The sequence below is a fragment of the Podarcis raffonei genome, chromosome 17 (genome assembly GCF_027172205.1).
Source record: "Podarcis raffonei isolate rPodRaf1 chromosome 17, rPodRaf1.pri, whole genome shotgun sequence".
NCBI lineage: Eukaryota > Metazoa > Chordata > Lepidosauria > Squamata > Lacertidae > Podarcis > Podarcis raffonei.
Genome location: NC_070618.1, coordinates 5,435,064 through 5,506,052, shown reverse-complemented (window position 1 = coordinate 5,506,052; position 70,989 = coordinate 5,435,064). Strand labels below are relative to the sequence as shown.

The 70,989-nt window shown below is 46.0% G+C and overlaps 1 protein-coding gene across 1 annotated transcript; it reads right to left on the bottom strand.

The window, feature by feature from the left end:
- Positions 1 to 25,247: 25,247 nt before the first annotated feature.
- LOC128404650 (cysteine-rich protein 1-like) lies at positions 25,248 to 58,058 on the bottom strand. Its single transcript, XM_053370407.1, has 4 exons — positions 57,912 to 58,058; positions 39,797 to 39,891; positions 30,835 to 30,889; positions 25,248 to 25,627 (listed from the first exon to the last, which is right to left on the bottom strand). Exons 1-4 carry the CDS (start codon positions 57,952 to 57,954, stop codon positions 25,545 to 25,547), a joined length of 276 nt encoding a protein of 91 aa, XP_053226382.1. The 5' UTR covers positions 57,955 to 58,058; the 3' UTR covers positions 25,248 to 25,544.
- Between the last annotated feature and the right edge of the window lie 12,931 nt (positions 58,059 to 70,989).

Below are 70,989 nucleotides of genomic sequence, written 5' to 3'. Positions count from 1 at the left end.
TAGCCTGGAGAAGAGGAGGTTAAGGGGTGATATGATAGCCATGTTCAAATATATAAAAGGATGTCACATAGAGGAGGGAGAAAGGTTGTTTTCTGCTGCTCCAGAGAAGCGGACACGGAGCAATGGATCCAAACTACAAGAAAGAAGATTCCACCTAAACATAAGGAAGAACTTCCTGACAGTAAGAGCTGTTCGACAGTGGAATTTGCTGCCAAGGAGTGTGGTGGAGTCTCCTTCTTTGGAGGTCTTTAAGCAGAGGCTTGACAACCATATGTCAGGAGTGCTCTGATGGTGTTTCCTGCTTGGCAGGGGGTTGGACTCGATGGCCCTTGTGGCCTCTTCCAACTCTATGATTCTATGATTCTAGGTAGAGCATGAGACTCAAAGAGTCATGAATTCGAGGACCATGTTGGGCAAAAGATTCCTGCGTTGCAGGGGAATTGGACTAGATGACCCTCGTGGTCCCTTCCAGCTATACAGTTCTAAGATTCTAATATTCTTAGCTTCCTCCTAGCTTTAGCTTTCAGGTTTTTATACAAAGCTCAGTTGTTTAGAAAAAGGAATGCATTGTTGCTTTGGTAAGGGAGCCACGTTTCTGCTTTGAAGAACTGTCAAAGGATAGTCCTCTGTTTTGAAATAGTCCTCTCTTTGAAGGACTTCTGAGTCCAGACCTGGACTGAAAAGCATCATAAGAAAGGGAGAACAAAGGCACTTTAAATTGCTCTTCTACAGCAGCACATGGGCAGAAACCGAGCAGGTATAGATGTTGCCAGGCTAGTCTTTCCCCTTCTGGGGAGAAGGGTTACATTTCTGTTTAAGCTATAGGGATTATTTCCAGATTTGCATCTATACATATGAACTAGCCAATATAATGCAAAAAATGTTTGTGGTTTTTTCCCTTTTTATTTAAACTAGACAACATTTAAACTTGCAATATTAAGAAAGTTTGACACATGGGAACCATAAGGACAGGTGGGCCTACAAGACCATAGTCAGTTATATATGCATGATATTTTTTTAATAGCACAAAGTAAAGAATGCAATAATACAACACTGTTTTTGGGCTGCCACCAAATTTCTCCCCAAGGTAAATTTGAGGAAATGTTGAAGGTTCTGCTCATGCAAAAATCCATAGGAATTTTACAGTTAAATCGAAAGGACTGCTGGTGAAAATGAGTGTAATCTCTCCAGGAGTGCTGCTACTAAAGTGAAATCCAAGGCCAAAATATAGAGAATTGGGAGGATGAAACAAACCAGTTGCAGGATGCTCAAATGAAGGTTGATATAATCACTGATGTTTCTCAAAGTGGGGTAGAGGGTGACACAACTCTAACTCATTTCAAATAACCAATGGGTGAAAATATTTGTTTTCTCAGGTATGATTTCTTTTGTTGTTGTTGTTTAGTCGTTTAGTCGTGTCCGACTCTTCGTGACGCCCTGGACCAGAGCACGCCAGGCACTCCTGTCTTCCACTGCCTCCTGCAGTTTGGTCAAACTCATGCTGGTAGCTTCGAGAACACTGTCCCACCATCTCGTCCTCTGTTGTCCCCTTTCCTTGTGCCCTCCATCTTTCCCAGCATCAGTGAAATATACTCAGAGTCACAAAGTGATTTCATGCTCTTTATTCAGCTCATAGTGGTGAGGAGGAATGAATGAAAGTCCCCTCAAAGTATCTGCTTTATATACATTATTTACACAATGGGCTGCACATGATTGGCTAATTCCGGAATTCTACTGTAAGCCAATCAGGTTGTGGATTCACTTCTATCTGGAGCATGATTGGGTAGTTCCTGCCAACCAATCATACTGCTGCATTGTTCTAGGACCAATCAGACTGCTGCATTCTGAATCTTATTGTTCTAGGACCAATCAGACTGCTGCCTTTTGGATCCTATTGTTCTAGGACCAATCAGACTGCTGCCTTTTGGATCCTATTGTTCTAGGACCAACCAGACTGCTGCAGTTTGGATCCTATTCAACTCAGTACATAACAATCAGGGTCTTTTCCAGGGAGTCTTCTCTTCTCATGAGGTGGCCAAAGTCTTGGAGCCTCAGCTTCACAATCTGTCCTTCCAGTGAGCACTTTCTTCTTTCTTTCATGATTTCTTTTATTTTATACCAAAGTGGTTCATTTCTTAGTCCATAATCTGTGATGTAAGCTACCTTTCCAATTGTAGTTTTAAGGCAGATCAACCAACCCCAGCCTATAAGATAAACAGCAGATAGATTCCCTTGCACCGTAATTTCCTGCATCTCCATCCCTCTGCATTGTTTTTGCCTTGAAAAATGACTCTGGTGCACACAGGCCTGCCCTACAGGGAATCTCGGGGTTGTATTACATTACCGAACGCTGACTGGTGTGAGTCGCAATCCATCAACGATCAAAGAAAGCAAAGGCAAATCAAAGAAATTTCTTGGCAGAGGGTGTTTCAACAAGCGTGCTTGCTCCAGAGTCAAAAGAAGATGTTTTAAGATAGTTCCTTAAGAAGTCTTGCCACCTTTCCTGCCTTAATTTTCCCACGTGCTTTTCACACCCATGTGTACAAAGCATGTAATCAAAAGGCAACGCCGTGGCACGGTAACAGAGAAATTCTATGGTTTTCATTTCTATAGTTCCTTTAAGATGAAGGGGATTGCAGTTGCACAAATATGAATGTTTAACTGCTTCTAAAGTGTTGAGACAATCCCACAATAGCCTTCCCTTCTATATCCCTGCCTGGCAACTGTTCTCCTCAGATGGGGCACCATATGCCCTAGAGGTGTGCTCAGTCTGTACCAGAAACTGGGCTTTTAGTGTTGCAGCTCCAGCTCTCTGGAATAAATTACCAGCCGAAATAACAGGCACTCACTGTGAGGAAGTTTTTTTTTTTTTTTGGTAACACAATTCCCAGCCACTGCAACAGAGTTTACCCTTGACAGGATAGCTCAGCTGGTTAGAGCTTGGTGCTGGTAATGCCATGGTTGCAGGTTCTATCCCCGTAAGGGACACCTGAATATTTCTGCATTGCGGGGGGGGGGGTTGGACTAGATGATCCTCAAAGTCCCTTCCAATTCTATGATTCTATGATCTCTGGAAGATCAGTTTTGTATCTGATGAAATTGTACAGAGGTCAAATTTACATGTCTGCTTTTTCCCTCTGACCATGACCACAGTTGGCTTGTGCCCCTACTCTGAAGGTTGCCCAGAAAGGAGTGTGGCCCACAGACTAATTCCCACCTCCCACCCTGAGAACAGAGGGCTGTCCTTTGACATCACTTCAAACAGAGGACTGTCCTTTGACATCACTTCAAACAGAGGACTGTTCTCTGTAAAGTAGAACACTTGGCCACCTTAATGACCTTTGGCCAGTATTTTGCAATCTAAACATTTTTCTGATTCATCTGTTAATTGTAAGTAAAGGGACCCCTGACCATTAGGTCCAGTCGTGGACGACTCTGGGGTTGCTGCGCTCATCTCACTTTATTGGCCGAGGGAGCCAATGTGGCGAGCATGACTAAGCCACTTCTGGCGAACCAGAGCAGCGCACGGAAATGCCGTTTACCTTCCCGCCGGAGCGGTACCTATTTATCTACTTGCACTTTGATGTGCTTTCGAACTCCTAGATTGGCAGGAGCAGGGACCGAGCAACGGGAGCTCACCCCGTCGCGGGGATTCGAACCGCCAACCTTCTGATCAGCAAGTCCTAGGCTCAGTGGTTTAACCCACAGCGCCACCCTTGTCCCTAATTGAAACTGCATGTTAATTGGGCCTGTCCTTTTTTCTTCTATACAAGGTAACCCTGCTGACGAGTAACAACAACAATTTAATGACTCCAGTTCAATCCCTTGCCTATCCTGTTAAATAATTTCAGGTAACCAGTCAAATAACTGCCTCTGCCTGAGACCACGGAGAGCCAATACCAGTCAGATCAATGGGCTGCCACAGCACGAGGCAAGCTTATCCATTCAGTAAACAGTTAATTTTTATTTTTTTAAATTTTTTAATCTGAGCAGTTACCCTGGGAGGTTTCTCTGTGAAATGCGAGTTCTGTTATCTTTGTGGGATTGCCTCAGAGCCTTCACACGGCTCAGCTTTGTTCTAGGAATTACACGATCAGCACGATAGCATTACACTCAAAAGAAAATAATGCCCCACCTTTAAAAAATAAAATAATCCTTAATTAAAAACATGATGGATTTCTAAAGTATGCTTCCTGTTAGGAACAGCACACTGGAAAATAGCAGGGTTGAGATGGTGCTTTATTTCCACAGACACACTGACACCGCCAAACTATTTTGTTCATGGAGAGTACAGCTTAAAATGTTAGAGGGAACTTTCACAGAATTGTCCTGTGAAGCTCTTCCCCTCTGGGGAAACTTTCCGCAACTGAGGTATCAGAATGCTTCTTCACACAAGGCAGACAACTTGCTCCTTTTGATGATGAGAGCCACCCTAATAATTTTTATTTTTTTAATGAGACTGTGTATGAAAATGTGTTCCATAAAACCAGGTTGTCCAATTCATCAGACCTAGGCTGCTCTTTGAATCAGAGCAATCTTGCTAGCTCCACGCTGGTAGAACCTTGTAGAAAGACAAGTCGTGCAGTTGGAATCCATAATATCTATATGCAAACGAAAGCATTCTTATACCACTTTAACAGTCTTTCCCCAAGACTGTAGTCAGTAAGGTAAAGGTAAAGGGACCCCTGACCGTTAGGTCCAGTCGTGACCGACTCTGGGGTTGTGGCGCTCATCTCGCTTTACTGACCGAGGGAGCCGGTGTACAGCTTCCGAGTCATGTGGCGAGCATGACTAAGCCGCTTCTGGTGAACCAGAGCAGCGCACAGAAACGCCATTTACCTTCCCGCTGGAGCGGTACCTATTTATCTACTTGCACTTTGATGTGCTTTCGAACTGATAGGTTGGCAGGAGCAGGGACCGAGCAACGGGAGCTCACCCCATCGTGGGGATTCGAACCACCGACCTTCTGATCGGCAAGTCCTAGGCTCTGTGGTATAACCCATAGCGCCACCCGTAGCCCCTGGAAAACCTGAATTTCTCAGAGGTTACTTACAGCCTGTTGTGCCACATAGTAAGACTTCATAGAGTGGAACAAGAGAAAGAAGGCTGCGCAGATTTCTTTTTCATGATGGTGGCAGCAGCAGAAATGAAGGGGAGACAGATGTTACTGGGTGGTGGCAGCAGAGGTAGGGGACATCATCAGGACAGGGTGGTTTTTGCCACCCGCTTAACCTGCCACCTGGGGCACATGCCCCCACTTGCTCCTCACCCTCTTGATCTGGGCCTGCCTCCCCCCCCCCAAAAAAAAACTTCTACAGTTCACCCTGGTCTTATTTCAGTCTTTCATTTGTCAATACCCACTTCTTCTCTTTGTGCTGTAACACTTTAATGAGGAAAGGAAGAGTCTCTAATAAAGGGAAATTAGTTTCCTAATCTCTGGCTAGTGCCCATGGATAATTGTTTTTAAAATTATAGTGCAAAGCGCGTTCCCACCCTTCAATGCCCTCTTTATTATCAGCTGCAGGGAGAGAGAGGGAGAAAGGAGAAAGGAGAAAGGAGGGAGCGCTAAAGCTTTTTAAATGGTTCATTAATTTCCCATAATCTGTTGTATTTTTTTTTTATTTGCGGGCCCATAATACATTGGCAAAATTGTCATTTTGAGTGATTTTCAGGGAAGCGTTGTATCTGCTTTGCACTTCCACTCATAATATTTTGCTCTTCCGCTGAATAAATAAGGGGGCAATCCTAAATATGGGAAGACAGTGTAAATTACACCACCTTAAGGGTAAACTATGCGGGTGGCGCTGCGGGTTAAGCCACAGAGCCTAGGACTTGCCGATCAGAAGGTCGGCGGTTCGAATCCCCGTGATGGGGTGAGCGCCCGTTGCTCGGTCCCTGCTCCTGCCCACCTAGCAGTTCGAAAGTACGCCAGTGCAAGTAGATAAATAGATACCACTCCAGCAGGAAGGTAAACTGTGTTTCCGTGCGCTGCTCTGGTTCGCCAGAAGCGGCTTAGTCATGCTGGCCACATGACCTGGAAGTTGTACGCCGACTCCCTTGGCCAATAAAGCGAGATGAGCGCTGCAGTCGGTCACAACTGGACCTAATGGTCAGGGGTCCCTTTACCTTTAAGAGTAATCTGGTATAAATTATGCCAGATCCAAACTGTGTGCAGGAGACCCTGGGAAGCTGACCTAGCCTCAGCTCTGCAGAGAGAAAAGAAATCAAGAAAAAACTGCTCATCCAGCATTTCCATAGAAATGAGGTCCACCTGTTCACATTCAGGGGAAAGTTCGTAAAGGCCCTTATTGGGTATATACAAACTGAGAAGTTGCTCTGAAAGAGCTTATGGGAGGTGCCTCAAAGTCTCCAACACATGAATGCAAATAAACAGGGGACAGAGTGAAAAGAATGTCGGCTCTTATGAAGCGAGACACCATGATAACAACAGTAACCTTTATTGAACTAACAGAACTGAACGACAGGGACAAAGCAACTGCTTATATACATTTCTGAAGGCCTGGGCCATGCCCACTCTCAACATGATTGGTTGTCTAAACTCCCAAGCTGCGAATCATAATTCAGAGTTTAAGGGCCAATGGCAGTAGCTCAAATCCTGAAGTGTTCTGTGATTGGATTTCATGTATTGATTTAGAACACAAGGGCTCAGAATCCTTACTTCAGACTCATGCTCAGGCAAACACAGACGATTGAATGTGTGACACAGAATGCGTTTGATGTCCGTTGCAATGCTCACTGCAGCAGCTAACCGGCCCATGCCACAAGCATCCACACCGCACACTCTCTGGCAGTTGCACAGCCTCACACAACAATGGCGTGACACAGAAAGTAGGTAAACATATGCATGTGGAGCACGCTAGCACACCCATGTCACACAACTTGCAAGCTCCCCAAACACAGGCTGGCTGGGCACAACTGAGCCAAGATGGGGGATCTATGCTGGCATGTCTCCTACTATGCTCAGGTGGGGCCCGCGTTCCACCCAACATTGGGAGGATAATGTGTGTGCAATGTCATGCACATTGTGAATCACACTGTAAGGTGTGCCACAGCTGTGGAGAGCCCAGTGAGGCCTGCTGCTGCAAGGGCCCAGACCCTCAAGGTGGGGGTGGTGGCTCAGTCCCATCCCAATAGAGTTTTGGTGGGGTTGAAGGCACCTCAGTCTTGTACAGTTGGTGCCTATGGGTGGGATTCAATTAAGGTAAAGGGACCCCTGACCATTAGGTCCAGTCGTGGCCGACTCTGGGGTTGCGGCACTCATCTCGCTTTATTGGCCGAGGGAGCCGGCGTACAGCTTTCGGGTCATGTGGCCAGCATGACTAAGCCGCTTCTGGCAAACCAGAGCAGCGCACGGAAACGCCGTTTACCTTCCCACTGGAGCGGTACCTATTTATCTACTTGCACTGCATGCTTTTGAACTGCTAGGTTGGCAGGAGCAGGGACTGAGCAATGGGAGCTCACCCCGTCACGGGGATTCGAACTGCCGACCTTCTGATCAGCAAGTCCTCTGTGGTTTAACCCACAGCACCACCCACGTCCCACAATTCATTCAATTACATACCAGCAAATTCAGGTTGCACAATTAAAGTTGATTTGACACTCTTGCTCAACAATCCTGCTTCTCTCCCCAATCAGATTTTTTTGCAAGAAGGAAAGTGATGGGGAAATGTATTGAAAAGTGTGAGATTGCAGCATGATACAAGGTCATCTCACTTCCCCACAACCAAATCAGAATCAGTGCTCAATAAACAGCATCTGTTGCCTAACCTCCCCACAAACTTTGTGCAAACAAATCAGGATGAATACTCATAAAACAGGTTGCCTGGAAGTGACCAAGGTTATCCTTCCCATGTTATGATTCACATTGTGGAAATTATTTGCAAGAGCCTTCCTATAAATAAAGCTAGAACCCTCAGGTGACCTAGTTAATTCCTATCGCTTACAGAATTGATATGCAACCTGAGATGAGCTAAATTTAGTAGTGTTTATGTGGCAGGTTTTCAAAAGAACATCTGGCATGTGATAAATGTCTGTTTCCTCCTCCTTTTTATGGTGAGCTTGCTTAAAAATAAAATAAAATAAAATCTCCAATGACGCAAGTAGAAGGGCGGAAGTAGTGCTGATGTGATGTGGGGGTGATGAGGAGCTCTCTTTTCTAAAAAGCAACCGTCTTACCTGAAAGCTACATATTGTCATGGGTGGCGCTGTGGGTTAAACTACAGAGCCTAGGACTTGCCGATCAGAAGGTCGGCGGTTCGAATCCCCGCAATGGGGTGAGCTCCCGTTGCTCTGTCCCAGCTCCTGCCAACCTAGCAGTTCGAAAGCATGCCAGTGCAAGTAGATAATTGGGTACCACTCCAGCGGGAAGGTAAATGGTGTTTCCGTGCACTGCTCTGGTTCGCCAGAAGCGGCTTAGTCATGCTGGCCACATGACCCAGAAGCTGTACGCCGGCTCCCTTGGCCAATAAAGCGAGATGAACGCCGCAACCCCAGAGTTGGCCACGATTGGACCTAATGGTCAGGGGTCCCTTTACCCTTTACCTTTAACAGTGCTTAGGTAATAGAAGAGCCGGGAGCCAATGAGACACAGTCAGTTTGGACAGACAGCACAAATGGATGAGTTTGATTGAACATTTTTATGGCCTTCAAGCAAGGCAACACTTTTCTCTACTTCAAGGATGAAGAACATGGGACCCTTCAGATACTGTTGGACTTCGGCAACTTCCATCAGCCCCAACTGGCATGGCCAATGGCTGGAAATGATGGCAGTTGTAACTCAGCGACACCTGGAGGACTGCAGATTCCACATCCCTGCACCAATCCAAAAATGCATAGCTGGGGCAATGTGTCCTGTTTTGTTGCCTGATGAGAAACAGGAAGTTTCTCTGCCCTACTGCCCACCCCGCCTCTGCTGGCATTGCCTCCCTGCCATCCACAGCCACTGGTGGAGAAGCGGCTCAGGCATCGGCCACTGATTTCTAGTGAGATCTCACTAGAGATGGGTGGGAAACCTCAAAGGCTTTTGCTGCCTGAGGCAGCTGCTTCACTCTGTCTCATGAGTAGGCCAGTCCTGTGAATAGCTACTAAACATAGCTCCTTGATGTGTACTTATAGCTTGGAGATGTTTCCTCAAGCCAGTGTGGTGTAGTGGTTAAGAGCGGTGGACTCGTAATCTGGGGAACCTGGTTCGCGTCTCCGCTCCTCCACATGCAGCTGCTGGGTGACCTTGGGCCAGTCACACTTCTCTGAAGTCTCTCAGCCTCACTCACCTCACAGAGTGTTTGTTGTGGGGTAGGAAGGGAAAGGAGAATGTGAGCCACTTTGAGACTCCTTCAAGTAGTGATAAAGCGGGATATCAAATCCAAACTCTTCTTTTTGAGGCCTGGCACACTCATCTGCTCTAGTGGGGAGCTTGAGCAGGAAGAGTTTAACAAGTGGTGCTGCGTGGCACTCCACATGGCATGCCCAAACTTGCCAGCATTCCCATCTTGATGATGGTACATGAATGATGGGGACACCATCATTAAGCTAGGGGTGCTGGTGAGCTTGACTCCTGGCTTGGAATTAGTTTTTGCCACCTCCACCACAGGTAGTAGGGGCAGTGGAGAGCCTGTTTTTTTATATTAAGAATGTGGGTGAGGGCAGGCTCTTGCTAAGCAATGGGGAGGCCCATTGTGGGCAGTTTCCCACAGTCAGAGCCAAACCTCCCTGCACATATCTCTGCGGCTGGGTTTGGTAGAGATCATGTTAGAGTATTTGAGATGTGTGTAAGATCCCTAGGTCAGGATATAATATTACAGAAATAAGATTTATTGCTGGAAATAGATGTGAAGCAGTACTTGCCACGAACTTACGGATTTCAGAATGAGTCTTGTGGTATCTAAGATTTTGCTGACCAGTAAATTTATGTTCTGTCAATTAAATTGTTGTTGTTTAGTGGTTTAGTCGTGTCCGACTCTTTGTGACCCCATGGACCAGAGCACGCCAGGCACTCCTGTCTTCCACTGCCTCCCGCAGTTTGGTCAAATTCATGTTTGTAGCTTCGAAAACACTGTCCAACCATCTCGTCCTCTGTCATCCCCTTCTCCTTGTGCCCTCCATCTTTCCCAACATCAGGGTCTTTTCCAGGGAGTCTTCTCTTCTCATGAGGTGGCCAAAGTACTAGAGTCTCAGCTTCACGATCTGTCCTTCCAGTGAGCACTCAGGGCTGATTTCCTTAAGAATGGAGAGGTTTGATCTTCTTGCAGGCCATGGGACTCTCAAGAGTCTCCTCCAGCACCAGAATTCAAAAGCATCAATTCTTCGGCGATCAGCCAGTTAAATATCAGTCAGTTAAATATTGAGACTGAAATACCAGTAAACCCCAGATTCCTCCAGACTGCATTCAGCAGCCCCCAAAACCCCTCAGACTCGGCCCCATACATGCTAGAATCTTCCTGGGCTCTGCTTACTCTGACCCCTTGGCCCCACCCAATGGCCTCGCATTTTTGAAATCACAAGTTGGCAACCCCAATATTATTTGTGAGTTAAATCAGTTTGCTTGAACCCTGGCACTCGCTCTACTAGACCAGTTCTCAGATGGAAAATAGGTGTCATTTTATGGAACGCAAGGAAGCAGGAGGAGCTGTTAAAATACTGCTTTTGGTCTGACCTTGTGAGTCGAACAGATTGAGATCAGGGCATCTGCCAGCATCACACAAAAATGTACACACAGGTTCACTGCCAGCTGATTGAACCATCAAAGCAAAAGGCAGCCGTTTTTATAGCTTCAGCTATAAAATGCTAGACTGTTAACATCTACAGTAGTGTCTTTTATTATGTTGGAGCATAGAGCAAGCCTAATACTCCGCCTGCAGGACATATGTCTAGAGAGAGACCAGTAAGTTTGGCTTTGTTTATCTGGCTAGATGGCACCAATGCAGCTGGTAAGTTCCCTCCTGAGTTGGGATGAGGGATCAATTTGATTTAGCTTTTGCTCCAGTGAGGAACTACCAAGTTCATACTTCTTGAACCAATATGCAAAGCTGAAACATAGCTGTCCTTTGAAATTTGCACCTTGCTGAATTTTACAATGCACTTGTCCAGCCAAACAACGCATATAGAAATGCTTACATGAACATTTCAAAAAAATGCGTATATTAGTTTTTGTATGCTTTACATGAAGGGAAATTGCTTGTAAAATGTGCATACAGTATTAGTCTAAACTGCCTGCAAAAATATTTTTATTACAAGAAATTCACACTAAATTAGTGGCAAATTTCCATGAGGATTTCTTAAAACAAAAATGAGGAAACTGCTGCAGAAGGTGAACAAAATTTAAGATTAGGAAAATGAGAAACTAAAAGAAACCAAAATCAACAGGTCCAACCATCCCTACACCTGAGTCCCAATATTTAAAGATACATGTACAAATTATCAACAAACTTAAAAATAGGCACCTGAGCTCTTTATAACATGGAAGGAGACTCACTTTCCCCCCCCTAAAAAGTAAGGGGAAATGTGTGTGTGTCTTATGGAGCGAATGCAGGCTGCGCAGCTATCCCAGAAGCCAGAACAGCAAGAGGGATTGCTGCCTTCACTGCGCAGAGATCCCTCTTGCTGTTCTGGCTTCTGAGATTCAAAATATTTTTTCCCCTGTTTTCCTCCTCCAAAAACTAGGTGCGTCTTGTGGTCTGGTGTGTCTTATAGAGCGAAAAATATGGTATTTTGTCCTCCCCAGATTTTGGAAGGATAATTACACCAACACATATTTTTATGTTTATCTTTTATATATTTTTCAAGAAACAATATAAAATGCAGTTGATTACCTGTGGTCACAATAATCTCTGGCATTTTTATTTTTTTGTCTGCCCAACTGCTATGGAGAGCAGCTGCATCACTCATAATTTGCCAGGTTAAAAGGATACAACCCTACTTGGTGTGATCAAGAACATCCTGCATTTGGGGATAATGCTTAGAGAAGCATTAGGAATGTAATTACGAGGAATCACACTCGCACAATGCGCTTCTTTTACAAGGCATATTCCATTTCTCAAGCTGTAGCAACAGAAATAAAAGATTAAAGCCAGCTCTTTATTTGTGTTTAGCAGATACCCACAAATGTTGTACTTAGGCCATGTTTCAGATCTCAGCAAGGAGGACAGAATTTTCGCCAATTTCCTCCTCTGAAGAGCTGGAAGAAATATGCACATTTCTATTTTGTGCTGCCTCATGTTCAGCGTGCTCAAATTACACATGCAATAAACTAGAGCTACAACCAATGTTCTCATAAAAATGAGCCTCGGAATTCTCCTGTGTTAATCTTGATAGTCACTGAATACACACACAAGTACAAATGATACGTGATTTTGATTTCAGTCTAAAACATTTGACAGTATTTGATAAGTAGAGTGCAATGACAGTATATTTCACTGTTGACAGCTATGCGGTGAACTCCTATGCCTGTTATGCAGATGTAAGTCTCACTGAATGCAAGAGGCTTTATTGTTCTGTTATATTACTTATTTTATTTATTTAGCAAAACACATATACCCCTGTTGTAACAAAACCACAAGAAAGGAACACCAGCATGCCATTGTAAGGCAATGAATTATAGCAGAACCCTAAAGAGATGACGTCCAGTGCTTAGAGTTATTTATTTTGTGTGTTCAGACCCAGAAACCTCCCCCTTAAAATAAATTCACACATGACTCAAATTTTGGTTTGGTTTTTGGCAGAATTTAGGCCACAACTTTATTGATTACAGAAAGTGATTGATTGCATAGGCTCTGGTTCGACTAGCTCCCTGCCATGCAGGTAGCGCTGACCCAGGACACCAGCATAGGTCAGCCAAGGGTGAACACCTGGATGAGCGAAAAGCCGGGAACGGGCTAACTCCACCACCCAAATGTCCCCCTGGACTCAGGCATGGGCACACACCCCTCTCAGGGGTTGACCAAGCCATTGAGTCCCTGGATTCATTTAACAGAATACCCTTCACATAGGGATGGCGAGAGCGCTCTCCCATCCCTATCACCTGAACCAGAGCCTATCCGCAAGCTTACAAGTTGTGACGATTTGCTACGCAGCAAGTGAAACCCAAATGGCACCAGCCAATCAGCCAAGTGGCGAAAATTCCTGCCGTGCCCCTGTCCCAACGACAGATGACACACGACGGCATAGCAAGTTCAAGCGCAACAAGCCCTAAAAGTAGGGAGAGGTGGGCGGGTGTTCTGAATGCATGCGCCGAAAGAGGAAGCTCTGGGTCACGTGCATGGGCATAAACAGGTCCCTTGAACCGTTTGGACTGTGCCCCATTGGCCAGATTGCACCCAGCTTCGAGGGACCTACCAATCGGGTGTTGTGGCTGACCAATTGTACCCACCCACAACACAGGGTGTCAGTTTCCAGGTCTCACCACAATACGTGCACTCTTTAAGGGAGGACCCGATTTATTAAATAAGAAGACCTGGGAGACCAGGGTTCAAATCCCCTCTCAACCACGTAGTTCATTGGATGAGCTTGGGTCGGTCACAGTCTTGGTCCAGTGGCCAACTGGGCTTTCAAATTGCAGCGGTGCCCTGTGTGACACCAAAAATCCCCCCTCCAGCCTCTCACCTTACATTCTTAGTCATTGTTGTGGTACCCCTGCAGCGTCCTCTCAATTTGGCGCCCAATGCAAGCAAACTGGTCGCATCCCCCTGAATCTGCCTCTGCTCAGACTCAGCTTGGAGGATTGATGTGAGGATAAAATGAGGAGGGGGAGAACCATGTGTGCCTCCTGGAGAAAAGGTGGGATATAGAATCGTCGAGTTGGAAGGGACCCTGAGGGTCATCCAGTCCAACCCCCTGTAATGCAAGAATCTCAACGAAAGCATCCACGACGGATTGCCACCCAAACTTCTGCTTAAAAACATCCAAGGAGGGAGAGTCCACAATCTCTGGAGGGTTGTGATGATAGATAGGTAGATAAAGCCAGCACTTTTTTTTTCCTGGGAGGGGGGGACAGACGCAGGGGGGACACATACCCTAAACATTTTGCAAATCTTTGTATTTTGTCCATTTACTGTATTTATTTTTCCTGATTTGAACTGTAAAACGGTGATTTTCTTGAGTCAAAATGAGAGTGCCCCTAAACAGTTTTTTTAGAAAGAAAAGCACTGGATAAAATAATTGTAACCGTATGAAATAAAATGTTAATAACATTCAAACATCCATACCAGGAATCAGGGCCGGATTTAGGTTTGATGGGGCCCTAAGCTACTGAAGGTAATGGGGCCCTTTATACGTCCAGCTGCTCTTTGTCAACAACAAATTCTCACTGTTTTTTTTGTGTTGAATATATGCTATATGGTAATTTATGGACCTAATAGGTATCTAAAGCCATTTGCACATACAGAATGTAGGCACCCTGTCTATAGAAATGAGCAAACCAGTGATATTTTAGGGAGCAGACTAGCAGGCGGGGCCCATAACTTACATCATAGGAGCCTACACAACACAAAACACTGTTATCTCAGCGCATTGAGCAGAACACTGGAAGGCAGAAGCAGGCTTAGTTTATGCTGAGTAACTGGGTAAAATACCGCCTGCTCAACCTGCACATTTCCCCTTATACATCCATCAGGCTGGAATAAGTGCACGTGGAAGGTTGGAGGCGCAGGGAGAGAGGGCTGGTTCCTGCAGACCCCTGCCAGGGCTATTTTCCAATTAGCATGTTCCGATTAGCACCTGAGGCGGATCCAAATTGCTGCTGGCATTTATATTTTCAGCTGACATTTCTCTTCTCTTCCAGTAGCCTTTTGTGCAACATGAAATCTGTTTTGCATCTAGCAGGATGTAATCTAATTAACTCTGCACAACACACCCCGCACTCCATCTTAACCCACAGGCTTTGAAGTTTCCCCGTCACCCGTCTTGCTCTGAAACATCTTTCCCTCCCTCCGCTTTTGTTTTGCTGTTTTCTGATACATCGAGCCCGAGGAAAAGTTTCGGGAATGCTTTTGCTCATTGGCTTGTGGCGTTTAAATAATCCTGATATGTTACACTGGGGAGCTTGCTTGCTTGCTTTTATAGCCCAGGCCCTTTCCGTCAGGCATTGGGAGAAAGTGACTAGATGAGAGAGCTGGCTAGCCCAGACTAACAAGAAGGAAGCATCACTTGCTTCTGGGGCACCAGCTCAGGAAGGTTGGAATAGCTGTGGAGCCAAGAATCTGCTGCCTCGAATGATTGCCTCACCCTGGCTAATGGTATGGCTGGCTTGGCACAGGATAATGAATCATTCAATGTGCATAAGATAACCTGGAACTTCATGTTGAAGACAACACATGGTACCAGGAATGAAATGTATTGTGGGAAGGTAATATGGAATAGTGAAGGGCTCTGCATGCGGGACATGGGTGGTGCTGTGGGTTAAACCACAGAGCCTAGGACTTGCCGATCAGAAGGTCGGCACTTTGAATCCCCGTGACGGGTTGAGCTCCCGTTGCTCGGTCCCTGCTCCTGCCAACCTAGCAATTCGAAAGCACGTCAAAATGCAAGCAGATAAATAGGTACCGCTCCGGCGGGAAGGTAAACGGCGTTTTAGTGCACTGCTCTGGTTCACCTGAAGGGGCTTAGTCATGCTGGCCACATGACCCAGAAGCTGTACGCCGGCTCCCTTGGCCAATAAAGCGAGATGAGCGCTGCAACCCCAGAGTCGGCCACGATTGGACCTAACGGTCAGGGGTCCCTTTACCTTTACCTGCATGCTTTATCTCTCTCCTGATGCATCTGAGAAATAGAAGAGGGAGAAGCTTAAAACTGCCATCCCCCCCCCTTTCAGGCTTTTTTCTAGATAGGATAAGACTGGATTAAATGTTTTGGCAGGCATTTTGATGCTGACAGTGTTGTACAGACCCTTCAAAAAATAAATAAATGTGTATGCTCAAGGAGAGCCAGATGGGCAGGGTATAACAACAACAACAACAACAACAACAACAATTAATAGCACCAATCCCACAATAGAGACCCATGTGGAAGCACTCTGTATGTACCTTTAATACCAGCATAATTAGTTTCTGTTGTTTCCTAAAACTTCTGCTCTAGGAGAACTCCCCACTTCTTAAGTATAGCAGGGTCCTTAGGTGGGTTATTCATAAACACAGCCAATTTTACTAACTACAGTGGTTCCCAAATCGCTCTTAGTAAATTCTGTCTGTGCGGCCTTTGACTGCTTTCCCATGTTTTAGTAAATAAATGTCTAGCTACATGCAAGACTTGCCCTTGTTTCTCATATGGAACACATTCCTTTATACAGTCCAGTAAACATCTCACTGGATCCAACAGTATGTTAATCTGGACCACGTCTGTGATTACAGCTGTTACCATCCTCCAGATTTAGTTGTTTCTTTCTTTGCCTTCTGATACTTCCACCACGTGCCAAAAAATAAATAACCTTTTGTTTGACTACATATCCAACAATCCTCTTCCCCCTTTTAATATATTTTAAATGTTTTCTACATTGCTATATGCCACTGAGTGGCCATTTGAACCATGTTTTTCTTACTGCCACCTTCCCCAACCATATATTTTGGACCACAGCTCGCATCAACCCCAGATACTACATGCATACCCCTCAACTGTCCCGGAACATTCCATTTTTTCTTGTGAGAGCACGGTGGACATTTTGGGTGCTGTGATCTCGCATGATTTCAAGCCGTGACCCCCCACTCCAAAAAAGCACCTTTTCTGGGGCCATGGTTTTTTCAGGGGGAAATCACAGTGTGAAATCACTCGAGATCACAACGCCAAAAATAGCCACCGTGCTCTCACAAGACAAAACAGGCAGATGGCATCCCAGAAGATGGTGCCCCAGTTTTTCTCTTTGATATTTTGAAGGGTATACACAGGCTGCCTGGAACTCATGGAAGTTGTAGTCAAAACCACCTGGAGGGCGTTAGGCTGGCGAAGACAGATTTACTGCCATCACAAATTTAGACTTCTTAACAAATATATATTCCACATTTCCCGAGAGAGGTTTCACATTACAAAGTCTTTCCCCACATCTTGATGTTACTTTCCTATCTTGTTTTGGCTGCCTAATCATGATTTAATTGTGCATCCTGAATTTGCCAGTGTGTGATTAAATCCCACCCAAACATAGTGACTTTCTGGGAGTGCCCCTGGAGACTGCAGTCTTCACTTTTAACTCCCCTGCTGCCGGTGGAGATGTTGCAACAGCTTATGCTCATCTGCTCCTTTGCCTGTTTGAAGTGCCTGTAGTTGTAATTTGTTGGCAGCTTCCCAGAGTGGCTAGGGCAACCCACTCAGATGGGTGGCATAATAATAATAATAATAATAATAATAATAATAATAATAATAATAACGTTTTTCAGTATAGGATCTCTATGGTTGTAGGTGATGTCGTGCTTTTGCTGGTACAACCAACTTCTTCTTCTTTATACAGTGGTACCTCAGGTTACATACGCTTCAGGTTACAGATTCCGCTAACCTGGAAATAGTGCTTCAGGTTAAGAACTTTGCTTCAGGATGAGAACAGAAATTGGGCTCTGACGGTGCGGCAGCAGCAGGAGGCCCCATTAGCTAAAGTGGTCCTTCAGGTTAAGAACAGTTTCAGGTTAAGTACGGACCTCTGGAACGAATTAAGTAATTAACCTTAATCATTTTTTAATGAAATGATTTTAGAATGTTGTATTGATTTATTGTTGTTAGCCGCCCTGAGCCCGGCTTCAGCTGGGGAGGGTGGGATATAAATAAAAAAATATTATTGTTGTTATTATTATTATTATTATTATTATTATTATTATTATTATTAACCTGAGGTACCACTGTATTTTTTTGACAACAAAGAGGAATATTGTCCCATCTTTGGTTACAGGCGAGGTTACAACAACATGGGTCATTGACTAAGAAGCAGCTGTTTTTGGAATTTGAATGGAGAGAGGGAGCAGCGAGAGCTTCTAAGCAGCTGGGCATCAATTCATGCCACCTGTCTGACACCCACTCGGATCTGGAGGCCTCTTGCATGGTGACCAAGGAAGAGAGCATGGGGTACTTACTGTGACTGTTCCTTCCTGGGTAGGGGGGGGCGGGGAAGGTGCAGGAGGCTTCCAGGTCCCACTTAGTTCAGGTGGTAACTTTGCAAGATGCATACAGTGGTGCCTCGCAAGACGAACACCTCGCAAAACAAAAAACTCGCAAGACGAAAGAGTTTTCCGTTTTGGAGGTGCTTCGCAAAACGAATTTCCCTATGGGCTTGCTTCGCAAGAAGAAAGCCCATAGGGAAATCTCCGCTGGCCTTCAGAAGAGGTTCTGGACCTCTTCTGAAGGCCGGCGGGGGGCAAAAGTCTTTGCTCCCCCCCGCCTGCCTTCCCGGGACAGCGGAGACTTCTCCGCTGTCCCGGACGATCTGAAAATGCTGGCGGGCGGCAGCAAATGCTGCGCTGCCGCCCGCCAGCATTTTAAAAGCCCCGGGACAGCGGAGACTTCTCCGCTGTCCTGGGGGCTTTTAAAACGCTGGCAGTCGGGAGGAAAGCCCTCCTGTCCCCGGAGCTTGCGGGGTGGGAGGTGGGGAGAAGGGCTTTTCTTCCCACCGCCAGCCTTCAGAACAGCCTTCTGAAGGCTGGCGGTGGGAAGAAAAGCCCTTGTCCCCCCCCCCAGCCTTCAGAAGAGGTCGGGGGACAGACTGTCCCCGGACCTGGTCTGAAGGCGGTTTCCATAGGAACGCATTGATTGATTTTCAATGCATTCCTATGGGAAACCGTGCTTCGCAAGACGAAAAACTCGCAAGAAGAAAAAACTTGCGGAACGAATTAATTTCGTCTTGCGAGGCACCACTGTACTTTGTTTCATGCCTTTCTGGAGGGAGTGTTTTCTTTACCTTGCCCTCCACCCTGCCCATTCTGATTCCATTCTGTAATTTCGCCACTTCATTGGTTTGGCTATTGTTGGAAGTAAGGTTGGAGCTGACCATGTGTGACTCTAGCTAGCTCATGTGTCCTGGGGAACAGAAGGGATTAACTCATTGCTGTCCTGGATGTCTCCTGCATGAAGGGAAGTTCACAGTAAGCAACGGGTCCTGATCTGCTGTCAGTGCTTAGTGTGCTGGTCCCGGGGGGTTACCGTACGGTGTGGTCCAAGGCTGAAGGTAGTCAGTTGGGCGTGGTCAGGAACTCTGGCAGAAGAGCAGGACAGGGTGCAGGCAGGAACAGGTAACCAACGATGTTGTTCCCGCAACCTGGGACTGGGCTGACTGGCCTTTATCTCCTCCGAGGCATAGGGTGGCCCCGGTCCACAGGGCACTTGTCTCCCCTGGCCTGGAGGCAAGCACTCCTCCTGAGAGAACTTAGTTCCCTCCACCTCTCTGCCCTGAGCTTCTGCAGCTCAGAAGAGGCTGGAGGGTTACTGGACCCAGAGGCAGCCTCACCTTCTCCTGACAGAGCTGGGAGAGGAGCACCTGCAGGCAATGGGTCCTCAATCACCTCTGGAGCCAGAGTGGATTAATCTGGTGTCTGCTCCTGAGGATCCGGCACAGGTGCAGGCCCTTCAGATTCAAGGCCCTGCCCCGGCTGAGCCGGCCCTGGAGGCGGGGACTCCTGTGCAGGCTGGGATTCCTCCGGTTCAGCCTCTGAATCAGATTCGTAGGCCATCACACTTAGGATTCTTTCCACACCACCAGCCCTAAGCTTTTCGTGTAATTTTATAAATAAACCAAGTGTCAATAGACACCACAAGACTCTGGTGTTCTTTCTCATCCAAAGGAAACTGAACCCTGCAGCACCACCCCTGGAACTTATCATCGCTCAGAGATATGAGGCGTGTGCAACGTACAATATAAGCAAGACATAGAAAGGAGGTGCCTTTGATCGAAACCAGATGAGGAAATAGCTTGAGGAGCAGATGTTCCCAAGCATCTGTTCTATGGGTTTAAAAATCAAGGAAGGGCAGGGCGTCATTTCAGCGCTCCTTTCCCCTAATCTTGTTAACACGGCATAATATTCCTTGTTAAAACGAATTGCTTGGCTACTGAGTCTTATACTGCACAAGGGAGACAGGTTTAAGCAGTGTTCAAAGGTGATGGTGGAAGAAATGGGACGATTTCATTTCAAATTTGTCCAGACTCAATTTAGCCCATGGTCCTCTGACTGTTCTTATATCCCTCTGAACTGCTTGTTAAGAAAGTTGAATTAGTACCTTCGTATTTTGAAATTAGTCAGTTTTTCTTACCATGAAAAGAACAGCATTACAGTAAGGTAAAGGTAAAGGGACCCCTGACCATTAGGTCCAGTCGTGGCCGACTCTAGGGTTGCGGCGCTCATCTCGCTTTATTGGCCGAGGGAGCCGGGTCATGTGGCCAGCATGACTAAGCCGCTTCTGGCGAACCAGAGCAGCGCACGGAAACACCCTTTACCTTCCCGCCGGAGCAGTACCTATTTATCTACTTGCACTTTGACGTGCTTTCGAACTGCTAGGTTGGCAGGAACAGGGACTGAGCAACGGGAGCTCACCCCCGCTGCGGGGATTTGAACCGCTGACCTTCTGATCGGCAAGTCCTAGGCTCTGTGGTTTAACCCACAGCGCCACCCGCGTCCCTAGCATTACTGTAGGGGGCCTATTTCCACCTTCTAGCTCTGACCAGGTAAATGGCAGTTGTGCAGCAAGAAGGCAAGCACTTGGCTGGACAGCCACCTCCTTCCTTCCAAGATTTAAGCTCAACACAGACTCTATTGGGTTTGGGTTTTCAACTGCTGAAGGTAACAAACAGCCATCCTTGCAAGTGTTTGCCCCTCTCAGTTCAACAAGAAGCCCTGACCTGGATTGACTGACTTAAAAAAACAACAACCCAAAAAACCGCTGCATAACTCTGCTCTGTACAACATCCTGGGATTTTTTGACATCCATTGACAAGTGGAGTGGCTCAAGAACCATCTAAAAAAGAGTGAGATTGCATCCCACCTTTCCGTACAACCCGCTTTGAGCCATGAGTCTAAGCCATTCTTCCTTTTAGCAGGTGACATAAGAAGTGGAGCTCACATCCTCTGTAACTTGTAGCCCTGTAGAAGGAGTGAGATGGAAAGGAGAAGGTAAAACAAGTCTTTGCTGTTAAACGTAGCCCTGTACTGAAAACATTTTACACTTTCTCACCAATCATTATCAACGAGCAAAGGAAACGCTTTTTAAAATGATCATACAGGAGAGAATTTTTTTGATGAAATTCTCAAGGTATTTCAAAACAAAAAGTGGAGCACCTTCTATTGCACTTACATTACATACAGTATACAGTGGTACCTCAGGTTAAGAATTTAATTCATTGCGTGGACAGACGGAGTCCCCCAGATCCCGAGCGGCCCCCCCGCCATGTGGAATAACGACTCAAGACAACGTGCTATGGGATTAAATTGGCCACAACTTTATTGAATTTCAAATGTGGGTAGACCTTGGCTCAGGCATTGGGCGTTCTCCCTCCCCAGTCCCCAGCCGGGGACCTAGGGAGCATCAGGGTTATCCAGTGTGTGTGGGGGGGATGGGCCGGCTCTGGAGAACATATGTTCAAGCAGAGATAGCCGCCCCTGTTACGCCGCCGCCGCAGGAGAGAGCAATGACAACCTTTCGGCGCACGGCCAAAGCCTCCCTTCAGAAACCCCTTTAACGGGGAACCCTGGTATCGCCGCCGCAAAGAGGAAGATGGACTAAAGGATTCCGTCCAAGGCCTGATACCGCCACCCGAGACCGCAAAGATTGCGGTCTCGCCGCCAAGACTACCTACATCTGAAAAGTGCCTTTGCCATCCTCCAACCAGTCAGTCAGGCCATGCCTGATGTCGCTCAGCCAACGCTCGTTACCAAGGTCCGATAGGTGCACGCCATCGGGCTGAAATAGCTCCTGCATGTAAACTTTAATGTTGAGGTGTTTCACGACCCGACCTCCCATGCGAGTGGTTGCAGAGCGCACTGCCCTATTGATTTTTTCCACAGTGTAATTAAGTCTAGTGGGTTTGATGTTGCCACGCCAGTGCAAGCGTGGCAGAAGTTCGGACCAGAAAATCATGATACTGGGGTGTTTTGGGAACCCTGTCGCGGGGGGGGGGGATGGACAGGGAGGCCAAAAGGCCCCAGGCTTACCTTTGGAGCGAGGAAGTCCAGCGACGTCCTTCCCGAAGAAGCTCTGGAGCCAAGTGAGGATTCCCAGGTAAGATCCTCCCTCTATTGTGTGGGCAGGTAGTCCCTCCCCTACCTGGCCTGGTCTCCTTGGCAACGCTTCCCCCAGGTGGGATTGGACAACTGACTGAGGTAGGCGGAGACCTCCAGGTATCCCACCTGAGGGAAGGCAAAGCCAAGCCTATGCTGTTGGAGCCGCTCCAGATCTAGGGGCTGCACACGTCCACGCAAAGGGTGCCCCCCATTTTAAGCGGGGAGCGGTCATTCTGGAGGTCCGTTCTTAACCTGAAACTGTTCACAACCTGAGGTACCACTTTAGCTAATGGGGCCTCCTGCTGCCGCCACACTGCCGGAGCACGATTTCTGTTCTCATCCTGAAGCAAAGTTCTTAACCCGAGGTACTATTTCTGGGTTAGCGGAGTTTGTAACTTGAAGCGTCTGTAGCCTGATGTACCACTGTAAATCAGCATGTGCAATAGTTGTGCAAATCTCTCTCTTTTTGTAATGCAATAAAATGTTGCAGTATATCCTCCTTCCATCCTTACAGGAGTGCTCCTGTTCCAGCCAGGGCATTTTACCCCCTCTGTTTTATGTTTGTTTTCAACAGGCTCACAACATTCTAGTCCTCACTGAGAAGGGTTTTGGGGGGATATTTTTTCTTGCCACCTTAGTTCTTTTTTAATTCAATGAAGAATTGGGTTGGGGTTTTGGTTGTTTTTTTGTTTTGGTACTTCTGCAAACCTTGGGGTTCTTCTGAGGATTCTGATACATTCTTCTTCATTCTCAGGCGGCCTGTTTTGTTTACCTTCCTGTGTTCATTATCACAAGGAGTTAGCCCACGTTTGAGATGGTGCTTCCAGGTCTGCTGCAGGTGAGCTTGCAATTTCAGGTGAAACTGAAGACCAGTCCTGTTCACTTCCATGCAACTTCTAGGTGTGGCAGTGAAAACCTAATTACTTATTTTGTAAAAATGTGCTGCTCATATTCATGCTCCTTTAGGCTCAGTTGACTGACTTGCTGGCAGGTTTTGTGGCTTGGCTCAACCCCAGGTACACTCCACAATAAAATAAATTACTGTTGTTTAATCACTGAAGTAAATTACCCACAGAAAATTATTGTGTCACCATAATAGATTCTCTCCTTGAAGAATAGCACCTTAGAAGAATGCTTTCAATAATTCCCCCCACAAGTTATGGTGTGTCATAATTTAGCTATTATGGTTACAGAAGCGATAACAACAGCTTTAATATTTCACGGTGTTTTTACAGTGTCTTGAAGGATCCATTTAAAAACCTATTATGACTATTTTGTAAGCAGTTGTGGTATTTACTTTCCTCTGTCCTTAGCCCAGCAGGTACTTGTCTCAAATATGAGCCACAGAAACATCCAAAGCCAGGCATCTTACAGGTCTGAAAACTGAGCACCACACATTTTCAGAAGGTCATATGGTTGAGGGAAGGTCCAGATGTGTACTTTTGGATAACTAGGAAGGCTGATTAGGGAAAGTGGAAATAAGAATGACAAAAGGATCTAGGCAGGAAGACCAGCTGCACAAATATAGGATGGGTGAATCGCTAGTTTGCCAGTAGTACATGTGGAAAGGATCTAGGGGTTGTAGTAGACCACAAGCTTAGCATGTCAACAGTGTGATGCAGCAGTAAAAAAAGCTAATGCTATTCTAGGCTGTATCAACAGAAGTATAGTGTCCAGATCAAGAGATGTAATAGTACCACTCTATTCTGCTTTGATCAGACCACATGTGGAGTACTGTGTCCATTTCTGGCTGCCACAAGTTAAGAAAGATATTGAAAAACTGGAACATGTGCAGAGGAGGGCAATCAAGATGATCAAGAGTCAGGAGACTAAGCCTTATGAGGAATGGTTGAAGGAGCTGCGTATGTTTGGCCTAGAAAAGAGGGGGATAGCCATCTTCAAATATTTAAAGGGCAATCACATGGAAGATGGAGCAAGCTTGTTTTCTCCTGCTCTGGAGGGTAGGACTCAAACCAATCGCGTCAACTTTACAAGAGAAGAGATGCTGAAAAAACATCAGAAGAACTTTCTGATGGTAAGAGCTGTTTGACAGTGGAACAGACTCCAATGAGAGACATTAAGCTGTTCTTCCTTGGAGGTTTTTAAGCAGAGGTTGGATGGCCACCTGTCATGGATGCTTTAGTTGAGATTCCTGCATTGCAGGGCATGGACTAGATGACTCTTGGTGTCCCTTCCAACTCAAGAATTCTATGATTTCGGAAAGAGTACTATTTACCTTGCTCACACTAGGCAGGGCAGTTGCTGATCTTGTTGTTTCTGTTGTCTGTTGCTCAGTTCAGCTTGTGGTTGTCTCACTGACAACATTGGGGGGTGCAGGCTTGCTTTTTACAATTCTCACTAACTCTCAGTCTTGCAGGTGGCTTCTCAAGATGAAGATGGGCAGAATACTCTCACAGGAGTTGCGAAGGCTGCTATGTGTGTCTCGGTTGAGCTATTTTGAGCTATTTCGGACTGCATATCTGTCCCACACAAGGTAGGCATGGCTGTGCAGATAACACTGGCCTGTATTGCCTGCAGCAATCAAAATGTTCCTTTGGCCACATGTACTTTTCCACCAGCTGTTCTGTACTTCTCCCTATTCCATATCTCTGTTGAAGTCACCACATAAACACATCACTGGCCCACATCTGTGTCGAATAAACACAAAAGTTCAAACCGCATTCTCTCGACCCATATCTTAGTATCAAGAAGTGGTCAAGGCATGACAGAGCTTCCAGTTTTGCAAAATGAAATGCTGGAGCATATGATTATTTTGATAGTCATTGTTCGATCCTCTAGCATATATTTTATTACATCAACGAATGAAAGACTCATTTGCAAATCTGAAGTGGCTGTTTGTGTGAGATACTTCTAATTTGCACAGGGTTTCACTGCTGTCCCTCTGAATATTTCTAAGTGACAGTTTGTGTTGCTTATGATGTTGAGCCAGTTCAATTATATCTTTGGTTGTGGGTCTGTAATGAGGACATTAATTCAACTTTTGGTTTCCCTGGCTTACATGATGCGTTGCTGAATGAAGGACACAAAACTGCAAAATGCAGGTGTTCACAAGTGCTTTATTATTCAGTACCAACATATAACAAAATAGGCACATATCTTAGTCTAAATAAAGCTACAGGTGCTTTGCAAGCATTTATACATTTCAACAATGTTCACTATTAACCTGCTACAATATATTTATCACAGCTGCTATGTTAGCCAGAGGTAGGGTGAACTCTATTACGGAAGCTGTCTGACCTTGTTTAGATTATTAGTTATGTTCAAGCAACACCCTTTTTCAGCTGACATCACTTTATAAATTGCTACTTCTACAGCATAAGCAAGGAAAGACATCTATGAGCCCTTTCGGATTTCTGCTGGAACCTTAGGAGAAGGCGATGCCCCAAAGGACGAGCGGGTGGTTGATGGTCTTGTTCCTTTGCAAATTAAAAAGAAAACATTTTAGAAAACGTTGTGGGAGAAAAATCGTATTTTACTTCCTCTCTCTCTCTCTCTCTCTCTCTCTCTCTCAAGCAAAACTCACATTCAAAAGTCGGATAATTAAAAACACAGATGCATGCTGTAGAACATGGTGCGCAAGCCTAATCTGCAGCTCTTCCTTTGAAATCCTTATCAAAGATTTCTCCTGCCAGGAAATTAAACCTGCTCAGAGTTTTGCAGAAGCATTGCCAAAGTGTTCAATTAAAACCTGGACTCAGCTGAACTTCCAGGTCTCACGAGAAACCGAAATGAACATAAGCTCCAGTATTATTTATATCGTTTGACATATGAAGCCACAATCTGATCCCGGTTTATACACCTATGGGAGACTGCAAAGGATTATGCTCACATTGCATAATGTTATACATTGTGCCAATATAAGAAGCCTAAGACCGAGGCAAGATGTTTCGGCCAACGAATGTAATCCAAGCACACAGTGATGGTCCCGGTGAAACAGTGCAAACAACACCAAGACCCAGCAAATGAAAATTGGCTCGCTGTCTTGATTCATTTTTGGGGGGATTTTGTAAAATAGGTCTAGTTATTGTTTTGTCTAATTGGCATATTGGAATCTGAGGAATTTATTTATAATATATACTGGTATTTAATGTTTGTATGCTGCACTGTGAGAAAATTAGACAAATTAACAGAGAACAGGTCTATTAACAGGCATTAGCCATGATAGCTAAAGAGAACATCCTATATACAGGTATGGTGGAACACTGAATCTCAAGGCTCTTTAGCAAACAGCCCACCACATGGACCACACTCAGTGATCCTGAAAACCATTACTTCAGCCTGCAGGTGTAGGTCTTCAAGTCAAGAAGGAAGATGGGCAAGAATACTTATTACTTAGCTTTCTATGTGCAGGGAGTTTTTAAATAAAAGAATGCAGTAATGCAGTCCCCACTTGCAGCCAGAAATAACACAGTCCATGGACAGGAAAATTGGCTTTCAGGTGGAAAGGTCGAAATTAGAAACAGAGCTTTTGGAACCCAGTACTAAGAACCTGTCAAGAATGTATAACTTGCTGTTGAAATGGAATACACAGGATGAGATGGTAAAATCAGCTATGATCAAATGGGCACAGGACATTGGACATGACATTATGTTTGCAGACTGGGAACAGTTATGGACCACCGGTATAAAGTTTACGGCATGTAATGCTTTAAGAGAGAATATTATGAAAATGATTTATAGGTGGTACATGACCCCAGTCAAGCTTGCAAAAATTTACCATTTGCCCAATAACAAATGTTGGAAATGTAATGAAACTGAAGGTACTTTTTATCACCTTTGGTGGACATGCCCAAAGATTAAGGCTTTCTGGGAAAGGATCTATAATGAAATGAAAAAGGTGCTTAAATGCACTTTCGCGAAGAAACCAGAGGCCTTTCTCTTGGGCATGGTAGGCCAATTGGTGTCAAAGAAAGATAGGATGTTTTTTATGTATGCGACAACAGCAGCAAGAGTACTTTTAGCAAAGTACTGGAAGACACAAGAACTACCCACACTGGAAGAATGGCAGACGAAGGTGATTGACTACATGGGACTGGCTGAGATGACCGGCAGAATCCGAGACCAAGGGAAAGAGACGGTGGAAGAAGACTGGAAGAAATTTAAAGTTTACCTTAAGAACTGTTGTAAAATTAATGAGTGCTAAAATGTTTTGAGTAATGCAAAATAGAATTGCAGCGATAAACAATTGGATATGGGAAAAAGGACTTAAAGGAAGTGCCATAAGTAAATAAAATTAGAGGTTGCTGGAAAAATTTAAAACAAGGATGCAGAAAAAGGAGGTATGGGGAAGTCGTTGAAAGAAGGTTTAAGGAAAAGAAGGTTAAGAAATTATACATGTTTATATGTGTGTTTGTTTTTGTATTGTCTTGTATTGTTATTTAATATGTGTTGGAAAATTAATAAAAATTTATTAAAAAAAACAAACCAGAAATAACACAGTCCAGAAACAGTTCTACCAGCAGATGTTGGGCTGTAGCTCAGTGGTGGAGCTTTGCATGAGAAGGCCCCAAATTCAGTTTACCTGTCTCCAGGTAGGAATGGGAGAAACCTCTGTCAGAAACCTTAGAGAGCTGCTGTCAGTGAGCGTAGACAGCTAGATGAACCAATGGTAAGATTTAATGTAACACAACTTCCTATATTGGTCTGATATGCTGGATGGAGTTCAGAACTTAGTGCAGGAACACAATGAATCAAGACTGGAAGCAAATGGACCTCAGCAGCAACCCAAAGGAGGCTTCTTTCTTGTTTAAACAAGGGTTGTTAACTCAGGATAATGACCCTGAACAGACATCTATGATCTCTGAAGTCAATGCAACCAACCTCACATAGCTGACACAAAAATAGCAATTGAGAGAAGGGGTATAAATATTTCAACCATGAAACAAGCCTTGACCTTGAACACAAGATCAAAATCCAGACCTAGGCATTACAAATGTGCATGCTAATCCAAGTCCTTGGAAATTTAATTTGCTGCTTTAGAAACCTGGATGCAAACCCAGTCAGGGGTCATGGAGAGCAGAAAGTAGAAGGACCTAATTCTGAAACAATGATGACAAAGACAGTATAAAAGGGCCCAAGATAATTTAGGTTTACCATACGATTAAATGAAACTCACTCCAGGCCCTTCCATGTTTATTCTCACTGTTCCACCATATTCTGAATGATCAGATGCCAAACTTGACTCTTTACAAGAAGCCAGAATCAGGTTCTTAAAAGGATTTAAGTAAAGGTAAAGGGACCCCTGACCATTAGGTCCAGTCGTGACCGACTCTGGGGTTGCGGTGCTCATCTCGCTTTATTGGCTGAGGGAGCCGGCGTATAGCTTCCGGGTCATGTGGCGAGCATGACTAAGCCGCTTCTGGAGAACCAGAGCAGCACACGGAAACGCCATTTACCTTCCCGCCGGAGCGGTACCTATTTATCTACTTGCACTTTGACATGCTTTTGAACTGCTAGGTTGGCAGGAGCAGGGACCGAGCAATGGGAGCTCACCCCATCGCAGGGATTTGAACCACCAACCTTCTGATCGGCAAATCCTAGGCTTACCAAGGTATTAAAGAAAAAAAGGTGTGTTACATACACAGCAGTTTACCTATTGGGTCATCGGAGTGTCTTTCCTGCCCCTGCCCCCTGCTCCAGATGGATACCAAGCAGAAGAACGGAACTGCTCTAGACCTCTTCCCTCCTGAGAGAGAGCTGGGCTCTCCCACCGCCATAATTGGAGAGCAACATATGGTATTATGTTCCACTTGGCTGCAGCGAGGAAAAGGCTTGCTGACTAAGTGGCAGGCCCACCGTGTCTGAAGGGAGAGGGAATTAGCAGCTCGTTCCTTTTCACCTTTCTCACCCCTTTATGCCAGATGCCAGGCACAGAGCGAAGGCTGGCTTCTGGCCAAGCTGAGGCAAGTGAAACCAAGCGCCTTTTTCTTGCCACACACCCCAAAAGTTTCCCTGAAGCAAGAGGCTGAACTTTCACGGAAGCAGCTAGGGACAGATTAAAACGCTGAGTGGTTTATAAGCTGTGTACATACAATACCTCAAAGCACATTTCGTCCTGGGAACTGTGGTTCACACCCTCACGGAGCTATGACTCCCAGCACCCTTAACAAAAACGTTCCCAGGATTCTTTAGGGGTAAAGGTAAAGGGACCCCTGACCATTAAGTCCAGTTGCGGATGGCTTTGGGCCTGCTACACTCATCTCGCTTTATTGGTCAAGGGAGCCAGCATACAGCTTCCGGGTCATGTGGCCAGCATGACTAAGCTGCTTCTGGCAAACCAGAGCAGCACACGGAAATGCCGTTTACCTTCCTGCCGGAGCGGTACCTATTTATCTACATGCACTTTGATGTGCTTTCGAACTGCTAGGTTGGCAGGAGCAGGGACCGACCAACGGGAGCTCACCCAGAGCGGGGATTCGAACCGCCGTCCTTCTGATCAGCAAGCCCTAGGCTCTGTGGTTTAACCCACAGCGCCACCCGCGTCCCTTTCTTTAGGGGTAGTCGTGCACTTTAAATGTATAGTAGTATCTTTCAATAAAAGTCCTATATAGTCCGTTTGGCAGGGGAGTTGATGATGCAAAGATAAATGGGGGTTTATTTCAATCTGTGCAAGCCAATCTTTCCATCTGGCGTGGGTATGCGATGGCCCGATCACCTGAATCATCCCACAAGCACAAATTGCTAGCAGGTCTCTCTGATGGTCATTCTGAGAAAATCCCAAATGACTCGTTGCAGGAAGATTGTGGATTTAATTTGGTGTTGTGTTTTCTCTTTGCCCTGACCCAGCTCTAGTTTGCACAACAGCGAGTTGCCTCAGCTGGGAATTGCACGTCATCATCAAGAGTTACATACAGCTAGTTCAATTGATGACAGAACATCATTGCATGGCAGGTCTTCACACAACCTCCTTGCTCTCTCTCAAGGAATATATGAGAGGTAAATAGCACGGCGACGGAGCATATATGCCCGTGCTGCCCAGGTGTGATGGCCTGGGATTTGGACTCGGAGGCTGAACCTGAGGAATCCCAGCCTGCACAGGAGTCCCCGCCTCCAGAACCAGCTGAGCTGGGGCTGGGGCCTGAGCCTGAAGGGTCCTCACCTGTGCTGGATCCTCAGGTGCAGGGACCAGCTGAGTCTGCTCTGGCTCCTGAGGCGATGGAGGACCCATTGCCTGCAGGTGCTCCACTCTCAGCCCCGTCAGGGGAAGCTGAGGTTGCCTCTGGGTCCAGTAACCCTCCAGCCTCTCCTGAGCTGCAGAGGCTCAGGGCAGAGAGGCGGAGGGAACTAAGTTCCCTCAGGAGAAGTGCTCGCCTCCAGGCCAACGCCGTTTACCTTCCTGCCAGAGCAGTGCCTATTTATCTACTTGCACTTTGATGTACTTTCGAACTGCTAGGTTGGCAGGAGCAGGGACCGAGCAACGGGAGCTCACCCCATTGTGGGGATTCGAACCCCCGACCTTTTGATTGGCAAGTCCTAGGCTCTGTGGTTTAAGAGTTGTTAGGAGACCCCAATTCCCTTCCCAAAGATACAATTGCCAGAGTTCTCTGTGAAGAGGAATTGACTCTGAGAATTGTAGCTCTTCTCTGCGCGTGCAGGACAACTGGTTAATGGGATAGGAGTTTACCTCTGGGTCCAAAGCGCTGAAGGTAGCAGTGGGTGCAGTAAGGTTTGTCGTCATGCTGTGAAAGTAGAACAGAAGAAAGATTAGTTCTCCCAGATTTGCTAGGGGCACTTACATGTCGCTAATGCCATGGAGGCTATTGTACAAGACACAGCCTGATGCGGAGGTTGCTGCCCCCCCTTGATGGGAACTTGCTGGAAGGTGATAGGATCCTGCTTCCCAGTTGTTGATGGCCACTGGCTGCTCAAACCCACCTGGGCTGGAAGAATGCTTTTAGTATTTGATTGCCAGCAACAGAGGGTCAAAGCAGCTCAAGCCTGGGAACTGTTCCAGCAATATTGCTAAGCCGCAGGAAATTGTGGGATACTGGGGAGGTAGACTGATATGGTTGGGACTAATTATACCAGGGCACATGCGTGATTTGTGTCACCTTGGCCTGTACATTTGTGAATAAATAGCTAGTTATAAAAGGCACCATAACTCCTCACTAGACTGCAACAGGCTGCCCTTGCAACTTCCTATCGCGTGGGTGGGAACCATTATGCAAAGTTGCCTAGGAATGGGCATACTAGCCTATTTCGAGCTTATGTCATTTTCCTATGTGTTGATTCATAAGTCTGTTCCATCCCGTTTCTGTATTAATCTGCACTTTTTTAACTAAAAAAATCCACACTTAAATCCATATTTCATCTCAGTGTATGCATTTCTAAATGCATTTTATAGTAAAATATGCATTTTAATACCTTTTTTAAAAAAACTGCGAACAGCGTCACACGATTTGGAGGGGTGCACAATCTGAAGGATAATTACATTCTGATCTGCACACTAGTCCAGGAGGTGCGGATCAGGTTAGTTCACACTGGAAATCACAGAAATTTAATTCCTCAGGCATCCCTAGATGTATCAGATGTGAGGCAGGAGCGAAATTAGCACAGAACAGGTGAATCCCTGGTGATTTAAGAAAGGCTTTATGAAAGATGTTGATTTAGAGCCGAGATTTAAAGCAGAGAGAGAAAAGATGTCAAGCTGAATGTTATCCAAAGTTCAGCAGTTTTCTGCATGGGAGCTTCTGACAGTGACAGTGACAATATAAAATGGAACTGTGTGTGTGCTTCTGCTGCCTTGAAGGATATCTTCGGGAGAAGGGAAAGGTAAGGAGGAAACCCTACACAGATGGTGTCCCTAAGATGGTTGGATGGTGCTGTGTACACCTCCTTCCTGCAACTCCTGCAGCCAAGCTGGTGCCAAACGTCTTGCTCTGCTTTCCTTTGGACAACATCAGCGAAGCGGGGAGGGAAGTCTGCTGTCTTTGCAGCCCAGGACCTCCACACACATTGCCCAGGCTTGCACACCATGGAAGGTCACTTCGGAGCTGCTAACACAGTGGTTTGACTTCACCCCCGGAGGTGCACTCCATTGTCTCTCGAGATGGACAACATGCCTTTTACACCTGTCTCTAATTGGCAGATCCTTTCCGGTTTTGGTTTCTGTTTTACTAGAACCCTGGGATCTGACAAGCCTAAAGTCTGCTATAGACAAAATAGGCTGTTGCTCTGGTTCTGTTTTAGGCAACTCCCTACGTTCTTATAAATCAATTTAATTGAAAATGTTACATATAAGATACACATTGCATATGGAATTATTTTTCTCCCTTTCAATAACTCAATACCCGCTGAAAATTGCTTTGCAAGTTTGGATTGCCTGTTGCTACCCCAGAAATGTTTAAATCCAGCCAGGTCATTTTCTCCTTGAAGCCTAACTATTAACCTTAAGCCAGGTGCTAATAGAAAATTATTTATAGCGTCTGCACGAGGTATATGCAGTAGGACCCTTCTAACAGTCAATGAGTAGAAGAGTCAGCCCCCTACCCTTTCATATTATTAATGCCCCCCCCCCAATCATTCAAAACATACCTTGACTCTAAAACTATTACAATGCATGTCATTATGCCTCCCCCAAATGTTCCTGTTAATGGGATTTAAACTCTGGCAAAGATGTGGGTGTGATCATGCAGAGTAAAACACATGGCTGTTACACAGGAGGGCAGGATGAGGGCTTAATGGCAGAATGGAGTGTGGGAAGCTCTCACAGCCTTCACTGAGAGATCATAGTTAATAACTTGCCATTATTCCATACTTCGCTTTGCTTTTTATTCAAAGAAGGGCTTGTTCTGCACTAGGGACAGGGAAGAAATGTGATACAGGTCACATTTAAAGGTTAACCAACAGACCCTCCAAGTGCTCCTATTTTCTCTAATTTAGAGAAGCCATCCCAGTTTCTGATTTGATCCTGGAATGTCCCGCTTTTCCTTAGGATGTCCCTATTTTCATTGGAGAAATGTTGGAGGGTGTGGAGTTATCCAACCCCCGAGCCATCTGAAGGCAATCCTGTATAGGAAAGTTTTTTAAAATGTTTAATGTTTTATTATGTTTTTATATTTGTTGGCAGCTGCTCAGAGTGGCTGGGGCAGCCCAGTAAGATGTGTGGGGTATAAATATCATTATGGAATGGGACGTCCCTAATTTCATCGGAGAAATGTTGGAGGGCATGAACCTGTTAAGTTTGCACTTGATAGGCATCCTTTGAAATTTGCACTTATCCAGATTTTGTGGTGCTGTTCTCCAGCCAGCGAAGGTTGCATATATTAGCCGCTCTGAGCCCGGCCTTGGCTGGGGAGGGCGGGGTATAAATAAAAATTATTATTATTATTATTATTATTATTATTATTATTATTCTATTAGGGGAATGTGCACATGAAAATGAATATATCAGGGAAAGTTGCATTATGTTGCATTATATTAGGAGGAGTTGCTTGCAAAATTGCATTTATCAAAACTGCATACCAAAATGTTTATTAGGAGAATATTGAAATGAAAATGCTGGTGAACTTCCATGATTTTTTCTTAAATTGCAAATTGCTATGGAATTATGGCAAACTACAGTTGAGGTGTGAAAAAATGAGAAACCGAGAGAACCAAGATTGACAGGTCCTTTCATCCCTAGTCTGCACTTAGCATGGCCAATGATGACATCAGAAATGCTCTTTGGGTACCTACAGAGCAACCCCACCCAGAGGTCAGCCTGTTCTCCAAAGCTGGAACGCTTTGGGGCAGCCTGACTTGGATGCTCATTGACATGTCACACTCTGTTCACTAGAATGGTACCTCCACCGGCAGCGTGTAGAGGTTAATTTATAAATGGAGAATAGCCAGGACTGAAGCCTGACTTGAAGTAATAAGATCTGAGCAGCCTGCAAGCTTTGCCTCTTCATCCCAGATTATGTCTCAGATTTCCCACAATGGTGAGGAAGAGGCACTCTTCACATGCTCAACAGCACTATATAATTATGCAATATTCTACAAGGCTGAGTCAATTAAGACAGTCTCAAAGCCAGGTAAGGGAGGTGCTGGATTTTGGGAAGGAGGTGTGAGGGCTTTAGGATCATGCAAGAGCATCGTGCCTCCTTCCCAAAAACCGGTGCCTCACTTAACAGGCTTTGGAAAGTCAGCATGAGGGTGGGGTGTGTGTGTGTGTGTGTGTGTGTGTGTGTGTGTGTGAGAGAGAGAGAGAGAGAGAGAGAGAGAGAGAGAGAGAGAAATTTTGGCCTTGCTCTCCCCACCCTGTGAGACAAGGCATACGAGGATACGTTACATCAGACTGATGCAGACTCTTGTTATCTACTGTGACTGGCTCTCCAGGGCCTCAAAGAAGGCTCTTTCCCTGCACTGACCTAAACCAGCCATGGTGTTAACCTTTGCAGTTTCCAGAACAATATGAGAACTGAAACACAGCTATGTATCTTTTAACATTTGCACTCATCCAAATTTTGCACTGCCATTCTGAAAGAACATGTCAGCTGCAGCACAGCCATCCTTTGAAATTTGCGCTCATCCAGATTTTGGGGTGCGATTCCCCAACCAGCGAAGGTTCACAAAAATGCATATACTGAGTGAAAAGGTGCATAAAAGTGAACATATTGGTGAAAAATAGCATACAAAAATGTGTTATATTGGGGGGAATTGCTTGCAAAAAAATGTGCACTTCCATCATAACAGCATATAAAATATATTTGTTAGGAGAAATTCATGCAGATGGATTTTCATGAGGATTTTACAAATGAAAAATTCACAAATTGCTGCAAAATGTGGAGAACGGAATTGAAGATTGGAAAAATGAGAAACTGAGAGAACCAGAATGATAGAACCTTCCATCCCTAATTGACACAAATGTTTTTTGGGGGGTGGGTGCTGATCATTAGTGGATGTCGGCTGGAGGGCAGGAAAGTTCAACCCTCCCCTCCCCCTCCCCTTCTCTGAAAGTGCTTTTTGTTTTGGGAAGAAATCTTCTACTGGGTGCCCATAGGGGATTTCTTCTGGATACAAATAGCAGGTTGAAAGGAATAATTTCTCCCAAACAATTCACAAAGGTCAGCAACCAAGACAACACAAGAGGCTTCTGCAGTGGAAGCAAAATTAGTAAAATCCTGCAAACTTATTAACCTTCTTTGGGAATGGGCACGGACCTCTTTGAATCCTGGTCATTCCTTAAAGGTAAAGGACCCCTGAGAGTTAAGTCCAGTCGCAGACTCCTCTGGGGTTGTGACACTCATCTTGCTTTACTGGCTGAGGGAGCCGGCATTTGTCTGCAGAAATTTTTTTCGGTCATGTGGCCAGCATGACTAAGCTACTTCTGGCGAAACCAGAGCAGCGCATGGAAATGCTGTTTACCTTCCCACCACAGTGATACCTATTTATCTACTTGCACTTTTTTGGCGTGCTTTTGAACTGCTAGGTTGGCAGGAGCTGGGACAGAGCAACGGGAGCTCACCCCGTCACGAGGATTCAAACCGCCAGCCTTCTGATCGGCAAGCCCAAGAGGCTCAGTGGTTTAGACCACAGCGCCACCTGTGTCCCTCTTGGACATTCCTTACCAAACCCCATACTGCCAACACCAGCATATTAAAAAGGCGAATGTAATAAACAATCGTAGTGAAGAGAACCATCTACTGCACTTTGTGCATCCTCAGACCTCTCTAAACAAACTGATGCTTGTTAGATCATGTATAGTAGTCCTGTATTTTTTAAATCTAGAGCTCAATGGTGCAGAAAAAAAATCCGGGGAGGGTATACAATCTCGGGAAATGATCCTGCAAATGTAAGTTTTTATGCTGCATGACTTGATTCCCCCAAAGATTTCAGATGTGGCTGAAAAGATGCTCAGTATTTTCCCCCTCATCCTGTGGCACATGCTGTGCAAATATTAGTGCTGTTCCATATACAATGAATTTTTCATACATCCCCATGAAGATAACTCGATTTAATGCAACAAAACTGGATCAGACATTCTTCGGGAAACCACTTTGCAGCGATGGTAAGCTGAAATCTCTTGCTTTGGGCTTGCCCTGGAAGAACCGTATTAGAATCGATTCTCTTTTCCATTTCTGAGCACAGGAAAGCCATTGCTTCGCAGGTCCCTTTCCCGAATCGGAATGAGAATGTTTCTTGGTCGTTATCTACCCTCCTGACTTCAAGTGATTTAGAGATAATACTTTACTGCTCGACTAAAATTTCTGCACAGATGTCTCCAAGTCAGCTGCGTCTGAACTTCATAATGTTATCACTGACCCGTGTCTGCTGCAATGACTGCAGGAAGAGGTCCCAGGTTCAATCCGTAACATCCCCTGGTTGAGGTGGGTAAGTGTGCTGGTCCCGGGGGGGGGGTGTTACCGTGCGGCGTGGTCTAAGTCCGGTCCTAGGTCGAGGGTAAGGAGGCTGTCCGTCAGGGGTGAAGCGAGGTCCAAAGCGAGGAGTCGGGCGTGGTCAGGAACTCAGGAGAGCAGGTCAGGGTGCTGGCAGGAACAGGTTACCAGCGATGTTGCTCCCGCAACCTGGGACTGGGCTGACTGGCCTTTATCTCCTCTGAGGCCAGGGGCAGTCCCAGCCCACAGGTGACTCGCCTCTCCTGGCCTTAAGGCGAGCACTCCTCCTGTGAGCACTTAGTTCCCTCCGCCTCTCTGCCCTGAGCCTCTGCAGCTCAGGAGAGGCTGGAGGGTTACCAGACCCAGAGGCAACCTCACCCCTGACAGGGCTGGGAGAGGAGCACCTGCAGGCAATGGGTCCTCCATCACCTCAGGAGCCAGAGCAGATTCAGCTGGTGTCTGCTCCTGAGGATCCGGCACAGGTGAGGGCCCTTCAGGTTCAAGCCCCTGCCCCGGCTCAGCCGGCCCTGGAGGCGGGGACTCCTGTGCAGGCTGGGATTCCTCCGGTTCAGCCTCTGAATCAGATTCCCAGGCCATCACAGTAAGACTCCCTGTCTGAAACCCTGGAGAGCCACTGCCAGTCAGAGCTGACAATATTGAGCTAAATGGACCCATGACCAACTTGATGTAATGTGGCTTCCCATGTTCCTCTGTCTATGCCTCCAACCCAACCGGGTAATTTAGAAAGAAGATACTAAGAGCAGCCATGGCCAACCTGGTGCCCTCTATATATTTTGCACTACACTTCCAATCACCCCGGACCATTGGCCATGCTGACCAGGACTGTCAAGTGTTGTAGACCAAAATATCTAGCACACATCAGGTTGAGGAACACTGGTTTAGGGCATAGCTGTCAACTGTCCCTTATTTGGTGGGAAAGTCCCTTATCCCAGCACTGTGTCCCGCTGCTGTCCCTTATTGATGATGTCCCTTAAATTTCCCGGGTTTCAAAGGAAGCAGCTCCTCTCCCTCCCTCCCTCCTTGCCGGCCAGGGAGGAGGGAGGCTCCAACTGTGTTGCTTGGCTGCATTGCTCACCCAATAAGGAGTCTAAGAACGACTGGGGGGTGGAGCTTGCATGCCTTGTGCCGATCAAATCGGCCGGGTTGCCTGGGGACTCGCCTTTGCTCAGCGCTTCCCAGCGGAGAGGTGACGGTGGTTTTCCTTGCTGCATCCCCTTTGCCGGGTTGCTGCGCTGTGGGAATCACCGATTGAGGCTTCGTTTGGCTGCTGGCTGGGCTTTCTGCCTTTGGCTCGGAGGGGCTCAGAAGTTGAACATACCTGTGCTGGGAAAATCCCTTATTTTGGCTGCTGATCCCTTATTTTCAAGGCTGCTGGTCCCTCATTTTCAAATCTGTAAGTTTACAGCTATGGTTTAGGGTTGTCTTGCAGGCAGTTTGTACTCATTGGAACTCATTCTGTGCACCCTTTCTCTTTTCATTGATGCCATGGCCAATATTACATTTTTTCGACGCGTCATGGTGCTCAGAGATTCATCTTGGAAACCCGACAGACTTGGCAAGTCTTTTAGCTAGTCTCTGTGCAAGAAAGGGGCTTCCTGACTGAAATGATAAGATGGGGCTAAGCAGATGGGGGAAACCTCCAAACTCAACAGCTTCTTTTGTCTATGAGACAAAAGGAATAGGACACAATCTGGAGCGTACTTAAGAGAGAACAACACTTTGGCCTCCATTGAAGTACGGATGTCAGGATCCCACCCAACCAGAATAAACCCTAGGGAGACCTCTTCTGAACGTGTCATAGATCCCAGTGAAAACCTCAGTACTACTGCTATAGTCCTGAGGCACCTCATCTCATGAACTTCTCAAATGGCCCTCTTTCCCAATAACTTCTCTGATAACATCCCAAGTCCTGCCTCAGATCTCAAGTTCTCCTCTTTCACTCTCTGGACCTCAAGAATAAAGCCCTCAGTGGTCCAGGTAGAAAGTCCAGAGTTGGTACAGAAGTTCTTGTTTGGCTGCCAAAAAGCTTCCTTATCAGGGGTTCCCTTGAGGGAAGGAAGGGCAGGAAGGGAAGAAGTCAGAGAAGATCGAGCTGTGAGCAATGATGAACAGGAAGCAGAGGGGCTGGCAGTGAAGGTATAAGCATCTTAATCTCTGTTTGCCTCTTGCTGGGATTACAGATCCCTGTTTGAGCTCCATGCCCATTTCCCTTTGAAACTTCCTTGCTTCCAATACTAGGCACCAGTCATGGCCAACTAGTGATGGGGGGTCAAAGGGCAGACTTAGGTTTCACCCTGATGGGATCCCAGAGTCATCCTTTTCCTTTCTCCTATAAACTACAGTGGGAGGCAAAACCCACCTGCCATAATTGTATGGCCTGGGCCAAACCTGACAAGAAACTCTGGGGCTGCCTACATCATGACTTTGTGCAGAAGGTCCCAGAATCATCTACCAGGCAGGGCTGAGAGAGACCCCAATCTGAGATGGACTACAAGTCAGGCTCATTATGAGGCAGCTTCTTGTGTCCCTATGTACAGAGGTAAGGATGGGGGGAGAAGTTCTGTTTGGTCCACATTTTAATGCAAACCTACCTAATTCACAGTACCAAAAACCAAGTGCAAAATGAAGCGCAGCTGTCCTTCAAAATTCTCACCGATCCGAATTTTGCGATGGAGTTCGTCAAACTTCCAAAAATGTGTTCAAGAACGCATGCATTTATTATGGGTAAATCTACATAAAAATTCACACGCTGGTGAGCATAACATGCAATATTAAGGGAAATTGCTTGCAAAAGCATGGATATTAGGCAGAAATGTGTGTCCATTAAGAAGAGATGTGGCAGACAAATCTGATTTGAGGACCTTTGAAAAAACAAATATTTGTGGAAATGTGCCAAACTCAATTTGAGATTGGAGAAAGGAGAGACTGGAATTCACCGATTCGCCCACCTCTCTAGGGAGACCCATTGCATGCCCATACACACTGGGAGCCTTGGAATATCTTCCCTCTGCACACACGTGTACCCTTGGCAGGCATTTCCCCAGTTTCCAAGTAACCATAGCCTGTGCATCCTCCTTCCTGTCTCCCCAGCCATCACATTAAAGCACTTCTAAGCAGCCTTTGGTGGCAGCAACTAAATCCCAGGCAGGCCTTTGGAAGCGGAGCCCTCCTCCGGGAGAGACAGATTGCTGTCAGGGTGTAGCAAGTCACTGAAGCAGACAGATGGGGTGATGGTTTGTTTCCTACCTCAGCGTGCTGGCCAGGGCTGAGCTGCCGTTTGCAGTGGTAGCACTTCAGACAAAGGGGATGGTAGTCTTTGCCTAGAGAACGCTTCCGCTCAGCTGTTAAGAGAGGGAAAAGGTATGAGTAATTATACTCCAAGCACCTCATTAATGGAGGAGCATATGTGGAATGCAGCTTTGATCCACAGAATTACTTGCCAAAGTAATTTCAGAATGAAAGGAGTTGTAGAATCTTTTCATGCAGGAACAATTTGCCATTTCCCCCTCCTGTTTTAACACCTTAGTTTTTGCAACATGAATCTTTTTTGAAGTTTGCTCAAACTTTACATATTGGATATTTCATACCTTGCCAGGACAATAAAGGAGCTTTCATCTTCACTTCAATCGCGTGTTGTTTTTCTTTCATATTTTGCCATCTTTTGCACACACAAAAATAATAATATAGTTTACCCCAGGTCACAAACTGTTTAGTTTATATGATTTGTGTTTTCCAATTAGAGGGCGCATAAAGCCTTAGAGATGTTCAAGGAAATTCTTCTGAGTGCTCAAGCAAGGGCACCATTTTCTTTGTAGGCCGAAAACTTTGGTCTTTTTGGTATGGGAGAAAAGCAAAAATGAAAAGAGGATTGGCGGTTTTTTACCTTTTTTTTTGCAGCGACACAAGTGTGTTTTATTTTTCTAGTTAGTTAAATTATTACATATATAGTGGTACCTCGGGATGCGAATGGGATCTGTTTCAGAGCCCCATTTGCATCCCGAATGGAATGCAAGACGCGATGGCGCGTCTCCGCGTGCGCGGGTTGCGTTTCGCCACTTCCGCGCATGTGTGTGTTGTTGTTTTGAGCATCTGCTCATGCGCGAGCGGCGAAACACGGAAGTAACGCGCACCATTACTTCCGGGTTGCCGCGGAGCGCAACTCGAACATGCTCAACCCGAAGCACATTCAACTCGAGGTATGACTGTACAGGGTGAGTCCTTTAAAAGAGGCCCCATGGGTACAGAGCACACATGTTCCACGGGGCCTCTTTTAAAAGACTCACCCTGTATAACCTTCCTCTCCTCCGAAGTCGGCATGATTATCCCCCTTTTTTATTCTCACAACAGCCCTGTGAGGTAGGTTGTGCTGAGAGAGAATGACCTGGTTGTGATTCAGCTGAGATATGCACAAACCTTTCGTTCATGCATGGATCCCATTCACTTCTCCACTTTCACATCCCACAGTTAGACCAGGGAGTGTCTAATTAACCATTGTTTCCCATTGTGTTCAGACTAGGATATTATGGCTATTTGCTTCAGAACTTCCAACTTCATATCATACTTTAAGCTCCTGGCTTGTACCAAAGCTGAGTCCAGAACCAAAAGCTAGTGCCATCGCCTTGTTCCCACTTGGTGTAGCAGGATCCAGCCAGGGATCCACAAAGCACACTACAGTCGTACCTCGGTTTACGAACTGAATCCATTCCAGAAGTCTGTTCTTAAACCAAAACCGTTCTTAGACTGAGGCGTGCTTTCCCTAATGAGGCCTCCCATTGCCGGTGCCCTTCCACCATTCGACTTCCGTTCTTAGACTGAGGTAAAGTTCTCAAACTGGGACACTACTTCCGGTTTTGCAGAGTTCGTAAACTGAATAGTTCGTAAACAGGGCTGTTCTTAAACTGAGGTACCACTGTATTAAGATCAGAAGCAGAACATGTGCAGGGATGCTGAGCCATACTTCCACTCTGCATGTCCTGATCATACCATTGCTTATTTCTCCATCAACAATTGAACGTCTTAGGCTAAGGTTGCAATCCTAACCCTACTTACCTGGTTACAGGTAGGTAGCCGTGTTGGTCTGCCGTAGTCGAAACAAAATAAAAAAATTCCTCTCAGTAGCACATTAGAAACCAACTAAGTTTGTTATTGGTATGAGTTTTCGTGTGCATGCACACTTCTTCAGATACTTCTTCAGATACACTTCTGTTTCAGTGTATCTGAACAGCTGTTAATCAAGCAAGCAAGCCCACAGGTCACCTTTGTCACAGTCAGAATGCCTATGTCCTGGCCAGGCCTGCACCCAGTCTTGGTTTTGTATAATCTTGTTTGTCCTCAGTAACCAAAATTATATTATCAACATATACAAGCAGAAAAGTTGTTTTCCTTCATTTGCAAGGAATCATACAAAGCAAAGTGGCACTAATAAAGAAAAGTTCCAGGGTGGCAACAGAAAGCAAACTAAAAATGCTTTTGCTGCTCATCAAAACTATCCAACAATATCAAGTTATAGGAAAACTGGTGCTATTAACAGTAATCCTTCTAGTTGGTTAATTGCTTTGGCAACTTCCATGCACATGACGTGTGATGCTAATTATTTCCCCCAAGAGTTAAATGATAACGAATCAGAGGCAGCTACAGGAGAGCTATGAGATTCAGGTGAGGGTCAGATGCCTTGTCAATCCCAGCAGGTATATAAGAGGACGCCCAGGCCTGCGGCCTGCCCAGGCACATCTGTAATCAATAATCCATAATGTTGTGGCCTTACTTGACCCCAAAGTATGTGTCTTGACTAGGGTGTGGTCAGAGATGGGGTAGCAGGGGTTGTGGTGCCTGGCCACGCAATTAGAATTGTGCTGTAAGCCATCCAAGGGTCTTAAAAAGCCAGAGTCATCCCTGATGTTTTGCATTCATCCAGGCACAGGGACCTGTGGTCTTTGAGATGCTGTTAGACTGCAGCTCCCATGAGCCTCGGCCAACATGGCCTATGGTCATGAATGATGGCAGTTGCAACCCAACCAGGGCCTTCTCAGCACCCGCCCTGTGGAACACCCTCCCATCAGATGTCAAGGAAATAAACAGCTATCTGACTTTCAGAAGACACCTGAAGGCAGCCCTGTATAGGGAAGTTTTTAATGTTTGATGTCTTACTGTGTTTTTGTTGGAAGCCACCCAGAGTGGCTGGGGCAGCCCAGCCAGATGGGTGGCATATTGATATTATTGTTGTTGTTGTTGTTGTTAGTCACAAGTTCCCCATCACAGCATAAGTCCATAACAAGCAACAAATCTTTACTAATAGAGACGTTCCGTCCTGACCCCTTCTGCTCACATGCTATCACTCTCAAAAAAAAGTGGAAGGAGATTTGTACTAACACAAACTCATCTAATTTCCTCTGACACAATATTTAAAAATTCATGTATGTAGCTGCAGGATGTGATGCTGCTGTGACAGAAATGTAGGTTAGGCATGGGGGTTGCAAAGGTTCACAATGAAAATCCCCACCTCTTTAAGGCAGGCAGGATCAGGTCTGAACTTCTGCTCCTAGAGCAGCACCCGCACCCCAACTCTCCTTTCAACTTTCATAGGTCTGCACCCCAAGGCGGAGGAAACCAGTGCAAGTTCACATTTTGCTTTTTGCTTGCTTGTAGTCATGAGCCAAACTAAGCACACTGCTTACATACAAAGGAGCATCATATCAGAAACAGAAAGATCAGTGCTATTTCAGGTTTAGGAAGGGACTTGAGGGTAGACAGGTTTAAAAGGAAAACATGATTATTATTCATTTAACCTTGCTACACATTTAACAGGCAGACATTCAGGCTAAAACCTTAACTGGGAGTCTGTGTGAAGAGCAGACCAGATCATGGCAGGGAAGGGACTAAAAGACCATTTTGTACTAAAGGCAGTTAAGGAGTGGAGATAAAAATGTAATAAATAAATACCGGCTAAGTAAAGGAATATGGGAAAACTTCTAAATAATCAAATATTCATTGTGGTAGGACCTACACTTTGGAATTCCATTCCCATTGATATGCTATATTGTTTTCAGCGCCAGCTAAAATGTATTTTGTTTAAGCAAGCCTAGCCATACACGTGTTTTAATACGTAATTTCATTATATAATGCATGTTTTAAAACTGCTGTTTTCATTTTGAACATTTTTTAAGGTGAGCTTGTTTTTAGCATCTGATTCTCTCAGTAAAGTTAATGTATATTTCATGGTTCATGTAAACCGCTTAGAAATTTTGATGATTAGGCCATATGTAACACCTTTTAAGTAAATAAAATTGCTAAAGATAACATGCTGCTGTTACTTGAGGTTCACCAGTGCAAGGGGGGAAGACTGATGCACAATACACTTGTGAGCTTTGTCTGCTTCAGCTATCAACCGGTTCTGCACATACTCTGAACCATAGCCAACATATTAAAATATATATTGGAAACCTGCTGCAAAATATAGGCAAGCTCTTATCCAAAATTACTTTTCATTTAACAGTTGAAAACTGAAAAAAAGAGAGAAAGGTAAAAGAAGCTCTATCGGTTCCCAATCCAGATTATTTTTATCTTTCATCTCATTCCTTCCCTTGGTATGTACCTTCTGTGATTAATAATGGAGCCATCTGATCCTGGAAAATAAATCTGTCAGCGGTTTTGTCCCATCACCTTCCAACAGGATGTGCTGGGACTTATTAAATGCACAACACATCAGTCACACTCTAAAAACACCACACTCCCCTTCGTTAAGCTCAATTGCCGGGGATGCTACCGAATGCCTCCCCACTCAGCACAGTACGTCCTCGCCGCCTTAGGGAAAAGGCTGTTCTGGAACAAACTGACTGTTTCGCTGCCCTTGCTGAGGTGAAGCATTAGTAAGCAGGTGAACACATCCCTCAAAGGAAGCCCATTCGCATCCAGAGTCTGTAGAGGGCTCCACTTCCTATCAAATACAAATCCAACGCCGAAAACAGTGCAGCGTCTCTATTCAGCTGTGCCCACAAACTCCACTGTCTGCCTCGCTTCTCCTAAACCACCCTCAGGTCCAGTTCAAGGACATTTTGCAGCCGGGTGCGGAAAAAAACAAAGGGAACGCGCACACACACACACCCTCTCCTCGCCAACAAGTCAAGTTGCCATAGTACCCAAGGCCAGCCGAGTTATTTTGGCACCCGAGGCAGAAAATCCCCCAACCGCCTCTCTTTCCAAGAGTACAAATACAAGGAGAATAAACGACATATGTAACAATTTGCTGCTGTTTTCTGAACACCTAAAATCAGCCACCTGAGAATGCTCTGGCCCTTCTCCCAGCAAAAAAAGCAAGAAGTTGACCCGGGATCCTAACTGAATTTTCCAATTTGCTTCTAACCACAGGTGCTGGGTTGCCCCCAAGATGGGAGCAGGACAGCACACGTCATGTGTGTGTCACATCGTGTGACGTCACACATGTCTTCCAATGTCCTGCAGGCTGGACCGGCACGGCCTAGCAGAAAACTGTACTGGCCTGGCCTGAGTGGTGTCAAGAGATGCTGTGCAGGCCAGCGTAACCTCATGGCAGGCCATGCCAGTCCCTCAGCATCTCCCAACCCCTCGCTAGCCAGGCCAGCCTTCTGTCGATGCCGTGCCACACTTCACTTGGCGGTTCGGCGTCTTCTGCTCCCTCACTAATTCTTAGCAGGGGGCTCAGCCCCCTGAATATTGAGGGGGATGGTGACACCTCTGCCCCCTAGAGTTGGCGCACCTGCTTCCGACCTGTTGAAGAAGAAGAAGAAGTGGTGTAACATTGCAACTGAAGCAATTTTTGAAGCAGAATAGGGATGCGGGTGGCGCTGTGGGTTAAACCACAGAGCCTAGGACTTGCTGATCAGAAGGTCGGCGGTTCAAATCCCCGCAACGGGGTGAGCTCCCATTGCTCGGTCCCTGCTCCTGCCAACCTAGCAGTTCGAAAGCACGTCAGAGTGCAAGTAGATAAATAGGTACCACTCCAGCGGGAAGGTAAATGGTGTTTCCGTGCGCTGCTCTGGTTCGCCAGAAGCGGCTTAGTCATGCTGGCCACATGACCCAGAAGCTGTACACCGGCTCCCTTGGCCAATAAAGCGAGATGAGCGCCGCAACCCCAGAGTCGACCATGACTGGACCTAATGGTCAGGGGTCCCTTTACCCCTTACCTTTAACAGTGCTTAGGTAATAGAAGAGCCGGGAGCCAATGAGACGCAGTCAGTTTGGACAGACAGCACAAATGGATGAGTTTGATTGAACATTTTTATGGCCTTCAAGCAAGGCAACACTTTTCTCTACTTCAAGGATGAAGAACATGGGACCCTTCAGATGCTGTTGGACTCTGACAACTTCCATCAGCCCCAACTGTCATGGCCAATGGCTGGAAATGATGGCAGTTGTAACTCAGCAACACCTGGAGGACTGCAGATTCCACATCCCTGCACCAATCAAAAAATGCATAGCTGGGGCAATGTGTCCTGTTTTGTTGCCTGATGAGAAACAGGAAGTGCCACCCTACTCTGCTGGCATTGCCTCCCTGCCATCCACAGCCACTGGTGGAGAAGCGGCTCAGGCATCGGCCACTGATTTCTAGTGAGATCTCACTAGAGATGGGTGGGAAACCTCGGAGGCTTTTGCTGCCTGAGGCAGCTGCTTCACTCTGTCTCATGGGTAGCTACTAAACATAGCTCCTTGATGTGTACTAATAGCTTGGAGATGTTTCCTCAATGACTTTTGAGGGCTGGCACGCTCATCTGCTCTAGTGGGGAGCTTGAGCAGGAAGAGTTTAACAAGTGGTGCTCTGTGAACCCCAGAGTCGGCCACGACTGGACCTAATGGTCAGGGGTCCCTTTACCTTTACCTATGTTGGTTGGGGCACAGAATCAGGACTCAGTTTCTCTTTCTGTATCACTGACTGGTGAGATTCCACTTTGTTTTGCCCTGCAAATGTGTGCAGTCACAGGGTTCACAGTTAACTGGACTGGGGTTGATACTGCATGACTTAGGAGGCCAGCACATCAAACTGGTACTTCTTCACATGCTTCTAAAATGATGACATCTGTATTCATTGACTTCTTTTCAACATCAGAATTTACAAATCTACTCAGAGCCTAAGAATTGTGCCTGCTAGCAGCAATTCCCGAAGGTAGTAGAGGATCACATTAGACTGTGTGGCTGGATGTCTCGACACCTTTTTCTTTTGCCAGAAAAATCTGCATGGAACTGCTCATTAAAGCAATGCACCCTGTTTTATTGCCCCCAACAACAACTGCAACATGAGAAGTGCACCTCAAAATCCCTTCTGACATTGCAAGGGATCTTGGGGTGCAGTTTGGGTCACTTGCTGCTTCATCCTCTTGCTGCATTGAAAGCTACTACCACCGAAAGCACAGTGTATGGGTTACACAGTCAGGTTGGCCCCATAGCTGATTTTAATGTTAGCAGGTCAGATTTCCTGGGTAAATGTGCATGGGATTGCTCTGTAAGCAATCTTGCCACTGTTCTCCACGCTTCCCACTACACCTTGGGTATAATATAGGGTGACTTACTTCAGGGGTCACTACCATGGCACACAGAAGAATAATACCTGCAGGCACTGAGATGGTAAACGCTAAGCAGATTATGACAGAGCAGTGCAGAGCAGAGCAGTTACTGGCGCTAGAAGGGCCCACTCCCTTACACTCTAATTTGGAAGGATGTTTAGGGAATGAGAATTGGCAGGGACGACTGCCCCATTGGCGTCACTCCTGCTTGCTTGTTTGTATCCTGCCAGCCATGTGGTGCTGGTGTCAGGCACTTGCTTCATGCTGTGAAGGGACTTACCTCACCCGCTATGTCTGGATGGGGCAGAAATGAGCAAAAAGGAGCACCCCATTAATTCAGCTGGTTGTTTGTTGCCTGCCAGCCATGTGGAGCTGAAGGCGGGTCCTTATTTTGCCCATGGAATGGCTTTTCTGAAGGTGAGTCATGTGTGTGATTGGCAAAGAAGCAGATATATGTGGGGGGGGGGCAGAGGTGTGGATATGTGATCTATGTGTATGTTTGGTCTGTGTGAGAGGGAGAGATGTATGTTGTGGGTGTTTGTGTGGTCTGCAAAAGCGACAAAGAGATGCACTTCTGCAGAGAGGGAGAGATGTGCATGTGGTTTGCACGTGAAAAAGAGAGGGGGGAGGTTTCTGTGGTCTTTGTGGTTTCTGCGTGTGAGAGAGATACACTTGGGTAGAGAGAGGGGGCAGATGAATGTATGGCTGTATATATGCGAAGTGTGTTTGTATGAGTGAGTGTGAAAGAAATGTATGTGTGCCTGATCTGTTTGTGCAAGAGGGAGAAAGCAGCGTAGCTGCCATGTATTTCCCCCTAGTACTGGGGAAATATCCTTGTCATTCTATGTGAGCAGCAGGGAATCAATATTGTGAGATCTTCACAATCGGGACAGGTGACTTCCCAAGGCAAAGCAACAACAACAGCAGTACAGTGGTACCTCGGGTTAAGTACTTAATTCATTCCGGAGGTCCATTCTTAACCTGAAACTGTTCTTAACCTGAAGCACCATTTTAGCTAATGGGGCCTCCTGCTGCCGCCGCACTGCCGGAGAACGATTTCAATTCTCAGCCTGAAGCAAAGTTCTTAACCCAAGGTACTATTTCTGGGTTAGCGGAGTCTGTAACCTGAAGCGTATGTAACCCGAGGTACCACTGTACTATCTCTAATGTTGTGTTATGCCAGGACTCCATGGCAGCCATTTTGTGACCAGAACTCACACAGTACTTTCTCCAAATTTGAAATGTGCCCTCTGGTCCAAAAAGATTGGTAACTCTTGGTCTACCTTATAACGATTATTGAGAGATAATTTGCACAACATTCTGTGACCACTTGAAATGTGCCACATAAATGTTTGTCATCATTATCAAGAAAATTGACAAAATCACAGAAACACCCAAAATATGGATAATTGTATAAATTTATTGTTTAACAAAAGAAGACAACATGTAAAATAAGTATATAATGTCTCCCCTTTCACCCCACCAAAGTAACATCACCGCCTGTCCTCATAACCATTCAGGCAAAAGATTTGCTCATGTTCTCAATTTTGAATCATGTTAATTTTGAATCAGCTGCTTGTATCTTTAAATTTTAAATCTGGAAGTGGTCTTTGCAGTATAGGTTGAGGCATGCTTTGCTAAAATTTTCAATAATGTAATATATTCCATTGCTCTGTTTTTCACTCACTGGTCACTTTTTTTAATATTGCAAGTTGAGTACCCTGTAAGAAAATAAAGCACCCAAGGACATACATAGAAAAGGCAAAGTAATAGAAGAAACCAATTTGGTTGTTACAAATGGGGTGTGGGAGAGAGAGAGCAGAGTATCCTAAGGGCATATATAAAGTAAAGGTAAAGGGACCCCTGACCATTAGATCCAGTCATGGCCGACTCTGGGGTTGCGGCGCTCATCTCGCTTTACTGGCTGAAGGAGCTGGCGTACAGCTTCCGGGTCATGTGGCCAGCATGACTAAGACGCTTCTGGCGAACCAGAGCAGCGCACGGAAACGCTGTTTACCTTCCCGCTGGAGCGGTACCTATTTATCTACTTGCACTTTGACGTGCTTTCGAACTGCTAGGTTGGCAGGAGCAGGGACCGGGCAACAGGCGCTCACCCCATCGCAGGGATTCGAACCGCCAACCTTCTGATCGGCAAGTCCTAGGCTCTGTGGTTTAACTCACAGCGCCACCCGCGTCCCTTAAGTGCATATATACCTGGGTTTAAATTGCTAATATCAATGGTCAGTTTAGTTCCTTTCTTCCTCTTTGTGCTTCTCTTGTCATCCTAAATATTCTCCTGTCACATTCCTCCTTGCAAAGTCAAAATACTGGCAAGCAAACAAGCTTTGTAAGGTCATGTTGTGCCCATAAGCATTCATTAACGGAAGGGATTTCACAGCCAGGACTCAGACACACAGTCATTTCTGACAGCATTTAGAGTACCATTAGCATGCCGCCAGTATTAATTACTCCTGATAGGAGTATTTACTTGACCAAACACCGCAGCAGTGGTAATAACTACTGTGGTAGTAGGGAACCTATGGCGATATGAAAATACTACCAGCGGTAACCATTTCCATAACCATCAAGACTTAATTACACCCATGATTTAGCAGGAGTGTAATTAATATGGGTGAAATTTGCAAATGAGTTAATTCCATCAGATATTATTCATCCCACCTGTAACAGTTTCAGGGTGTTGTTTTACTTTCGCAGCTCTGACTTTGGCCTCATGACTCAGGTTGTAATCAAAGATGGAGAACTTTTGGCCCTCCAGATATTGCTGAACTCTTACTCCCATCAGTTCCAACCAGCATCGCCAATGCTCAGAGATGATAGGAGTTGTAGTCCAACAGCATATGGAGGCTTATAGGTGTGGTGTATCCACAGTGCTATTTTTCTAGAAAAAGAGGTGCCGGAACTCACCATGAACGCCTCCCTTGTTCTCTTATAATGGTAATGGTGCCCACCTCAGAGGGGGCGGAACTGAGTTGCGTGGCGAGTTCCCGCCCCCCACCAGGGAAAAATAAAGACACAGGACACCAAAAATTAAGGTTAATGGGTGAATTAGGCCACAACTTTATTGATTTCAGGAATGAGAGGTATTGGCTTAGGCATTGGTCCTACCGACTAGCCGGCTCCAGCCCGATTGCTGAAGACCGGCAAGGGTTAACACCATAAAGGGGGAGTCCTGCTGAGCCACGTCAACTAGGAGCTCCCCTGGGTCACCGCTTGGGGGCGTGCCTTAGGCCCACACCTCCATAGGCTTCAGACAGGGCCACGCCCCCCCAGAATCCTTTATCAGACTACCCTTCACTTTTGGGGGGGTGGCGTTTCCTTCCCCCCCCTTAACCCCTCCTTACCAATGCCTAACTGCCAATGCCGAGGAGTTGTGACGAGTTGAAATTGCCAGTTGGGAAAAATTCCTACCAGGCCCCTTGCGGTGACCGACCGAAGCCCATAGCAAAGTCAGAAGCCTACCTAAAGGGAGGGAAGGTGGGAAAACGTGATGGTTGGTGCGGCGAAAAGAGGGCGAGCCCCGGCCGCGCCGGCCCTAAATAGGGCAGGCCACGCCCCCCAGCCACCCGATTGGCTGACTGGGCGGACGACGCAGCCAGGATTCCCTCGCGCACGTGGGGTGGGCGTGAAGCCCGCAACCCCACCTCCTTGCCAGGCCCAGAACTGGCTTTCCGGAGAGTTCCAGCTGGAAAAAAAGGCCTGTGTCTCAGCCATATGAGGAACTGCTGAGTCTCCTCTCACGGAAGTGTGTTGTTTAGTTTCAGTTCGGCATTAAAAGCAGCAAGGTTCCCCATCCCTGTTCTAAAACAATTAATGCACATTGGGAATAATGGAAACAGGAAGAAGAGTGGATCACAATCTCTGAGGGCTCACCTATATTTCCACTTGCCCCATGCCTAGAAAGCAAGGGTCTGAGCGGTGTTTTGCTTGTCCTGTGCCTTCTAGAGACAGGTCTGAGCCGTTTTGCCTTTGCCTTTGCTCTCAGAAAACCAGCTCTTTGGCACGAAATTGGAACAAACGGCAATGCACAGAAACCCTGAATGGTGTTCATTCTGATTCAGTGCTAAACCGCAGTTTTTCCCAGGGGAAAGCAGCAGGAGAAATGGAAGAGCAGATGAGCCCTAAAGTGGCCATCACACTATCCTCCTTTCTATCTATTCAGCTACATTCTGTGTTTACAGCATGTGTGATTCTGAAGGCTGTGTTCAACCACAGAGAGACAGTGTGTGTGATTCTACTAAATCAACCCGACACAGCTGTTACCTGTGAGACAATTGCACTAATATTTATTTTATCACTTTTGGGGAGAGTTTAGAGAGAGCAGGAAGGAGAGAGAGAGAGAAATAGTAAGTCTTGAGAAGCCAAGAGCTGCCACCAGAAAGCCAATTGGCCAGTTTATTTTTACTGGAAATCTACAACCTGGAAAGTTTCTGAAGTAGAATGAGAGCACACAAAAGCTAGTTACGAAAAGCATCCTGCCAAGTGCCTTGTGACAGTGCCAGCCTTGAGTCAGCCATTTCCCCAGTCTGGCAAAAACAAGAGCATTGAAACAGTGCTCTTAAGTGCTCAAAGCACAACACATACTGTTATGTACTGAAGTTCTCACCCTGGGCCAGCAGGGGGATACTGTAGATAGTTATGCAAATAAGGGATCGAAAGTGACATTCAGTGATTGGATAGTTTTAGAAAATTGTTACTGTTGCGTTGTAGTGGAGCTCTATATAAGCAGGCTGACTGAACCCTTCAGTTCAGTTCTGTTCTGGCCTGTGAATAAACAAGAGCTGTTTGAAGAATCTCTGTGTCGTCTGATACGTTCACCCACAACTTAACACATACCTTATGTCAATGATCTTTACAAGAACCCTGAAGGTTAGCTCTGTGGCCCCCGTATGACAAATGCAAATTGGGAAGAAAGGGTGGGGGAGATGTTGGATGAGATTCATGAAGTTTGAACCAGGTACTTCCTAGGTGCTAACTCATTCTTACAAACCAAGACTGCGCAAACGTTACAAAGTTTACTTGAGTAATATAATGCCCAAGAAGGTGAGCTGTTCATCCAGGAAGATTCCTGTTCAAATCTTGGCTCTGCCATGAACTTATTCATTGTCCACATAGACTCTTCCCCATCTTCAGTATGGAGATTATAATATTGACCTACCTTACAGAGTTTTGTAAGGACCACTGAGCTACCAATTTGAAACACTTTGAGCACACTCAAAAGCACCATACGAAGGGATGGTGATGACAGAAGAAGAACTTTGAACACCACAGAAGTTCAGAATAAAACAAATGCCTTTCAGACCAGAGAGGGAGTAAGACATTTCAAAGGATGGAGAATGGGAGGACACATAACCAATCCCATCCTCGTTGTTGTTGTTTAGTCGTTTAGTCGTGTCCGACTCTTCGTGACCACATGGACCAGAGCACTCCAGGTACTTCTGTCTTCCACTGTCTCCCACAGTTTGGTCAAACTCATGCTTTGAGAACACTATCCAGCCATCTCGTCCCCTGTTGTCCCCTTCTCCTTGTGCCCTCCATCTTTCCCAACATCAGGGTCTTTTCCAGGGAGTCTTCTCTCCTCATGAGGTGGCCAAAGTATTGGAGCCTCAGCTTCAGGATCTGTCCTTCCAGTGAGCACTCAGGGCTGATTTCCTTCAGAATGGATAGGTTTGATCTTCTTGCAGTCCATGGGACTATCAAGAGTCTCCTCCAGCACCAGAATTCAAAAGCATCAATTCTTCGGCGATCAGCCTTCTTTATGGTCCAGCTCTCACTTCCATACATCCTCAGGCATCCCTAAATCGATGGTCAGACCTACATAATTCAAGTCACATAACATAAGAAGAGGCTGCTGGATCAGGCCAATGGCCCATCTAGTCCCACATCCAGTTTTCACAGTGGTTGACCAGATACTTATAGGAAACCAGCAAGCAAGACTTGGGCGCAACAACATTCTCCCCACCTATGATTTCCAGCAACTGGTATTCAGAGGAATGTTGTCTCTGAAAGTGGAGGTTGACTATAGCCATCATGGCTACCAGCAGACAGAAACCGGTGCATGTACTCATCACCCCAGGTTTTCTGGAGCAATGCAACGTGTCACCTGTTTATTCAACCATCTTTCATGCCCAAATGGGAAAGAGAAGGGAAGGAGATGACAACTGGTTTTCTCATATTATTTATTAAGAGTATCAGTGGGAGTCTGATGGTGCGCTGCAGAGGTGGGGAACCTTTTTTTAACCTAAGGCTGGGCAACCATCTGCAGGCCATATGGGGCTAATGGGTTTAGCCAGATCCAAAAACTTGTCAGAGCAACTGGATGTGGCTCATTCTCCCTGGACCATGGGCTGCATCCCAGTCATGCAGGTACCAGATATTCCTACACCTCTGTCTACACACAGCTCCACACACGTAAGCAAGAAGCAGTATTGCAGGTCAAGGACATATCCCAAGGAGGAAGCAGCTGGTAGGGAGGAACTCCAGAAAGGAGCAGCCTGGGGGGCCTGATAGAGAATCCTGGAGGGCCACATTTGGCTCTGAGGCTCTGCATACCTCCTGTAGTGAAAGGAGCAACCACACACTGGTCAAAAGGTCTTTTGCTGCACAGCTATTGAGCCCCCAGGAACATCCATTGGCAACTCACTTGGTGAACTGGGGGCAGTGGCTGCAGGTGTCTCACAGAAAATCGACATCAGATTGCACTCATTTTAGAGCTCTCCTTTTGCTTGTGCTCTGTGGTTTGTAAATGTTTGCCTCGCATTTCAGTGCTGCTGCTTGACATCTTCAGTGCTTCCTGTTTGTGACCTGCTCTTCCTGTTTCTGCTACACTTGCTACCTTTTGACTGTTGTGGCTTCCTGAATGCCCAGCCTTGCATTACTTCCATGCCATCAACACCTTGCCTGGTTTTCCCTCTGAGCAAAACAGGCTAGTCCAGGGGCTCCCAAACGGTGGCCTGTGGACCACCCATGGTCCACAAGCTTCATGCCAGTGCTTCACGGCATGTTCTCCTTAACAGTCATATAGTTTTTTATTGCTCCTTTTATTTCTGATATTGTATTTAATTGCATTACAATGCTAATTCTGTGGAATTCAAACTGTAATGCAATAAACTGCAATATAAGAAATGAAAGAAGCAATTAAAAATGCAATTAAAAATCACACATCATCTAACACATATCACAATTTGCTATAACAGGGAGAAAAATTGTAAAATGGTCCACCAAGAACCTCAGCAATTTTCAAGTGGTCTATGGCGGTGAGGGGGTACAACTTGGGAACCACTGGGCTAGTTTACAGAGGCCAGGAGTGTGTTTTGAGAAGGAGCTGAGGTGTTCTTTGTTCAAATGTATGTTCATCAGTGAACACAATAGATGGTTTTAGGCAAACAATACAGCTTCCAGCTTCCCTCCTCCATCTTATGACACAGGTGATAATACCAGCCTAGCTTAAGGGTAAAGGTAAAGGGACCCCAGACCATTAGGTCCAGTCGTGGCCGACTCTGGGGTTGCGGCGCTCATCTCGCTTTATTGGCCAAGGGAGCCGGCGTACAGCTTCCAGGTGATGTGGCCAGCATGACTAAGCCACTTCTGGTGAACCAGAGCAGTGCATGGAAATGCCGTTTGCCTTCCCGCTGGAGCGGTACCTATTTATCTACTTGCACTTTGATGTGCTTTCGAACTGCTAGGTTGGCAGGAGCAGGGACTGAGCAATGGGAGCTCGCCCCGTCGCGGGGATTCGAACCGCCGCCTTCAGATCGGCAAGTCCTAGGTTCTGTGGCCCACCAGCCTAGCTTACACAGTTGTAATAATGATTGATACAGCTGTGGAGATCTTTGGGTAGTTGGGAAGAGTGCAAAACTAATATCAAGTATTATTAAATAGTGGTGGGGGTGAGAGTTGACCATGGGGTACTGTAAAAAAGAAGATTAAAAATTAATAGACTGAAGAACAGAACAAAATAATCTTCTAGGACTGATAGTGTAAGGTGACTGAGGGAGCTTCATATTTGTCTGGGGATTTGTATCCCTTGCCCAAGCCCAACCCTAGTCCATAACCCTTCCAAATTCAGGAGTAGTGCTGAATTCCACTACAACTGGAGGCCAGGCCAGATTCCTGGGGTTTAGTAGAGGCAACCCAATTTCTGGGTCAGCCATTTCTGAGAGGCCTTCCCTGAGAAGCCCTCCTAGCGTGTTTTGGGGGCTGTGGTACTTTGTGGATTGTAGGCTAGAAGCAGCTTGTCTCCAGGGTCTGCCAAAGCAAGCACTTTGAAGATTTCCTACCACCCAAATCCAATAATTACCCGTATTTTTCGCTCTATAAGACGCACCAGACCACAAGACGCACCTAACTTTTGGAGGAGGAAAACAAGGAAAAAAATATTCTGAATCTCAGAAGCCAGAACAGCAAGAGGGATCGCTGCGCAGTGAAAGCAGCAATCCCTCTTGCTGTTCTGGCTTCTGGGATAGCTGCGCAGCCTGCATTCGCTCCATAAGACGCACACACATTTCCCCTTACTTTTTAGGAGGGAAAAAGTGAGTCTTACAGAGCAAAAAATGTGGTAATTCCCAGCAAAAGTTTGGTTTCACTATCTGTGCTGTTGCTGAGAAGAGCCATAAAATGGGAAGAAGCAACATTTCCACTGACGGCCCCTCCAGACGGGTGTTTTAGTGCAGGTACGTTCTTCAATATGCTGTTGACACAGCAATAGCGCATTAGTTGTGTGTTCATTCTTCTTTAGTTTGTTCTGGGATGCTTCCCCTGCGCCACCACATTGTGCTGTCTGGAGGGGCTACAGCATAACCAAAGCAGAGCAAAAACTAAACCGGAACAGTTATGCTCTAAAAAGTTGTGGGGTTTCAGGAGGAAGTTGTAGGATATGCACTGCTTGGAAATGAAGCGTTGTGACCACTCCACAACTTTTGCAGACCCAAAGAGAATTGAAAGTAGGATTGTGTGTGACCACTCTGACAGCATCTTGAGCACAAGTGATCATCAATGTGCAAATAAAATGGATTTCTGTAGGCACCCTGCAAGTGACCCACAGATTTGCTTTTCTGCTTGCTCCATGCCCTCCTCACATCCCATACAGTAGGTCCCTGTTGAAGCAACTACAGAATTTTGCAGAGTAAGAGAATGTGACTCAGCCAATTTTGCTAATTTAGCTATTGGAGGCTTCCTGACTTTGCCTGGACAGAATTAGAGAAGGAGCCCACGTTACAAGACCAGTCCTTTATCTTGCTCATGACTTCAAACCATATGCAGCTTTCTTCTGATATATTTCACGAGAAATGGGCGTATTGTGCAACTATTCATTATTTTTTTCTGGGCATGGTTGGAATAGTTCTGCATAGCACTCAAATTGGCTTCAGCACGGGAATTGCAGTTTTCACAGAAACGAATAGTTCTCAGTGCCTTTGTGGGGTGGAGTTGAAGGAAGACTGATGTTGGCACAACAGAAGCCATACAGAGCACTTCAAATTTAGGATCAGATGTACACTCTCTTTATGGAAAAACAAAAGTGGAACGATTAGGCAGTTCGGTTGAAAAAGTCCAGAGCTCAAACAATGAGGCAGCCATGTAGGGTTTGTTCTTCTGTTCAGAACCCCCTTCCCCCCGCCCACTTCTTTTGTAGGCTGTGTTAAACTTCAAAGACCGGAAAGAGAATTGGCAAAGAGGTTGTGGCCACATAGCAGACAGAGAGCCCAGAAGCAAAAGGACAAGGTTTTCCTAATGTGAAAGAAGACATCCCAAATTTCTCCATATCCAACTCTTTCATGACAGAGAATTTGCACCGGAGTTATTAAAGGAGTATTGAAAGCTGCCTTATACTAAGTCAGACCATTAATCCATCTAACTCAGTATTGCCTCAGTGTTTTCCAGACTTGGGTCTCCAGCTGTTTTTGGACTACAATTCCCATCATCCCTGACCACTGGTTCTGCTAGCTAGGGATGATGGGTGTTGTAGTCCAAAAACAGCTGGCGACCTAAGTTTGGGAAACATTGGGCTACACTAACTGGCAGTGGCTCTCCAGAATGTCAAGCGATCCTCCCTGGAGATTCTGGCGGCTGAACATGGGACATTCTGCATGTAAAACAGATGTTCTGCCACTAAGCTGTAGACCCTTTGTAGAACCTCCTCTTTTTCTTTTTCTTTTCTTTTCTTTTTTTGATGGGGTAACCTCCTAGACCATAAAGAAGGCTGATCGCCGAAGAATTGATGCTTTTGAATTATGGTGCTGGAGGAGACTCCTGAGAGTCCCATGGACTGCAAGAAGATCAAACCTCTCCATTCTGAAGGAAATCAGCCCTGAGTGCTCACTGGAAGGACAGATCCTGAAGCTGAGGCTCCAAAACTTTGGCCACCTCATCAGAAGAGAAGACTCCCTGGAAAAGACCCTGATGTTGGGAAAGATGGAGGGCGCAAGGAGAAGGGGACGACAGAGGACGAGATGGTTGGACAGTGTTCTCGAAGCTACCAGCATGAGTTTGACCAAGTTGCAGGAGGCAGTGGAAGACAGGAGTGCCTGGAGTGCTCTGGTCCATGGGGTCACGAAGAGTCGGACACGACTAAATGACTAAACAACAACAACCTCCTACAGCAGCAGATCATGGGGGCAAGTTAATATGAAACCTAATCTCAACACTTACCCATACAAAGACACTCCCCCCCCCAGTCATCAGTCTTTTAACCATGAGCATTTCAGACTTACCATCCTCACCAGAGCCTCAAAGTACTGCCCTTAATTTCTAGCCTTATGAACTCACAAGAGAGCTGCAGTTTAAATACAGTGAGGAGAGAGAAATAAACTTACCAAAGTAGACTGGTTTTCCACACACGGGGCAATATGAAATCATCGTTCGTCTTCCTTCAGGCCCCTCTCGACGCTCATCAGCACTGTTTGAATCAACAGGAGTCTGTTCGCTTGGACTGACAGGAAAACCATGGCTGGGCCAGGGCGGTGAGCAATGTGCTCTGCACTTTCAGTCAGGATGTTGTGGTTATAAGTAAATGAGTGAGCACATTGTTGTGTTAGTGACAGGGCTGAGGAGAGGGAACCAACAAGTAACTTCTCATTTAAACAAAGGTATTGCCCTTTCGAGTCTGATTTTGCAACAGTAATCCATGCTTTAAGTCACATCACGTTTAGATTACTGTGATGCGCTCTTCATGGGGCTACCCTTGAAGAACATTCAGAAGATTCAGTTAGTGCACATAAACTAGATTCTGGCTTAGTGGAGTGTGTAACCTGAAGCGTATGTAACCTGAAGCGTATGTAACCCGAGGTACCACTGTATTACAATATTCAAAGATCTGTACTTCCTTGGAAGAGGCATTGACTGTTAAACCATTCTGCAAATTGTAGTTCTCTACGGGGAATATGGTCGCCTAACGACGCTTAGCACCATGCAGTTCCCAGCGTTCTTTTGGGGGTGCCATGACTGTTTAAAGTGGTATGATAGTGCTTTAAATGTCTAGCACAGAAGGGGCTTAACTCAGGGGTGGCTAACCTGCGGCCCTTTGGATGCTGTTGAACTTCAACTCTAATCAACCTTGACTCTGCTGGCTGGGGCTGATCAAAGCTGGAGCCCAGCATTTGGATAGCCATAGGTTTTCCTACCCCTGTTCATAAATTCCTTCCCATTTTTAAAAAAATTCAAAAAACATTTATTCAAAAGTTACAATACAATACATGTTCAATCAATATAACCCTTCCACAGACACCTGGCATTAAAATATACTGTTCTTCTTCAATAAAAGAGAAAAAGGAAGACCAGATCGTGTCAAAGGTATAATTTTTTGGAAATTCCTTTGATTAGTCGCCAATAGTATGTGAGGCGTTCTGATGCTATTAAACCCAAGCCTCTATTGGTGTTTTAGAAGTTTCCTTTCATTGTTGGGCAATAATTAGTCTAGCTGCTGTGAACAGGAAGGAAATTAATTCTTTAGATTTAAGGGTAGAATGTGGGGTCAAATCTAATGATAATAAGGCAAGTGACAAATTAGGAGGGATAGATTGTTTAGTGATTTTGGAGGTCAGGTTAAAAACTTTTCCCCAAAAGGCTTGGACCACGGAAAAAAGGTAAAGGAACCCCTGACCATTAGGTCCAGTCGCGGACGACTCTGGGGTTGCAGTGCTCATCTCGCTTTATTGGCTGAGGGAGCCGGCGTACAGCTTCCGGGTCATGTGGCCAGCATGACTAAGACGCTTCTGGCGAACCAGAGCAGCGCACGGAAACGCCGTTTACCTTCCTGCAGGAGCAGTACCTATTTATCTACTTGCACTTTGACGTGCTTTCGAACTGCTAGGTTGGCAGGAGCAGGGACCGAGCAACAGGAGCTCACCCCATCGCGGGGATTCGAACCACCAACCTTCTGATCGGCAAGTCCTAGGCTCTGTGGTTTAATCCACAGCGCCACCCACAGGAACCTCAATCTCCACAGCCTTCCCAACATAATGGTGAGCTTAAAGGATTTATATCTGCAAGGGGGTTCAGTGCCGCCGAAATATATTTTTAAGGGAAATTTCCTGGAGGTGAGCCGAAATTGTTTTTAAAGATGGATTTTGCCATATTGATTCCCATGCTTTTTCACTTACTGAAATTCCTGTATCTGTTTCCCATCCCAGAGAGGAGGGTTTCATAACACAACAGAATCAACACCCAGCTGGTTAACAATAGTATAATCCTCCCCGCTGTGTAACAGGACTTTACAGATAACCAGCTTTGAGTGTTGTTTACGTGTGTGCTCCGCTTGATAGATGGTGGAGTGTATTCACCCTATGTTGGAAGACTGGGCTGAGCAAAGGGTAAAACTGACAAATGGGGAGTGTGTGGGAGGTAGCAGGAGGCCGAGACAATAGTGAAACTGAGTCCATCAGTGTCTGTTTGTCATTTGCATATGCTGCAGTGAAAGGAACGTAGCAGCTGGTGACAAAGCTAATGAGCCATAGTTATATAATGAAAATTAGTTTGCTCTCGCAGAGAGTATAGCTGAAGTCAGGCTAAACCTGCAACGTCTTAAAGGTGTGTGTGTTTCCTCCAATACATGGCCATGCAGCTATTCCCCCTGGTATCAAGGCTGCCTGGAGGGCCAAATGAGATGATGCCTCAGAATGATCTCTACTGGGTCGCCTTTTTTTCTTTTAAACAGCTGTCATGGGTGCAAGAGGATGGGATTAGGACTATGGCATTGAGGGAGAGGGGAATAATGTTTTCCTTCTGGACTGTGTAAATATCCTATGTGCAAGCATGCGTGCGTACACACGCTTTCCACATTCGGGAAAATATACAGCGCCTGTACGTCTTCCTTAAAAGGAAAAATGGCAGCTTGTGAGGGGAATGAGATTATAGCTGTGTACATACTGGTGGCTTGAAACACAGCAAAGCCACACACACACACACCCGCTGTGTTTCAAGTTGCATTTTTGCATTTTTACAATTGTTGTACACACCAGCGAGGGGCTTGCGTACCCTCCAGCATTTTTCTGGTGAAGACACAGGTGTCCTATTCAATACTACTACAGTGGTACCTTGGGTTAAGTACTTAATTCGTTCCGGAGGTCCATTCTTAACCTGAAACTGTTCTTAACCTGAAGCACCACTTTAGCTAATGGGGCCTGCTGCTGCTGCTGCGCTGCCAGAGCACGATTTCTGTTCTCATCCTGAAGCAAAGTTCTTAACCTGAGGTACTATTTCTGGGTTAGCGGAGTCTGTAACCTGAAGCGTATGTAACCTGAAGCATATGTAACCTGAGGTACCACTGTACTACTACTGCTACTACTAATGTTATTATATATATATTATATATACCCCGCCCATCTGACTGGGTTGCCACTCTGGGCGGCTTCCATCATATATCAAAACATAATAAAACATTAAACATGAAAAAACTTCCCTATACAGGGCTGCTTTCCGATGTCTTCTAAAGGTTGTATACCGTATTTTTCGCACCATAGGACGCACTTTTTCCCCTCCAAAAATGAAGGGGAAATGTGTTTGCGTCCTATGGTGCGAATGCAGGCTTTCGCTGAAGCCTGGAGAGTGAGAGGGGTCGGTGCGCACAGACCCCCCACGCTCTCCAGGCTTCGCACACCTCTCTGCAAGCAGCGGGAGCCCAGCGCTGGGCTCCCGCTGCTTGCGGAGAGTTGCCTGCATGCCGAAGCCTGCGCGCGCTGAGATCAGCGCGCCCAGGCTTCGCGGACCTCTCCGCAAACAGCGGGAGCGGTCCCGCTGCTTGCGGAGACTTGCCAGCATGCCGAAGCCTGCGCGCGCTGAGCTCAGCGCGCCCAGGCTTCGCGGATCTCTCCGCAAGCAGCGGGAGCGGTCCCGCTGCTTGCGGAGAGTTGCCAGCATGCCGAAGCCTGCGCGCGCTGAGATCAGCGCGCCCAGGCTTCGCGGACCTCTCCGCAAGCAGTGGGAGCGCTCCCACGGCTTGCAGAGAGCTGCCTGTTTGGGGGCTGGGGTCGGGGGAAGCTTCCCCCACCCCAGCCCCGCGCCTGGGGGGAAAATAATTTTTCCCCTTTATTTCCCCCCAAAAAAACTGGGTGCGCCCTATGGTCCGGTGCGCCCTATGGTGCGAAAAATACGGTAGTTACTTATCTCCTTAGCTTGGGGGTCAGATAAGTCCACACCCTCCAACATTTCTCCAATGACAATAGGGACGTCCTAAGGGAAAGCGGGACATTCCAGGATCAAAACAGAAACGGGTGGCTTCTGTAAATACAGGACTGTCCCTGGAGAACAGGTACACTTGGAGGGTCTCGGTTTGGGATGTCTTCACCTAATGAGCATTACCTGATTTGGCTGCTATCCCCTTCAGCCCCCCAATCCACAGTTAAGCTGTTAACTGTGAATGTGCTGTCATCTGCACATGTGCAATGACTGTTTCAAAGGTACACACCTCCGCTTAGCAGTGGCTTACATTTTTGCACTGGCGGAAAGATGGTTTGAGGGGGGCAGAGCCAGTCTGCTGATGAGGCAAGGTGAAGCACCCACCTCAGGTAGTGGAAGTGAAAGAGGTGGTGCCCCAGCTGCTTCCACCACTGCCACAATGCCCCCCCTTGCTGGTGAGAGGGAGGGGGTCCTGTGCATAGCGCTGCATAAAAATGAATATGGTAATGAAAACATTAATATTAATACAAAATGCATTCTGTTAGGGAAAATGGCTTGCAAAAAAAGTGTACACCACTCAAACTGCATGCAGAATGTGTTTATTAGGTGAAATTGACCCTAAAATTCAGATTCATTTTGATGAGGGTTTTTAGAAATTGCTGCAGAAATCTGGAAAACTGAATTTAAGATAGGGAAAATGAGAAACTGAGAGAACTGACATTGACAGATCCTTCCAGCCCTAGTTGTAATATATATTTGTGGTATTTTACAAAGTTCTGGTGGCTTTTTTGCCAATAGACAGAACATCATGACCCAGATCTCCTCCACCCCCAGCTCTTAAACTAACCAGGAAAATTAATTGGATAGATATTCCCCCTCCCCCTAAAAAATGTCTTATTGATTCTTTCTCGTATATTTTTCTTCACTGTCTTAACAGTGTACACATGCATTTGCCTGGTCTATGTTTTGGTCTCCTTTTGGTCTATGTTTTAAAGAAACAATCCATTATTTTATAGCATGATCAAGATCCTTCCAGGCTCCAGCAGCCCTAGTCGGCATGGCCAATGGCCAGGGATGATGAGAGTTGTAGTCCAGTAATATCTAGAGGGCTACGGGATCCCTAGATCTTTTAAGGTCCTCAATGGCACCCTCAGCTCATACCACATGAATCTAATGTGACACTGTTTGTTCATCAAAAGGGCCTTTCACACATTACACAAAGGCAAACTTTGATTTCCTCTCAAAGGGAAAGTTTGGCAGGGAGCTGTAGCCTTCATGATACCTTGCAAACATGTGTTTGTTTGTTCAGGCTTGCTATAATTTAAGACATATCTCAAGAGCACAACTAAAAAATAATAATTACTTAGTGTCCCTGATACTTTTAAGGACAAGGCTCATCCTCTGCCTTTGCTTTTCCTCTGCTTCAGATATGCCAGGCTACATGAATGGGCAGAACCGGCCCAGTCCAGCCCGTCTCTTGCTCCCCCTACTTCTACCGCACGTCCGGCTTTGAGTACAGAGACACTGACTCAGACCCTCTGAGGGCTACAGATCAAAGGGGAAGGTGACATTTGAGCAGGTAAATATTTTGCCAGAGAGAAACACTGAATATACATGGGCTGCCCCTAGCTCCTACCCTCCTGGGATGCTGGCTTGATTGATGTATGCAGCTGAGCAGAAAAGGCTAATAGCCTATTGCTTCAGAATTTACGGTTGCCTAGAAACCTTCCCTTTGTTGTTTCTCCTTCCTGGCAGTGCTTAGCTCTAGGACTCTTGAGCAGCTTACCTGATACATGGCTCAGGCAAGAGCCTGCCAGCCTCTTAAGTGGCCCTCTTTATTTTCACAGCCCACCATTTCTGTAGCTCTGGTCTCCGAGCTGGTGCATGGTTACCGTGGGAAGAGAATGCTAAGTAGATCCTTCCTCCTCCAAGCAGCAAGCAGCACCAATGTATCTAGAGCTGACCACAATTTGCCCTCCGAAATATGTTTCCTCAGTTTGGGGTGGCTAATATTCTCTTGGATACATGCAGAATATTTTCTATTCCACGAATTGGGCCCAAGACTGAGCAGGAGAGGGATGCCGTTCCCAGGAATCTCTCTCTGGAGACAGGGATGGAGGAGAAATTGGGTTTGCTTTGCATTTTAATGCTTTTTCCTCATTCGCACTTCCTGGAACAGCACACCAACCGAAATGCAACTCTGGAATGCGTACTTCTCTGAATATTGTCATGCTGTTCTCCGGTAATAAGAAAAAGCACATCAATGCATAGGTTAGGGGCATCAAAATTCATATATTAGGGGAAACAGCTTGCAAAGAAATGTGTATAGAAAGAAACGTGCACCAAAAATCCGATGGATTTTCATGAGGTTCTTTTTCCTCAAAAATTTGCAAAGTGCTACAGAAATGAGGCAAACTGAAGGTAAGACTGGAGCTACAATACAACACACTAGGTGTTATGTACTGAGTTGAATAGGATTCAGAAGGCAGCAGTCTGATTGGTCCTAGAACAATAGGGTCCAGAATGCAGCAGTCTGATTGGTCCACAGGAGCCACCCAATCCAGCTCCAAGTGGAAGTGAATCCGCAACCAGATTGGCCTACAGGTGAATCCCGGAATTAGCCAATCACGTGGGGTCCATTGCATAAATAATGTATATAAAGCAGACATTCTGGGGGAACTTCCATTCCTCCTCACCACTATGAGCTGAATAAAGAGCATGAAATCCACTCTCGACTCCGAGTATATTTCACTAGGAGAAAGCGAAATTGACAGATTCATCCATTCCCTGGGGTAGGTGATTTTCATCAGTTCCTTCTTCCCCCTGCAGTCCACTGTGTCTCATGAAAAGTTCCTCTGGAGGGCTTGGGACATGCCAAGCAATGTAGGACGTGGCATGTGGAGCTGAAGGAGTATTGGCAAAAAGTGCCTCTGTTTCTGCCAGAGGAAGCCTCCACCTGGATTAGAGTCCCTTCCATGAACAGAAAGAGCCCTTCTGTTTGCTGAAGAGATCTAATTGTATTGGAGAGTTGACAAGCAGTGGTACTTAGTTCTGATTGAATCAGATTGTTGACATGCAATGGTGTTTGGAGTCAGACAATACTTCTCAAAGCCACCAAGACTGGATATCCATTAAAACACTGGATATCACATCTTGGCATCACAATTTTGCATTCAAAATACAAATTCCAGTTAGGAATTTTCAGAATCAAAACCTGAGTGGTGAAGTTTCAAATTTTGAATAGTTTTGAATATTTGTTTCAGCTTAAATATATCTGATGTTGCCGATACAGTGCATCAACGTAGAAAGAGAGAAATGCCATGCAGATTCTACTGGGCGTGGACTTGCAGCTCTAGCTTGCTCATTTAACAGTGTCCCCAGTAAAGGCATGACCCACTCCCATCTTTGCCCATGTCCTTGACTAATATGTAATAAAAATAGACCTCTGCACATGTCCAGACTGCCTTTCAATTACTATAGAGCAGCCACAGCCTGCCCAGCCCACAGATTCACATACTTAGAATCAAATGTAAACTAAAGTATTCCATATTAATTTTAGATGAGAGGTTTTCTGCTGTATGTTACTCTCGCTTCCTTTTCTACAATAACTCACTACATTATTCAATTGGGCTCAATGCTGAGGCCTCCCAGGAGACAGCAAAATCTTTATTGACTTTGGGAGGCTTGCCAGTTACTTCAAAGGCAGGGTGTGGATCTTTATTTTTCTATAATCTCAAGGGTCCTCTGGTTTTGCATGCTAACCATACAGAGACAATGTCTGTATATCCATCTTCCCTGGATCCACACCATGCAAACTGTCTTGCTCCTTTCCTTGCCCGGGTGAATTTCTAATTCACTCCAAAGCTGGGGGTGGGGGACTCCCCGGTCCTGAATGGGGTAACTGCGCCCCTAAAAGACCAGGTGCGCAACCTGGGGGTCTTTTTGGACTCACACCTGTCCATGGATGCACTGGTCAGCTCTGTGTCCAGGCTGGCTAGTGTGTTGGCTGAGACCCTGCCTTCCTGCCCACTGTCTCGCCAGAGTGGTACATTCTCTGATTATCTTTTGCTTGGACTACTGCAATGTGCTCTACAATGTGCTCTAGCTCTGAAGGTGACTCAGAAACGATAATTAATCCAGAATGCAGTAGCTAGATGGGTGACTGGGAGCAGCCACCGGGACCATATAACACCAGTCCTGAAAGACCTACATTGGCTCCCAGTACGTTTCCGAGCACAATTCCGACCTTTAAAGCCCTAAACGGCCTCGGTCCAGTATACCTGAAGGAGCGTCTCCACCTCCATCATTCTGCCCGGACACAGAGGTCCAGTGCCGATGGCCTTCTGGCGGTTCCCTCACTGCCAGAAGTAAAGTTACAGGGAACCAGGCAGAGGACCTTCTCAGCAGTGGCACCTGCCCTGTGGAATGCCCTCCCATCAGATGTCAAAGAGATAAATGATCATATGACTTTTCACAGACATCTGAAGGCAGCCCTGTTTCAGGAAGATTTTAATGTTTGATGTTTGAGTGTGTTCCTTTATATTATGTTGGAAGCTACCCAGATTGGCTGGGGCATCCCAGTCAGATGGGCAAAGTACAAGATGATGATGATGATTAAAAATAATAAAATAGTTCCCACACCCAATATGACCACTGTGTCATGCACACATGAAAGAAAATACTACATTAAGCTTTGCAAGTCATTGCTTCAGAATGTTGTGATAAAGACAGTGGGGTCTCCTGGCTGTCAAATGGAATCAGCCATGACTAGGAATGGAGCAGAAATTCAATTCAGAATGCATTTAAGACTGAATCAATCCAAATTGCAGTTTTCAAAACAACACCGCTATTCTCTGAACACAGCTATTCTCTGAAATTTGCACTGTATCCAAATTTTGTCATGCACCAACCAATGTTTACCAAAAATGCATATATTAGGGGAAATTGCTTGCAAAAAAATGTGTACGTTAGTCAAAACTGCATATAAAAATGTGCTTATCAGGATAAATTCACACTAAGATGCTGATGAATTTTCATGAGGACTTTTTTTAAAAGATTGCAGACTACTGTGAAATGTGGAGGGCTAAATTTAAGACTGGAAAAGTAAGAAACTGAGAAAACTGAAATTGACAGATCCTTCAGTTTCTAGTCACAAGAGGTACAAATAGTGTCTTCACATTTAGAGGCAATGCCTAAGAATGAGACTTAAGGATGTGCAAAACCTTCATTATCATTTCTGCATAAATCAGCCGTTCACTATAAATAAATGGCATCACAAGGTTGGGACATTTATCTGCCAAAAGGGGTGTGATTTTTATAGTGCATCCTACTCTTAAAATGTTTCGTACCCAGACTGCCAATTGTCTATCTCATAAGGTTCTGAACTGGATTTTTGATCAGGGTTCTTTTTAACTTTCCCTGTTTAATACAATAATGGACTTGATTACACTGCTTTCTTCCTGTCTTCCTTCAGAGCCATAATTGTGCAAAAACTTTATTTATTTGTTTGTTTGTTTGTTTGTTTGTTTGTTTAGGACAGTCATCTCTATTAGAAATCATGGATTGTCACTACATCTACAGTGTATCTTGGATCAGCCAGCTGACTTTGGGCTGCCACTATCGTTTACTCCACTTAATTTTTTTTATCTTGCTTTGTAACCATCTCATCTGAGGCTTTTGCCTGGCCATGTTAGAGACAGAATACTGGTCCATATAGACCTGCCATGACAATTCTCATGATCACCCTGGAATCTTCTCTCTGCCTCTTCCATATTATAATTGTGTGGCTGTGTTGTTAATAATAATAATAATAATAATAATAATAATAATAATAATAATAATTCTACCCATCTGTCTGGGTTTCCCCAGCCACTCTGGGCGGCTTACAGCTTATATTGAAACATAATCAAACATCAAACATTAAAAGCTTCCCAATACATGGTTGCCTCTTCGGTCTGTGCCAACCTCATCAGGACTAATGTTCCGCCAAGGTAATACACAAAAATGTCCCAATGTGACTGTGGTACATGATGGTGCTAATTCTCAGTTGTTGCTGTCCAGCGATAGACTTTGAGGAACACAGGAGTCTTGATCTTCAGGTTTACCTTCCATTATTCAGGATACTTGTTAGAAAACGTTCAGGACTATTAAAGGTGAAGAATCAGACCAAAGCAGTGTGACTTGACATTAAAGCTCAGGTGAGATGCGTCTGTGGAGAACTCTGCCAAAACGGCATTGTTGGGACTCAAGCAATGTACACATTAGCGGCTTGAAGTGCAAAGAGGTCTCCCCCACCCCTTGCATTTCATAAAATCATAGAATTGTAGAGTTGGAAGCAGAGCAGCCATCTTCTGAAGAACATTGAGGGGACCTGACTCGACACCCTGAAGTCGTACATATAAACTATTTTGGACCTTAAGCTGCCTCTGTGCGGTGGCTGGAACTAGGAGCAACTTCCACTACGTGGGTATCCCACCTCAGATTTCCAACAATTTACACCAGTTTAATTTAGGGTTATACTTATCCTATGATGTATGGAAGTGAGAGCTGGACCATAAAGAAGGCTGATCGCCGATGAATTGATGCTTTTGAATTATGGTGCTGGAGGAGACTCTTGAGAGTCCCATGGACTGCAAGAAGATCAAACCTCTCCATTCTGAGGGAAATCAGCCCTGAGTGTTCACTGGAAGGACAGATCATGAAGCTGAGGCTCCAATACTTTGGCCACCTCACGAGAAGAGAAGACTCCCTGGAAAAGACCCTGATGCTGGGAAAGATGGAGGGCACAAGGAGAAGGGGACGACAGAGGATGAGATGGTTGGACAGTGTTCTCGAAGCTACCAGCATGAGTTTGACCAAACTGCAGGAGGCAGTGAAAGACAGGAGTGCCTGGCGTGCTCTGGTCCAGGGGGTCACGAAGAGTCGGACACGACTAAACGACTAAACAACAACAACAAATACTTGCTCTGTAACCATTTGCTGCCCTTTTATGACACCCATAATTGGTTACCTGAGGCAGCTTCCTCGCTCTGCCGGGTGACAGGGCCGGCCCTTGCCAGAGAACAGATGTCACTAATGAAGATTCATGGCTGGGATTCCACCACCCCCGCTGCCTGAATGTTTGTACGTCTGCAATGTTGTACCTTGCTAAGTTGCCCTGAAGGCTCAGGAAGAAATCTTGCTTGTCTAGCATGCATTAAGCAAACAGCAGCCAGCATTTGCAAGCAGAGAGGGAGGGGACTGAAGTGTGCCTTTTGTTTATTTTAAGGATGTATAGTTTGCAGCTAATGCCACCATAAATAGAAGTAACAGCACAACACAATTTGCCAGGTTCCGTGAAAACGGTTCCCTCGCAGCATGTAGTCAGCAAAATATGCTTGTTAGCAAAGAGAAGGTTGGCTGTGTCAAACCTGTGTACCTTTAGGGAGGTTCTTTGCCTTTTCTGTTTCTTAGGGGCTGTGTATCCATAGGCTCTGTCTCCTATGTTACCAGGAAAAGGGTGTGTGTGTGTTGAATTTTGTGAAGGATGACCTATAAATGAACTCTTTTCTCAAACCATTTAAATTAAGTAACAAGCATTAAAGTACATACCTCTCTTTCCATGATTTATTTAGTTACTCTGAATCTACACTGGCAAGCATTTTCTATATACTGTAAAGGTAAAGGGACCCCTGACCATTAGGCCCAGTTGTGGCCGACTCTGGGGTTGCAGCGCTCATCTTGCTTTATTGGCCGAGGGAGCCGGAGTACAGCTTCCGGGTCATGTGGCCAGCATGACTAAGCCGCTTCTGGAGAACCAGAGCAGCGCACGGAAACACTGTTTATCTTCCCGCCGGTGTGGTACCTATTTATCTACTTGCACTTTGACGTGCTTTCGAACTGCCAGGTTGGCAGGAGCAGGGACCGAGCAATGGGAGCTCACCCCATTGCGGGGATTTGAACCGCCAACCTTCTGATCGGCAAGTCCTAGGATCAGTGGTTTAACCCAATAGGTTGCTTAAAACTGTGGGACTTGTTTTGTGTTAATTTTCACAGGTACAACCATCTAGGGCATTGTTTCTCAAACCTGGGTCTCCGGCTGTTATTGGACTACAACTCCCATCATCCCTGACCACTGGTCCTGCTAGCTAGGGATGATGGGAGTTGTAGTCCAGCCACAGCTGGAGACCCAAGTTTGAGAAACACGGGCCTAAGGGGCTGTTCACTTACCATGTTTCTGTGGCATCAGGGCAGGGGTCATACTAGACCCTCAATTACCTAGGAAGAAACATAGGAAGCTATGGGATCTAGGAGTGGGCCATGGCATGATCCAAGGTGGGTCGCAACAGAAACACTGCCACCATGCAAATATATGGTAACAGGTTACGAAATGGGTCCCCAAATGCATGTTTGGGTTAAAAGGGGTTCCTGGGTCTGAAAAGGTTGGAGATACCTGGTCTACATCATAGAGAGGGTGTGGCAGGGGAGGGCTGTGTCCTGATTTAATAATAATAATAAATAATAATAAATTTTATTTGTACCCCTCCTTCCCCAGCCAGAGCCAGGCTCAGGGCACCTAACACCAATAAAATCACAGTAAAAAACATAATAGGGGGAAAGAAAAGAAAAAAAACAATTTAAAATACAGGTGGCGCTGTGGGTAAAAGCCTCAGCGCCTAGGGCTTGCCGATCGAAAGGTCGGCGGTTCGAATCCCCGCGGCGGGGTGCGCTACCGCTGCTCGGTCCCAGCGCCTGCCAACCTAGCAGTTCGAAAGCACCCCCGGGTGCAAGTAGATAAATAGGGACTGCTTACTGGCGGGAAGGTAAACGGCGTTTCCGTGTGCTGCGCTGGCTCGCCAGATGCAGCTTTGTCACGCTGGCCACGTGACCTGGAAGTGTCTCCGGACAGCGCTGGCCCCCGGCCTCTTGAGTGAGATGGGCGCACAACCCCAGAGTCTGTCAAGACTGGCCCGTACAGGCAGGGGTACCTTTACCTTTACTTAAAATGCAATTTAAAATGCAGCCTCATTTTAAAAGTAGCCAGTAAATCAAGACCATAAGGGGAGGGAAATATAAGGGTCAGACTGAGTCCAAACCAAAGGCCAGGCGGAACAGCTCTGTCATCTGAAAGATGTCAAGTCCCGCAGGGCCCTAGTGTCTTGTGACAGAGAGTTCCACCAAGTCGGGGCCAGTACTGAAAAGGCCCTGGCCCAAGTTGAGACCAATCTAACCACTTTGCGACCTGGGACCTCCAAAATGTTGTCATTTGTGAACCTTAAGGTCCTCCGTGGGGTATACCAG

What these genes read in the sequence shown, in the direction of transcription:
- LOC128404650 (XM_053370407.1), bottom strand. Translation starts at nt 57,954, where the DNA reads ATGATTTCATATTGCCCCGTGTGTGGAAAACCAGTCTACTTTG. An exon ending in GCCCTGGCCAGCACGCTGAG is followed by an intron (nt 30,890 to 39,796) that starts GTAGGAAACAAA and finishes CTACTTTCACAG; the next exon opens with CATGACGACAAACCTTACTG. An exon ending in TCAGCGCTTTGGACCCAGAG is followed by an intron (nt 25,628 to 30,834) that starts GTAAACTCCTAT and finishes TAATTTGCAAAG; the next exon opens with GAACAAGACCATCAACCACC.